Source organism: Anomaloglossus baeobatrachus, chromosome 12, assembly GCF_048569485.1.
Source record: "Anomaloglossus baeobatrachus isolate aAnoBae1 chromosome 12, aAnoBae1.hap1, whole genome shotgun sequence".
NCBI lineage: Eukaryota > Metazoa > Chordata > Amphibia > Anura > Aromobatidae > Anomaloglossus > Anomaloglossus baeobatrachus.
This window is the reverse complement of record NC_134364.1, coordinates 94,371,457-94,443,545: the sequence shown is the minus strand read 5'-3', so window position 1 is coordinate 94,443,545 and position 72,089 is coordinate 94,371,457. Positions and strand designations below refer to the sequence as shown.

Sequence of the window (72,089 nt, the reverse complement as noted above, 5' to 3'; positions counted from 1 at the left end):
AATGGCACTGGAGTGAACATGTGACCACCTCATGTAGGATGAAGCTATGGATCCTGGGTAAATTTATGTATTTTCCCTCCTTCAGTTTTTTTGCAGTACACAAAAAAAACGGAAGGCACACGGATGACAAACAGATGACATACGGACCGTCTACGGAATGGAAACGGATGCCACACGGATGCACCCGTGAAGAAAAACGGACTGTTTTTTTGCAGACCGCAAAAATGGATCGGTCGTGTTAATGTAGCCTTATTCTGATCTGCCGTTTATAAACAGCAGGCAGAAATAAGTGAATAACGCCCCCCGGCGTCAGAAAATCTGCGGGGTTTCAGGGCTAGCTGAGACCCTGGAGATCATGATTCAGGACGGTTTTTCCGGTCCCCGCTCACGTGATCACAGGTATACACCGTACACCGATGATCATGTTACAGTAAATGACAGCGCCGGTAAAAAAATTATTTATCTCCCATCTGGCATGAACAAACATGATAAATCTCCTCCCCGGTCCCCCGGTGTCGCCAAAGTGCCCCCCCTGATGCCCTCCCAGACATCCAAGATGGCCGCGCGCACAGCAGCACGCCGGCCGCATTCACCCTACTCCTCTGATTTCTGTCGCATGTGCCATGACACATGCGACAGAAAACTCCTCCCCAGGCCCTGCCAGGTCACCCCCTATAACCCCACCGGTGTTCCCCGGTGTCCCACGGTACCTGTGCAGCGTTGATCCCCCCACGGCCCTCTCCTTCACAATAGACGCTGCCGCATGCACAGAGCGGCTGTCAGCTCAGCTTCCTGTGTTCAGACAAAGTGAGTGGTGATTATGCATCTGTAAGCTAAATGGGCAGCACGGTGGCTCAGTGGTTAGCACTGCAGTCTTGCAGCGCTGAGGTCCTGGGTTCAATTCTCACCAAGGACACCATCTGCAAGGAGTTTGTATGTTCTCCCCATGTTTGCGTGGGTTTCCTCCGGGTACTCCGGTTTCCTCCCACACCCCAAAGACATACAGCGCTATGGAATTAATAACGCTATATAAATGAATAAATTATTATTATTATTACTGCAATGCCCTGCTCATGAGGTAAGGAACATAATTGATCAGGAGAGCTATATACTACATTTCCAAATGGAGGGATTTGCTTTTATAGTTTCCCTGCTGAACGACTACCAAACATGAGAGTCCGTTATACGCCACAAGAAAACACATCTAAATAGCGAGCTCTGTTGTTAAGTATTCATTCAGCTGGATAACTGGACTTAAAGGGGTATTCCATCTCCAAGATCCTATCCCCAATATATAGTAGGTGGAATAGCAATAATATCAGCAAATACCAATATTTGGAAATGTAGAATAGTTCTCCTGATTAGGCATGCCCTTACCTCATGAGCAGGGCATTGCAGCTTTGGTAGCAACCATTACGACATGGACTCTGCTGCTGTGGATCCGGGGAGAGTGAGTGCAGATTCATTGCACCCACACTCCTCACATGAAGGGTCCGCACTCCTAGAAAATGGGGGATACGTTCCCTGAGTGTCTCCCCCCCATATTGTAGACGGTCCAGAGTCGTCGTGGGACCCCTTTATTTTTTTTCTTACAATAAATTGGTGAAAGAGGAAATGTTTTGGGGACTGTTTTTTCAAATAAATTTCTTTTGTCGATTTTTTTTTTGTTAGTACTGACAGTTTATGATGTTGGGTATCTAATAGACGCCATGACATCACAAACTGCTGGGCTTGATCTCAGGTGACTTTACAGCTAGTATCAACCCGATTTATTACCCCAATTGTCACTGCACCAGGGCACGGGATGAGCTGGGGTGAAGCGCCAGGATTGGCGCATCTAGTGGATGCGCCACGTCTGGGGTGCCTGCGGCCTGCTATTTTTAGGCTGTGAAGGCCCAATAACTATGGACCTTCCCACCCTGAGAATACCAGACCACAGCTGTCCGCTTTACCTTGGCTGGTGATCCAATTTGGGGGGGACCCTACTTTTTTTGTGTAATTATTAATATTTATAAAATAATTATAAAAAAAGAGCCTGAGGGGACCTCCACATTGGATCCCCAACCACGGTAAAGCTGCCAGCTGTGGTTTTCAGGCTACAGCTGTCTGCTTTACCCTAGCTGGCTATCAAAAATGGGGGGACCCAATGTCATTTTTTTTTTTAACTATTTTCTAAATAGAAAAAAATAATGGGCTTCCCTGTATTTTGATTGCCAACCAAGGTAACGGCAGGCAGATGTGGGTGGCAACCCATAGCTGTCTGCTTTATCTGCACTGAGAATCAAAAATACCGCGGAGCACTACGTCATTTTATTTAAAGATTTATTTTTACAGCACTGTGATGTCCAGCAATCAAAATACAGGGAAGCCCATTTTGTTTTTAGTTATTTAAATAAATAATTAAAAAAAATATATATGGGCTCCCGCTGCATTTTTTGTATTGCTAGCTAAGGGTAATCCAAGCAGCTACTGGCTGCTAACCCCCACTGCTTGGTGTTACCTTCACTGGCAATGTAAAATCCAGGGAAGCATTTTTTATTTTTTTTGCCAAAAAACTACAAAAAAAGGACATGAGCTTCGCCATATTTTTGTATGCTAGCCAGGTATAGCAGGCAGGTGCTGGAAGAGTTGGATACAGCGCCAGAAGATGGCGCTTCTATGAAAATGCCATTTTCTGCAATTCGCAGCAGTGGGGCTCAGAAAGCTCAGGCCAACCTGTGCTGCGGATTCCAATCCCCAGCTGCCTAGTTGTACCTGGCTGGACAAAAAAATGGGGCGAAGCCTACGTCATTTGTTTTCTAATTATTTCATGAAATTCATGAAATAATAAAAAAGGGCTTCCCTTTATTTTTGGTTCCCAGCCGGGTACAAATAGGCAACTCGGGGTTGGGGGCAGCCGTACCTGCCTGCTGTACCTGGCTAGCATATAAAAATATGGCGAAGCCCACATAATTTTTTCAGGGGGCAAAAAACTTCTGCATACAGTCCTGGATGGAGTATGCTGAGCCTTGTAGTTCTGCAGCTGCTGTCTGTCTTTATGGAGAAGAGCAGACAGCAGCTGCAGAACTACAAGGCTCAGCATACTCCATCCAGGACTGTATGCAGAAGTTTTTTGCCCACCAAAAAAATGACGTGGGCTTCGCCATATTTTTGTATGCTAGCCAGGTACAGCAGGCAGCCACGGGCTGCCTCCAACCCCCAGTTGCCTATTTGTACCCAACTGGGAACCAAAAATATAGGGAAGCCCGTTTTTTTAATTATTTCACTTATTTCATGAAATAATTAAAAAACAAATGACGTGGGCTTCGCCTCATTTTTGTTTCCAGCCAGGTACAACTAGGCAGCTGGGGATTGGAATCCGCAATACAGGTTAGCCCGAGGTTTCTGGGCGCCTCTGCTGCGAATTTCAGTCCGCAGCCGTCCCAAAAAATGGCGCTCTCATAGAAGCGCCATCATCTGGCGCTGTATCCAACTCTTCCAACAGCCCTGGAGCCGGGTGGCTTGTTGGGTAATCATGAGTTAATACTGGCTTTGTTTTACTAGCCAGTATTAAGCCAGAGATTCTTAATGTCAGGCACGTTTGACCCGGCCATTAAGAATCTCCAATAAAGGGTTAAAAAAAAGACACCACACAGAGAAAAAATACTTTAATAGAAATAAATACACAGACACATTAGAGACTCCATCTTTATTACCCCCTGTCAGCCCTCCACGATCCATGGTCTTCTGTATTTCTCATTCAACAAATGCAGCTCTGCTACATCACTGCTGCATGGGGGAAGACGCTGCTTCCCGTGGAGCCTTCACTCCGTGAAGGCTCCAAGGGAAGCAGCGTGCAGCCTTCACTCCGTGAGAGATCAGTGCTGCTAGCGGTAACAGCGGTAACGCTGACAGATGCGTTACCATAGCAACAGTGCTCCCGGAGCCGCGGTTAGCGGTGACGTCACCGCTAACTGCGTTGCTATGGCAACGGTGATCTCCGTTAATGACCGGCTGTGTCAGCCGGTCCATAACGGAACGGGGAGTCGACCGTGTGCTAGAGCATGTCGCCACTACACGGCGATACACAAATGTGCACCGTGTACCGGAGAGATGCACTCGCAGGTCCTACATGACGCATCACAGTCATGTGACCAGTCTGTAGCCAATGAGATAATAGCCACGTGACTGGTCACATGGCTATTTTGACGTCACGACAGGTCCTGCATCACTGCTGTCAGTGCTGGTCACCGGGAGGATTCAGCGATCATCGGATGGAATAGCGGCAGGAGACAGAGTGCAGGAGGGATCGCGGGGACCAGTAAGTGTTATGGCAATGTTTATTAACTGTATGTGTACATTTATAATGCGTTTTTATGTGTTTGTGATTGCCTCCCATTATATCCTATAGGTTCAAGTTTGGTTCGTCGAACGTTCGACGAACCGAACTCGAACGAGACCTCCGTTCGGCGAACCGAACTCGAGCCGAACCACGGCCAGTTCGCTCATCTCTAATAAGGTCCCAGGAAGCGAGGAGCAAATTTGACTGAGCTCACTCTAAGTTTCACGTGTTTTGCAGAGAGCCACACAAAGTCCCCTGGAGAAAAGACAGGAGCCGGGCGACGAAACCGATCGGACACCATCTTCATACTCCTTAGCTGCTAGGATTGACTCTTGAGTCCGATCCCAAACCTCTCTGGCATTAGTTGCCCAGTCGGCCACAAGAGGAGGAGGTGCAGCAGCGGGAAACGGTACCGGTACCGGTACCCTAGGGTGTTGCCCATTATTGAGTACGAACGGTGTCTGCCCAGTGGCCCTAGCCAGCAAATTGTTAAGGGCAAATTCTGCCCAGGGTAGGAGGGAGGACCAGTTATCATGGTTCTCAGCAACAAAGTGTTTAAGATATATAATCATGGATTGATTGGTACGCTCAACCAAACCATTGGTCTCTGGATGGTATGCCGAAGAGAGATTCAACTCAATTTGCAGAAGGTTACAAAGATCTCGCCAGAAACGGGAAGCAAATTGCGGGCCTCTATCACAAATGATACGATCTAGCATCCCGTGAAGCCTAAAGACATGTTTGAGGAATAGTTTGGCTAGTACCCTGGAAGATGGGATTCTCGATAACGGTACGAGATGAACCATCCAGGAGAAATGGTCCGTAATGACCCACACAAATCTATGTCCCTGTGAACACGGAAGATGACCCACAAAGTCCATGCCTACCACCTCCCATGGTCTATCTGGCACTGGTAAAGGATGCAAGAGCCCAACTGGTCTCTGCCGTAACAGACGGTTGCGAGCACACGAGTAGCAGGAACCGACATATCTCTTGACGTGGCTGGCTAAGTGTGGCCACCAATACCACCTCTCTAGTAACTCTCGTATCCGTCTAATACCAAAATGCCCACCCACCTTTGAGGTGTGGGCCCACGACAGTATATCATTCTGTCGATCCGGTGGAACAAAGGTCTTGCCCGGTGGGATTTGGTCTAACGTCACAGGGGAGAGCGTATGAAAAACCCTGGAGGGAAGGATAAGATGAGGTTCGTCAATCTCTTCCTGGGTAGAAACCATAGAGCGAGACAGGGCGTCTGCCTTGTTATTCTTACTCCCAGACAGATAGTTGACGGAGAAGTGAAAGCGGGAGAAAAACAAGGACCAGCAGGCTTGGCGAGGATTCAGACGCTGAGCGGTTTGTAAGTACGTCAGATTCTTATGGCCTGTATAAACCTGGAAAGGATGTTTCGCTCCTTCTAGCAAGTGACGCCACTCCTCCAAGGCTAATCTCAGGGCGAGCAGTTCCCTATCCCCAATGGTATAGTTTCTCTCTGCCGGTGAAAAGGTTTTAGCAAAGAAGAAACATGGCCTTTTTCTACTTACATCGTTCTTTTGATACAAGACCGCACCAGCATCCACTGAAGAGGCATCAACCTCCAAGAGTAAGGGCTTATTCTCATCGGGTCTTTGAAGAACGGGAGCAGCTGAAATGTGTCTTTTTACTGCCTCAAAAGCCTGGGATGTCTCAGTAGACCAGACTTTTGGATTAGCACCTTTCTTAGTCAAGGCCACCAAAGGGGCCACCAAAGTGAAGAAATGGGGTATGAACTGCCGGTAATAATTTATGAATCCTAAGAAGCGTTGCACCGCCCACAAGGAATGAGGTTCGGACCATTCCAGGACAGCAGAAAGCTTCGCAGGATCCATAGCCAGACCCTCTTGTGAGATAATGTAACCCAAAAAAGGCAAGGATGACTGCTCGAATACACACTTTTCGAGTTTAGCAAACAATGAGTGCTCCCTTAAACGGGAAAGGACACGAACGACATCCTGACGATGAGTCTCCAGATCAGGAGAAAAAATTAGGATGTCATCCAGATACACCACGACGGAGGATAACAGTAAATCCCTGAACACATCATTTACGAAGTCCTGAAATACTGCGGGTGCATTATATAAACCAAAAGGCATGACGAGGTATTCATAGTGACCGTCTCGGGTGTTAAAAGCGGTCTTCCATTCGTCACCCTCTCGAATTCGTACCAAGTTATACGCACCCCGCAGATCCAACTTCGTAAAAACCTGAGCTCCCCTCAGTCTGTCAAAGAGCTCCGAAATGAAAGGTAACGGGTATTTGTTCTTTATTGTGATTGCGTTGAGACCCCTGTAATCTATGCAGGGACGCAAATCACCCTCTTACTTCCGAACAAAGAAAAACCCAGCTCCCGCGGGAGAGACAGACTTACGAATGAACCCCTTCTCTAAACTCTCTCTTATATAGGTCGACATGGCCTCCGACTCAGGTATTGACAGGGGGTAAACCCTTCCCTTAGGTGGAACCGAACCTGGGATAAGGTCTATGGCGCAGTCATACGGCCTATGGGGTGGAAGAACCTCAGCACCCTGTTTGGAGAACACGTCAGCGAAATCCAAATAGGGTGTAGGTATGGGAGAGAGATCAGTTGATGCAACCGCAACGACCTTAGGTGGTAAGGGAAGACATCGGGACTGACATTTCGAACCCCAACTAATAATGCTGTCGGACTCCCAGTCAATTAGAGGAGCATGGCTCCGAAGCCATGGGAGACCCAGAAGAACATCGTCTATACCCTCAGGAAAAACAAGAAAAGAAATCTCCTCTATGTGACCCTGAAACATGGAAAGGCGCAAGGGAACTGTCCTCAATGTAATGGAGTCAGACAACAAAGTCCAATTAACAACACGGACAGGAATAGGCGCCTCTAACATGATAGAGGGAATATTGTGTCTCTTTACAAATCCTGAGGACATAAAAGTCTCGTCAGCTCCGGAATCCACAAAAGCCATAATAGGCCATATATTCTCAGAAAATGACAGCTGACCTGGGATACTACACTTAGAGGGTGCAGAAGACGTCTCTAGTAACCCCCCTCTAATGGTTACTAGGCCTGGGAGTTTCCCTGACGGCTAGGACACTTGTTGGCATAGTGCCCAGCCTGACGACATACGTAACATATAGGAGGACCAGACCTGCGTAGTCTGGATGACGTATTTTCTAACTCCATAGGAGTGGGAGATGTCTCAGATGCTGAGGAAGATGGTAGTGGACCCTCAACAACTGGAATAGCCCGATGCTTAGGGCGTGAGGAAGAGACCTCGAGTCTACGTTCCTTATGGCGTACGTCGATCCTTGTTGCTACAGTGATTAAGTCCTCCAGAGAAGCAGGGACCTCACGAGTAGCAAGGGCATCCTTGACATAGCCTGCCAACCCTCTCCAGAATATAGGAATCAACACCTTTTCTGGCAATCTAGTTCTGCCACCAGAGTTCTAAAAGCAATGGCATAAGAACTAGTGGAAAACGAACCCTGAGATAGATCTAAGAGTCTCAGGGCCGCATCATGGGTAACCTGCAGACCCATGAATACCGCTTCAAGAGCTTCAAGAAAGTCTTGATGTCTCAGAGTAACCACATCAGAGCGCTCCCATAGGGGAGTCGCCCATTCTAAGGCTTTGTCCTGAAGTAAGGATATGATAAAGCCTACTCTGGACCTCTCCGTAGAGAAGCGAGAAGAGTTGACTTCTAGGTGTATCTGACACTGACTAATGAAACCACGACATGATCTGGCATCGCTAGAATACCTGTTTGGCAGAGCAAGTCGAGGATCATGTGCAGATGTCACCATGGTCTGAGGTTTATCCTCAATAGTCTTGAGCTGCGACTCAAGTACTTGAATGTAACGGTGTAACTGCTGATATTCTGCCATAACTGCCAGACCCTTGGCTCAGTCCTAATGTTACGGGGGGCTGTCTGATAATGAAACCCAAAGGAATATCAGACAGTCAGGGTCCACCGTGCAAAGACTCTGCTGCAGACTATGGCAGAGGATAAGGGGTATATAAGTGTGCCACTGTAAATAGTAATAGCACAAGTGCAGAGTGCAATACCTCTGTTAAACTCACAGAGGAATATAATTAGAAAATAAAGCAATTCCTCCCTTACTTGGAGGGTGTGTGGTATGGTCTCTGTTAATGATCACAGAGACAAAAGCAGTGAGTGTGAAATGGCACCTACCTAGGTCTTTTCCTCTAGTGGTGCCAGGAGACGGACAGCAGCGTAAGCCGCACAAAGCTCCTACCTGCGTTCGCTCCACTAGTGTGCGAGGACACGAACCACTAGATATGGCACCTGCCTAGGTCCGCTCCACTAGTGGTGCAAAAGAGATGGACAGCAGCATAAGCCGCACAAAGCTCCTACCTATGTTTGCTCCCCTAGTGTGCGAGGACACGAACAACTGCCAGACGCAGTATAAGGAACGTTACCCTAGTGGCAACGTCCACCTACGAGTAGAATTACAAGGCCCACCCGGACCATGTGCCTCAGGCACCTGCCTATGTCCGCTCCACTAAGAGGTAAGGATACGGACCGCAGCCAAAGCTGTAAGGTATAAGAACGCTACCCTGCCGGTAGCGCTCACCTAGCATAGACAGAGAAATGCCTATAGGGATGTGCACAGGGCGTCTACTCTCATGCATGAACCAAGAGGACTGAGCGCCGGGCGGCGTGCATCAGGGTCTTATATAGACTCTGTGCCTCATCCAAGATGGAGGTCACCAGAGCCAATCAGCTGCCAGAATAACAGCAATGACGTTATACTGGCCGATAGGACCGAGCAAAGTGTCACAAGCACATGACCAGCGACCAATCGGCATAGAAGGTGTCAGAAACATGTGACCACGTGTCACAAGCACATGACCAGCGGCCAATCAGCTTAGAAGGTGTCAGAGACATGTGACCTCGTGTCAGCGATGATGTCACCCGCACATGTGCAATGGCGCCAAGATAGGACTTAGTCTCCAGCGCTTGCACATGTGCAGTAGCAAGAAATCCAAACAGTCTCCAGTGCTCGCACATGTGCAGTAGCAAGAAATCCGAACATAGTCTCCAGTGCCACAGCAACCGTAACAGGGGTCATTAAAGGTCTTTTCCCATGATTAATTATGCTGTATCTGACAAATGCGTCATTAATGGAGGTTTTACCACTCAGCCCCTCAACAATTCTTAAAATGGGGTTAACGTTTCTTCTGTTTCTAGCAGAGAGGAACCATCTCAACTTGATAAATTTACATTAAAGGGCAATGGTGAAATGCTGAGCAGAAAAAGCAGATAAAGCTCTTGATTCTCAGAATAGGTACTCATATAACAATCATCATAACACTTTCAATGCATCTACAAGAAAAACATATTCATTTCTAGGTCACTATGTCTTACCCTTAGATACATCTTGTATTAATACATTTGGAACTCAATGGGAAATTGAATTGAACATCGACAATGGTTGTTTTTATGGTTTCTTATACTCTTCTTTTACAGCTACCTTGAATATGATAATTTTCTAAAGCTCTTAAAATATTTTTACATTTCCGATTTCCTAAGGGCAAACCTTTATTATTATTAAAGTATACAATATTTGGGCTCCTCGTGGGTGGAATAAAACAAAGGCGGACAAAAAACCAACCATTCTAAAATTACTAAAATGACTTTTTAAACTATTTAATATTGAAACAATAAGTCTTTGAAGTTTTACGTTTTTCCAGATCTTTGTATATCCAGTAGTGACACATCAAATAACAACTAAACTGGTAATTTCTCTTGACTTTCTCAGGTCAACTATGGGGTGGTAGGGGTTCTTTTCTACATAAACTAGGTTAGCTTATAATAGAGGAAGCCTGTGCTGGCCATATAAACTGGATAATCAAATAGAAGATATTACAAATATTGGTCATAGATAGAAAGATGAAGTCATCAGAACATGAAGAAGGAACGTATGAGTTGCCAATTCACATCAGAAGAGGGCAAGATATTTTATTGCTACTACATTACAAAAAATATTTTTTTCGATATGCCATTAGCCAGGTCAACGTCATTGTAAGATGCTCAGTTGAAGCTGGGGGTGGATGTAGATGTGTTATTTCTCGTTACAGTCAACAAACTTCTATGATGTGTCTATGCGTGGTTTCCCTTTTCCATTTTTATATACTGCAACTATCAATTTCTAAAGAATAATTTGTCATATGAGTGAAGCCAATGCACACTCTAAAACCTTTTCAATCAAAGATCACAGCTTGTTTTCCAAGCCTGTATACAATGTATCAGATATTTTACCACTCTCTGCACTTTATAAGACACTCAAAGATCTCCATCCTAACCTTTTTAGACATTTTTGCAATTACCTTTTGTTAACACTTCAAGAACTGTTTCAGAAATGTAATTTTGTTGTGTGTGGAATAGACTCCTAGCTTACAAGGTGTAGAAAATCCAGAAGTTATGTCTGCAAAGAGAGGTTTTCATAAATCTTCATGTCTGACTCACTTTAGCACTTTCGGAAAACTGGAACTCTATGGAACATTGTAAGTAATATAATTCTCTTATTTATCTGATCTAGTCCAATGTGGACACAAGCTAAGTAAACCCATAACATGACTATATTATTTGTCTCCAGTACTGAGACCTCCCATAGTTCTTCAACTAGAATCAGCTGCTCAAAATTGGAATCAGCTGATTCTTCAGAACCAAACTTAAACTACTGTTGAACTGTACTGAACTTAACCGAAACCCTGAAGAAATCTACTGGCTGAATTTAGAACACCATAAAATTACTGAATTGAACAAAGACTACCAAAGAACAATGCTAACTGAAATTAGACCACCTTAGTGCTATATTGTGCTGAACTTACACCACTATAGAACTCTACTGAATGGAACTTAGATGACCACCATGTAAATTTATGGATTAAAAAACTTAGAAAACCACCATGTAACTTGGACCACCATAGAACTCTACTGAACATAAACTTAGATCACTATAGAACTCTACAGAACTGACCATAGATGACCAAAGAGCTCAACCGTACTGACTTTAGATCACCATAAAACTTCACCGAACTGACCTTAGATCAGCATAGAACTCTACTAAAAATTGGACTTAGAAGACCACCATAAAACTCTACTGAACTGACCTTGAACCACCAAAGAACTGTACTGAATTGAACATTGATCATGCCAGAACTCTTCTGAGTTGAAATTAGATTGCCAAAGAACCCTATTGAACCAAAATGCCATCATCATAGATCCCCACTGAAGATAGACCACCATAGAAACCTATTGAACTGAACATAGATTACCAATCAACTCTACTTAATCAGACACACAAATCACAGGAGAATCCTACAAAACATGGTGATGTAGTTTTCAGTAGTGTAGAAGCGAAGATCATGGTATTGAATACAGTTGTTGAAAAAAGACAGCATTTTGGACAACTAAACCCAGCCTTAAAGGGGTTTTCTGGCTTTATTGTTTTGATAATCTAGCTGATTATTAATATATTGAGGGGTCTGATACCAGTGGCACATAAATCCAGGTACCAACCATGAACCTCAATCTTTAAAATACTTTGGACATTTGGCAGTTGAGTTAAGAACAGTAGTTTGGTAGGGGTCCTAGGTATCGGACCAACATTGATATATTGACGACCTATTCTGAGTCAACAATTTTAACCCTTGGTTTGTAAAGTTTTAACTTTTTGAATCATATTAGATCCATAACTGTATATGATATTTCCCTTTATGATATGCTTTTGGAAAACCACCCTAGGGTATTTGCAAAGAATATCACAGTTACGCCAACCTTTATTTATAGGATGCACTATTAAAAAATGTTTATGTTTTTGTTTAAAACTGACCTTTTGATTAAATTTTCAAGTCCGACAAATATTCATGGCATAGAACGTGCCTGAGAAGATCATGTATTTGGCAATGCCTTCCGTGGTGAGGCAGGAGGAGCCAGAGCTTTTAACATTTCTATCTATGGTCATATATGGGGCGTATATACTTATACAATGAGTAGTGATATCCTGTATGTATTGGACCCTTGTGCTGAGCAGAAGATATGGCTGTAGTCTGTATACTTCTTTTTATACAAGGTAAGAATATTATTATTATTATTGTTTTACATCCATGTATTTCTACTAGCAATCAGTATTTACATACAATTATGATGTTTGTTCTGTATTTTATACCTTAAGTGTTACAGTTTGCTGAATGATGAGTTATTTCTGTCTGAATTATGCTAGTTTAACATGGAAAATTTCATATGTATTGAGTTATTGTGCTTCATAAGGACCATCAAACTTTATTTATATTTGATATTTTCATCATCATTTTCCAAAAGCCTTATTTTTCGGTTAATATTGTTTTTGGCTGGATAAGTTGTATTTTTTAATGTCACTCTCAGGTACTTATAATTTAGCATTTTTTTAAGGATAAGAGTAATTCAGAATTTTTGGGGATTTTGTGTTGGGATTTTGGTATTTTAGCCATCACCATATGTTAAATGACAAGTTACGAATATGGGAATTCCAAATTCATATCACTTTTAGGTTTTACTACATTTTTCAATAAAAATAAAATAAAATCACCAATTTCTTTGAACTTTTTAATTTTTCCAAAGACCTAGCTATGTGAGGTGTTGCTTTTTGTTGGAATAGTTGACTTTTTATTGCGATGATTTTCACTTATATACAATTTTTTTTTAAATTATTTTAAATTTTGAACAAAAAAGAAAAATTCAGATTTTATTTCTTGTAATGGTTTTCGTCAAAAATAACAGTTATATAGCTCGGAATGTTAAAGACATATACATGTTGATATATTTACTTTATTTTTATGTAATAAAGTAATGTAAATGCATAAAATGTCTTTTTCATTCTTTCCCTTTCTATTTTAATATTTTTGAAAAAAAATTTAAACTTTTAGATTTTTTGAGATACTGGACTATAATTTTAATCTCACTTCAGTCCCCACTAAAAGTCCGGTCACTTGTATTATACTTTGCAATACTTGTATTTTTCACTGTACTATACCTGGGGAGCAATAAAAAAAAATTGGACCAAAAAGAAAATCTTTCATGAAAACTCGATGATAACAAATCTGTAGACATCAATTGCAATATGCAATTATCAAGCAAAAACGTAGTGTTTATATCATTTTTCAAGGAAAAGACAGGAAAATAATCATTGTTATATTCTAAAAGTTTTTATTATTCATAACTTTGGAATTAAAGGTGTTGTTCATCCCTAAAATAAAATGTTTAAAACCATCCAGAATACTGATAGTATTACTGAAACATGGAAGTGATTAGCAAGTGCAGTAGCTCAGCCACAGAATGGAGACCAAATAACGTTATAGAGTGGGGGTCGTAGAGCAGCTAAGTGCATATAAGTCCCCATCGCTCTGCAGACTCCTTAACTGCAGAGTCCAGACCTTCGCTGGTAACATCAGCACCGATGCTACACCCTGCTTGAAGCTTCATAGCCAAACAGCTGCAGCCGTACATCACCAAACACAATGTGAAGCATCGGATGGAGTGGTGTATAGCCACCACCACTGGACTCTGGAGGAGCCATGTTCTGTGTAGTGATGGATCACATTTTTCTGATGGACACGTTTGGGTTTGGAGAATGCCAGGAGGACATTACCCACCTGACTGTGTCGCGGGCGGGGAGGAGGGTGCCGGCACCTCGCTCACCCCTCTACTCGGGTCCGGCTGCTGCTGCTGCTCAGTGGTGGCTCGAGCGGTGGGCCGGATCCCGGGGGTTCTCGAGCCCGTGAGTGAAAGGGGTTTGGGTTTTGGGATATAGTCTATTGTCCGTGACGCCACCCACGGTTGTGGTGATTTGTTAGCACCACCGCTGCTCGATATGGGGATTCCGGAAGTGGTGATGTGGAGCAGCCAGTTGTTGTGTTGCCCCTCCGTGGGTAGGGGTTGGTGATCCCGGGGCCCAGTGAGGAGGTGGGAGATGCAGGGCCTGGTGGGCACAGGGACGCGGGGGCAGCGCTGTGCCTTGCGGCACTGTGGTACTCACTCAGCCTGAGGCGGTGACACAGTTCTCGGTAAAACACACGGCTGGAAAGACGGTTCCCACGGACGGCTGCACTTGCTCTCCCAGTAGGTAACGGTGATGTCCCTTTGACCTGCACCTATTGTCTCTATGTTGGTAGCGATGGGTTCCCACCGGTAACCCGCTCCCCGGCTTGGATATGGGCCGGAGGAGCCCTACTTTGCCCGCAGACGCTGGCCCCGAGGAACTGGTGCCCTGGCGGTGGCGGTGTTCCTCCTTAATGGTTGGACTTTTGCCTTCAATCGGGACTTGGTTGTTTGGAGACAGACGTCCCCTTCACTGACGGATTTGGCAAATTATGGCGACTCCTAGCCTTGCCGGGGTCCGAGAGGCCCCTGCCCTGGTGCTGACTGTCCTTCGTATACTGCTCCAGACCGCCGGGCCACTACCCGTCCGCGGTCCTTCCAGCAACCTCCGAGCAGTCCCCCTCCAGACAATCACCGCTGTTGCTGACCTTGCTGACACTTTCCTGCACTTAGCCGGACTAACTTCAGGCCTTTCTACTCTCACTTTTTACTCTTTTCTTCTTTGCTCCACTACTACTTCACTTTCACTTAGCTCCTCTTGTTGTTTACTCCTTCACTCCCCTTGCCTATCTGCCTGGTTTCTCCCGCCTCCAGGGCTGTGTACTCCTCGGTGGGCGGAGCCAACCGCCTGGCCCACCCCCTGGTGTGAACATCAGCCCCTGGAGGAAGGCAACAAGGATTTCAGTAGCCTTGGTGTTCCTAACTGGGATGTAGGGTGTGGTGGTGTGATGACCTGTGACCCCTGGCTTGCCCAGGGCGTCACATTCCCCCTTAGCAAAATGCAGACCGTCCGCGGGCTGTCCGTCCAACACCGGTTTTATTTTCTGAAAATATATAAAAAGTAAACGGTAACATAAATATAAATTATGGCATCATCCCACAGCGGGAGGTTCATTCTTAAACGTTACTAAACGGTTTTACGGGTACGGTTTCCGCTCTCTCCCACCCAAGCAACCTGGCCCTGATGCTGCCCCTAAAGCCCAGGCAGCACCCCTTTACCCAAGTCCAGCACAAGTCACCCGAGCGGGATCTGTCCTTCCCCTCCAGAGGGTAGCCACCGGTTCCTGTGGTGGCTGGGCCCCAGCCTGCTCTGCTGAGGGCCCTCCCTCCAACCTGCCTCTCCGGAGGCGGCAATGCGGAAACGGTACGGTAAACCAACTTATTTACAAGCCACTTAACGTTTGTGGTTGCCCTGCAAGTTCACGGGCTTGTCCATGGATAGTTCCCATGCTAACTTTTTAAACGGTCCCCACTGGGATAACGGTGGCGGCTCCGGCCGGTTCAATCACTGTTGGACAATCTGGTGAAGTACTCGGTAATCATTTTTCATCAAGTTTCAAACTTTTAAACTTTTTCAAACATGGGGTCCCAACGGGGACTGGACAACGGTGCTCCGCTGCCCTACTCATACTCTTCAGCTGAGGCGGACCCATCCTCTGCCACCAGCATATCAAACATGCACTGACATGCCTGCTGTGACAGGGGCACCCGGTACCCATTTCCACCGGTACGCGGGGTATGAACAACCACGGGGTCTCCTACATAGCGGGAACGCTCACTTGCCTCTTCAAACTCAGCAGCGGACCCGGGGCTGGGGCAGGAGTCGTCATCTCTTGTTCCTGCATCAGGCGGGTTGCCGCCAGCTGTCGCAGCTTCCTGGCCTCCCGCATCCAGCATTTCAGACCCTTCCGTGGCAGCACAGCGCAGCATATTAGGCGAGCTTACACTGAGGCGCCCCATAAGTAACGGCAAGGGGGATGCATAGGACGAGACTAGGCCGGGCCCCTCAGCCGCAGCGGCCGGTCCTGGTAGGACATAGGGACGTGGGTCACCAGTCGACTCTGCTACATCCATTTCCCCTCCGTACATCGGGGCAGTTGTAATCAGCTCCTCCACCTCGTTGGTCCACTGCTCCATCATCCGGAAGATCTGATCCTGCTGACGCTGGTGGAATTGCATCACCTGGGCCTTCATCCAGGCCACGGTTCCAGGCTCAGGGTCTGGCACGGTCACTGCCGGGACTTCTGGCACCATACTGTTAAGGGGCCGCGGTCCTAGCGGTTCCCCCTGGTGCACTTCAGGGACGTCCTGGACGTCTGCAGCCGGCTCGCCCGCCGAGGCGGCTTGGCAGGGTATCGCTACCGGGTGGACAGGTAGCGGGCCTAATGGCGGGGTGGCAGCAGCTATCACGGGTAGTGGGGAGAGAGGCAGGGTGAGCGGAAGCTGGCCGGGACCCTCAGCTCCAATGGCCGATCACTCAGGAATACAGGGGCGTGGGTCACCTACCCGCTCCTCCAAATCCTCTTCTGCTTCGCGTCTCCACATAGTAGCCACCACGTCCGCGATGTCGGTCTCCCACTCCTCCAGGAGGAGTTGCATATGGGCCTGCAGACGATTACTCAGCGGGACGGTCCGGTCCCTCAACCACGTCGCCGAGCCGGGCGCGGGGGTCTCGCTGTTATTAGCTGGAGCGAACATCTCGGCAGTCGGGCTTTCCAGGAACTAGCAACAAGATGGCCACAGGGTCCTGGCATCCCCGCTTTTATAGCTGCGTTCACATGCAGCCAGCCGCCATCGCGTCCCCCTTAGCTTCTTTCCGGCCACTCCTCTATTGGGGCGGAGTTTTGGCCCCCGCGCCTCCGCTACTCGAGAAGATGCCCGAGCGGGAACTTTTCGCGCCAAAGATGGCGACTTCTGGAAATTTTCAGCCGGATACCTCCGGCGGTCACAAGGCGCACCTCTACCCAACGGCAGAGCGGTAAGATCCTGTTTGTGACACCAAGTTGTCGCGGGCGGGGAGGAGGGTGCCGGCACCTCGCTCACCCCTCTACTCGGGTCCGGCTGCTGCTGCTCAGTGGTGGCTCGAGCAGTGGGCCGGATCCCGGGGGTTCTCGAGCGACACTCCTCGCCCGTTAGTGAAAGGGGTTTGGGTTTTGGGATATAGTCTATTGTCCGTGACGCCACCCACGGTTATGGTGATTTGTTAGCACCACCGCTGCTCGATATGGGGATCCCGGGAATGGTGATGTGGAGCAGCCAGTTGTTGTGTTGCCCCTCCGTGGGTAGGGGTTGGTGATCCCGGGGCCCAGTGAGGAGGTGGGAGATGCAGGGCCTGGTGGGCGCAAGGACGCGGGGGCAGCGCTGTGCCTTGCGGCACTGTGGTACTCACTCAGCCTGAGGCGGTGACACAGTTCTCGGTAAAACACACGGCTGGAAAAACGGTTCCCACGGACGGCTGCACTTGCTCTCCCAGTAGGTAACGGTGATGTTCCTTTGACCTGCACCTATTGTCTCTATGTTGGTAGCGATGGGTTCCCACCGGTAACCCGCTCCCCGGCTTGGATATGGGCCGTAGGAGCCCTACTTTGCCCGCAGACGCTGGCCCCGAGGAACTGGTGCCCTGGCGGTGGCGGTGTTCCTCCTTAATGGTTGGACTTTTGCCTTCAATCGGGACTTGGTTGTTTGGAGACAGACGTCCCCTTCACTAACAGATTTGGCAAATTATGGCGACTCCTAGCCTTGCCGGGGTCCGAGAGGCCCCTGCCCTGGTGCTGACTGTCCTTCGTATACTGCTCCAGACCGCCGGGCCACTACCCGTCCGCGGTCCTTCCAGCAACCTCCGAGCAGTCCCCCTCCAGACAATCACCGCTGTTGCTGACCTTGCTGACACTGTCCTGCACTTAGCCGGACTAACTTCAGGCCTTTCTACTCTCACTTTTTACTCTTTTCTTCTTTGCTCCACTACTACTTCACTTTCACTTAGCTCCTCTTGTTGTTTACTCCTTCACTCCCCTTGCCTATCTGCCTGGTTCCTCCCGCCTCCAGGGCTGTGTACTCCTCGGTGGGCGGAGCCAACCGCCTGGCCCACCCCCTGGTGTGAACATCAGCCCCTGGAGGAAGGCAACAAGGATTTCAGTAGCCTTGGTGTTCCTAACTGGGATGTAGGGTGTAGTGGTGTGATGACCTGTGACCCCTGGCTTGCCCAGGGCGTCACAACTGCATTGTGCCCACTTTACTGTTTGGTGGAGGAGCATAATGCTTAGGGGATGTTTATCAGAGGTCAGCCTCAGCTCATCAGTATTAATGAAGGGAAATCTTAATGCTTCACCATACAAGACACTTTGTGATTCAATTGTTTTTATTGATTTTGTAAGTTAAAATGTGGATGTGTTAGGACCAGGAGGACGGTTGGCCCAGGAGGTGGATCCACTGGGCTGATCACCTCACCGAGGGTAAGGTGCCCGGTAGCCGGAGCACTATGGGTAGCAGGACAGTCCGTACAGAGGCGTGGAGTGAAGAAGTCCCTGGGACCACGGAGTCTCTGAGGGTAGTCCGGGTGACGGAGCTCAGGTTTGGAGGCCGAGATGATGTCAGGCAGAATCCGGAACCAATGGAGCGAGGAGGTGGGTCACCACACGGATCCAGGGATCGGAGATGGTAGGGACTGGCGAGATGGCGGACAGTCACCGTTCGGGGTTCTGGAATCGTCAGGACCGGTTGGCGGGACAGGAGCGGCTCTACAAGAGAGATAGGTGAGTACGAGACAATGGCACAGGGAGACCTGACTCCTAGCTTAGCAAACACGAAGAACAGGCCCCGCCCACTTGGAAAGGAACCCCCTATATACCCTGTACCTGCATCTTCAATATCCTGTTGGGGGACGCTGGCCCTTTAAGAAAAGGTCAATGACCGCGCGCGCGCCCTAATGCGCATGCGCGAGGCCTGGGTGCCAGAAGCCAGAGCAGGATGCGGTGTACAGGAGGCAGGAGTGCCGGGCCGGCTCAGGACAGCAGAGGGACGCCGGGACCGGGGATCGGGGACCGGGTTGCCTGGAGGACGCAGGTGAGGGAGCATGGAGGCTGAGGAGCTGGGGACCGGGGAGCGTGGCACGGGAGCGGGGAAGCGAGGCAGAGGAGCCGGGGAGCGTGGCAGGGGAGCCCGGGAGCGTGGCAGGAGAACCGGGGAGCGTGGCATGGGCACTGGGGAGCATGGCACGGACACCGGGGAGCGTGACAGGATGCATGAGTTGGGATAGCATGGGGTAACAGTACAAAAAAAGGTAATGGTTATATGGGGTTAACCGGGGGCATGCAATACATACCATACAAGACACTTTGGACAATTGTACCTTCCAGCTTTGTGCAGTTTGGGGAAAACCCTTCTCTATTCCCTGTGCTATGCCAAGTGCACAAGTACCATACAGACATGGAGGTGAGGAACTGACCGGACACACAAGAGACAAACCTAGGCCTCATCCAACAACAAGAAAGCAGATTGTGAGCCTGGCCTCTCCTTCAACATTTGTGTCTGACTTCACAAATGCTCTTCTGGGCTAAAATTCCCTTCTGGGCTAAAATTCCCACAGGCACCTCCAAAATTTTGTAGAAATCCTTCCCAGAAGAGAAAGATGTTATATTTGTAGAGGGGCCCACTCCATATCATTGAGTATGGATATAAAATGGGAGGTCGTCAATGTTCCTGTAGGTGGGATCTTGAGGGAACGCTTTTTCTTCATGCAGTTTATATCATCCATACCTGCAGGTCAATTTGTGTAGGCCTATTCTTCAATAGTTTTTTCTCTAGTGATGTATTATTATTTCTGTACTGTGTTATGGTTTAGGTTTCTTCTCCAGTGGTCTGGCAGACGTTCCGTGATCTCTGATTCTTTTTTTTTACCATTTTTGGACTGTGCTGTGACTTATTAAGCATTGACTCTTGTGTCTTTCAGTGATCACTGGTCACTTAGTCTTATATCAGCCACCAAATGTTATATCAGCCGAAGTTAACTCCACTGCAGTCATTCCCTGTGTGTCCAGGGAAGATTCGGATCAAGGTCATCAGATTGCCTGGTATCAAAGGAAATGGATCTTGGATGAACGTCCTCTGTTAGTGAAATCATGCTCTAGTGATAATGATAGACACAAATATACCTGTAAATATGAAAAAGGCATCTCTAAATTATCCATATCTAATGGTCAACCCAATGACTCAGGGGTTTACTTCTGTGCATTTATGTTTGTTGATAATTACATTTTTGGAAACGGATCATATCTGAATGTTGGAGGTAAGAAATGGAAAAATCATTACAAGTTATTAATTATACATGAATAAATCAACATGGGAGCTTTAGTTTTCAGTTTAGATCTCATATACTGTAGGTTATCAGTAGAAGATTATTGTGGATCCAACTCTCTGCACCTCCATGATCTGCTGATTGAAGGTCACAGTGCACCGGAATTGGTACCATCTCCCACCAATACAAGTATCATGGAGGTTGCACATTGCACAATGCACAGAGTTTTGCTCCTCCAATGACTTTCAGACCTTTTGGTGCATTTGTTGGGAGCTGAATTTGTATTTGGTATTCATATACAGGTAGTCCTCGGGTTACAACGGTCTCGAGTTACATCATTTCGTGGTTACGACGCTTTATACGACGCTCTAGTCCAGTGCTGTACAGAGGAAAACGAGTCTTCTGCACGCCATAACACCCTTCATTATGGCTCCCAAATGTAAGCCAGACTCATCTGATACCGGCCCCAGTATCTCCAGCACCTTCTGCAACTGCCTCCTAAGCTAAGTGTTTGCAGTACTGTACTGTTATTATGGTACAGTACTGTATGAACGTATGGTCCGACTTACATCGAAATTCAGTTTACGACGCCGCGTGAGAACGGATCATCGTCGTAAGTCGAGGACTACCTGTATACCAAAGTCCAGGAAAAACCTATTACCCTAACGTATACATGCCTGGTCACAAAGCCCACATAGATACCAAGTAACTCTCCTTTGCCTGTGCAAATATCACAGTAGGGGATGATGTCATTTTGTAAAAGCAAATTATTATATCTATAAATACAAGATTATTGTGTTTTTATCTCATTATCACAACTAGACATATTTAAAGCAGTTTCTATTCCTTGTGTAGACAGGTCCACTTCTCGAAACTCGATCCATATTCTTTCTTCTCTTCAGCCTTTGCGTACTCACAGCTTCATTCAACTGGCTTGTGTGGTACATGAGGCTCGTGATACAATTCATATTACCTGGAATATTTCCAGAAGACAACACAGGGGCCGGACAATCTCTAAAAGGGAATCAAATGGGATACGGACAATAATGAATTTCATCTCACTGCCTGGAGACAACTGGAACCCCGGGCAGAAGATCATCTGTGAAGTTTGGATTCTATCATCTCCTATCGGTGTTCATTGGGTAATACCAGAAAAAGGTAAAGTAATAATGCATCCTGGATCTGGAATTCCTTACAAAATAACTAAAATATTTAACTATGAAGTGTATATAATACAAATTGAAGCCAATTTAGGTGTCATTTTCTTTCAGTACACAAAACCATTCTTACGTTCTGGTCAAACAGATATAATGGTGGAAAGGTAAAAAATATGTCAATTAAGGGTTAGTTCTAAGGATATTTTTTTGTTTCTTGGTTAGATTTGTATTTGTAGATGCCACATTCCCACAGGTAGCCCCTTTTGTTTTCCATAGTTACCTACATTTTATATTGTTTTTGAGGTCTTGGATCTTCTTTTCTTTCTCAAATCTAATTTTGTAAGTAGGAACACATCTAAACGACAATATGAACAGTAGAAAAAAAGTGGGATAAGCATATGGTCTTCAGAAGGACTGGCTAACCACCTAACATGCATAAGGACCTCCCAAATGGCAGATGATGTTGGAGGAGAGAAGTATTAGGCAGTGACTTTACTTTTATAATTGAAAATATGTGAATGGCCAGCTGCCCAACTCATCTGGTTATGGGGGAATCCGTAGAGATACAAGTGAATCTCAATAAATTAGAATATTATCAAAAAGTTTATATATTTCAGTAATTCAATACAAAAAGGAAAACACAAATTATATAGAGTCATTACACACAGAGGGATCTAATTCAATTGGTTATTTCTGTTAATGTTGATTATTATGTCCTACAGCGAATGAAAACCCAAAAATCATTATCTCAATAAATTAGAATAATTACCACAAAACACCTGCAAAGGCTTCCTAAGCGTTTAAAATGGTCCCTTAGTCTGGTTCAGTAGGCTGTACAAGTATTAGGAAGACTGCTGACTTGACAGATATCCAGAAGGCAGTCATTGACACACTCCACAAGGAGGGTAAGCCACATAAAGTCATTGCTAAAGACGATGGCTGTTCACAAAGTGCTGTATACAAGCATATTAATGGAAAGATAAGTGGAAGGAAAAAGTGTGGTAGAAAAAGGTGCCCAAGCAACCGGGATAACCACAGCCTTGATAGGATTGTTAAGAAAAGGTCATTCAAAAATTTGGTGGAGATTCACAAGGAGTGGACGCTGCTTGAGTCAGTGCTTCAAGAGCCACCGCACACAGACGTATGCAGGACATGGGCTACAACTGTTGCATTACTTGTGTCAAGCCACTCATGACCAATAGACAGCGGCAGAAGTGTCTTACCTGGGCCAAGGAGAAAAAGACCTGGACTATTCTCAGTGGTCCAAGGTGTTGTTATTAGATGAAAATAAATTTAGTATTTCATTTGGAAATCGCGGTCCCAGAGTCTGGAGGAGGAGTGGAGAGGCCACAATCCAAGCTGCTGAGGCCTAATGTGAGGTCTCCACAATCAGTGATGGTTTGGGGAGCCATGTCATCTGTTGGTGTAGGTCCACTGTGTTTTATCAAGACCAAAGTCAGCGCAGCCGTCTACCAGGAAATTTTACAGCACTTCATGCTTCCCTCTGCCGACAAGCTTTTTGGACATGGAAGTTTCATTTTCAAGCAGCACTTTGCACCTGTCCACATTGACAAAAGTACCAATACCTGGTTTACTAACCACAGTATCACTGTGCTTGATTGGCCAGCAAACTCACCTGACCTAAACCCCATAGAGAATCTATGAGAGACACCAGAGCCAACAATGCAGACGAGCTGAAGGCTGCGATCAAAGCAACCTGGGCTTCTATAACACCTCAGCAGTGCCACAGGCTGATCGCCTCCATGCCACATTGCCGCATTGATGCAGTAATTCATGCAAAAGGACATGACCAAGTATTGAGGCATTTACTGTACAGACTTTTCAGTAGGCGCCAACATTTCTGAGTTTAAAGTCATTTTTTCAGTTGATCTTATATAATATTCTAATTTTCTGAGATAATGACTTTTGGGTTTTCATTTGCTGTAAGCCATAATCATCAACATGAACAGAAATAAACACTTGGAATAGATCACTCTGTGTGCAATGACTCTATATAATATATAGGCATAGATCCCTCTGTGTGTAGTGACTCTATATAATATATAGCAATAGATCCCTTTGTGTGTAATTACATAGTTACATAGTTACTAAGGTTGAAAAAAGACCTAGGTCCATCTAGTTCACCCTTCCTCCACCAGTTCTACATTTGGTCACAAAGTGATTTATAACCAACAACGTTGTGTGTAGTGAGGAAATCATCCAGCCCTTTTTTGAAAGCTGTTATAGTATCTGCCATTACTACCTCTTGTGGTCGGCATTCCACAGTCTGACTGCTCTAACTGTAAAGAACCCTTTCCTATTTAGCTGCCGGAATCGCTTTTCTTCCACTCGCAGTGAGTGCCCCCTGGTCCTTAGTATTGTCTTCGGAAAAAATAAGTCATGTGCCAGTCCTTTATGTTGACCACACATGTATTTATACATAGAAATGAGATCTCCTCTGAGACGTCTTTTTTCTAAGCTAAACATATCTAACTTTTTCAACCTCTCATATCATACGGGCGGCCTCTATTCCTTGTAATAATCTAGTTAGCCGCCTTTGAACTGACTCTAACTTCTGAATGTCCTTTTTAAAATGTGGAGCCCAAAACTGAATCTCATATTCCAGATGTGGCCTTACAAGTGATTTATAGAGGGGTAACAATACGTTGGGATCACGGGATCTAATCTCTCTTTTTATATACCCTAAAATCTTGTTTGCTTTAGCAGCTGCTGCTTGACATTGAGTGCTGCTGCTCAGCTTATTTGTAATGAGAATACCCAAGTCCTTCTCCTGTTCTGTAGTCCCGAGTTTACTTCCATTTAATGTATACGCAGTTATAGGATTACTACGTCCTAGGTGCATTACTTTACATTTATCAACATTAAATCTCATTTGCCAAGTATCTGCCCATTATGACATCTTGCCAGATCTTTTTGTAATATTGTACTATCAAGGCCAGTTTTTAATATCCTACATAGTTTGGTGTCATCAGCAAAGACTGACACTTTACTATCAATCCCATCCACAAGGTCATTATTAAAGAGATTAAACAGAATCAGTCCTAGCACAGATCCCTGCGGCACCCCACTGCTGACTGCAGCCCATTTAGAGAATGTTCCATTTATGAATACTCTTTGTTTCCTATCTTTTAGCCAATTCCTTACCCAGTTGCATATAGTTTCCCCTAGTCCTTGCTTCTGGAGCTTTAGTATAAGGCTATTATGTGGTACAGTATCAAATGCCTTTGCAAAGTCCAAATAAATCACATCAGCTGCATTACCAATATCCAGGTTTGCACTTACCCCCTAATAGAACCCCAACAGGTTGGTTAGACATGATTTATCTTTCATGAATCCATGCTCTCTGTCAGTTATTATATTATTTTCTGCAACATATTTTTGCATGTCATCCCTTAAAATGCCCTCAAAAACTTTGCATACTACTGATGTCAGGCTTACTGGACGGTAGTTGCCTGGATCTACCCTCTTACCTTTCTTAAATATCGGTACCACATCAGCAATCCTCCAATCCTGAGGCACCAACCCTGTTACAAGCGAGTCTAAAAAGATAAGATACAGCGGTCTGTCAATTACAGAGCTCAATTCCCTCAATATTCGTGGATGAATGCCATCTGGCCCTGGGGATTTGTCAATGTTTAATTTACTCAGACGTAGGCGTACTTCTTCTTGTGTTAATTTAATTATAACGGGTGGTGAACTTTGATTTTTCACTTGTTGAATGATGCCTGGTACAGTCAGTTCCTTGGTGAACACAGATGAGAAATGCCTATTTAATATCTCAGTCTTTTGTTTGTCCTCTATAACTAACTTGTTATTATATTTTAAGGGGCTAATACTATCCTTTGTTTTCCTTTTGCCATTAATGTATTTATAAAAGATTTTGGGATTTATTTTAATGTCATTGGCGATTTTTGTTTCAGTAGCTAGTTTTGCTTGTTTGATTTCTTTTTTTGCATTGCCTATTGATATCTTTATACTCCTGAAATTCTATTTCTGTATTCTCAGCCTTCAAGATTTTAAACGCCCTTTGTTTTTGTTTTATTATACTTTGTACAGTCTTATTTATCCATAGTGGTTTCTTTTTATTCCGGGACATTTTATTACCAGAGGGTATAAGTTTTTTACAGGACTCTAGCAGTATATCCTTAAACTTTCTCCATTTATGTTCAGTATCCCCAGGTACCATGACTTTGTCCCAATCTACACATTTAAGCTCTTCCCTTAATTTGTTGAAATCAGCTTTCCTAAAATTCCAGGTTTTAGCATTTCCCCTTTGAAATGTTTTATTGAATATTACGTTGAAGCTTACCATATTATGATCGCTGGTGCCCAAGTGCTCCCGGACCTGTAGATCTGAAATTGTCTCCGGTCTATTTGACAGGACCAAATCTAGCAAATTATCTCCCCTCGTCGGTTCATCTACCATCTGAGAGAGGTAATTGTCTTGAATGGTAGATAAGAATTTCCAGCTTTTAGCACAACCAGAAGATTCTATGTCCCACTGTATGTCTGGATAGTTGAAATCCCCCATAATAAGAACCCGATTATTATTATTATTATTATTATTATTAGCTGCCTTTTCAATTTGTTCCAGCATTTTACCCTCTATTTGTTCAGGTATGTTAGGAGGCTTATAGTAAACTCCAATTAGCATTTTTCCATTATTCCCCTCCCCATGTACATTTACCCATACTGACTCTACATTGTTGCAGTTCCCCCCAATGTCATCATTCAACACAGGTTTTAGGTTAGATTTGATAAATATACACACCCCACCACCTTTTTTGTCTTTCCTGTCCCTCCTAAATGTACTATAACCCTGTATGTTTGTCACCCAGTCATGGCTTTCATCCAGCCAGGTTTCCGTAATGCCGACCACATCATAATCCATGGTTGACATAAGAGTCTCCACTTCATTCATTTTGTTTGCAAGACTTCTTGCATTTGCCAGAAGACATTTAATCCTATTAACACCTTTATTACTCCTAGCCTCCCTACCTTCCTTGCATGTCCCATCCCCCCTAATCCTTCATTGACCCCTACTATCTCACTGTCTCTATCTGCTCTATCTATCCCCTTTTTTGCTCCACTACCCTCCCTCCCCCCAGATCCTAGTTTAAAAGCTCCTCCATCCGTCTGACCATATTCTCCCCCAGCACAGCTGCACCTTCCCCATTGAGGTGCAGCCCGTCCCTACCGTAGAGCCTGTAGCCGACTGAGAAGTCAGCCCAGTTCTCCATGAACCCGAACCCTTCCTTCCTGCACCAATTTCTAAGCCACGTATTTATCTACCTAAGCTCCCGCTGTCTTTCTAGTGACGCTCGTGGCACTGGTAGTATTTCTGAAAACACCACCTTGGAGGTCCTGGACTTCAGCTTCTCTCCTAGTTCCCTGTAATCATTTTTAAGGACCTTCCACCTGCCTCTAACTTTGTCATTAGTACCAATGTGCACCATGACCGCTGGATTTTCCCCAGCCCCACCCAGCAATCTGTCTATCCGATCCGCAATATGCCGAACCCGAGCACCCGGCAGACAACACACTGTTCGGCATTCACGGTCTCGGCGACAGATGACCCTGTCTGTCCGCCTAATTATAGAGTCCCCTACCACTAACATCTGTCTGGGCTTTGCTGCACTCCTATTTCCCTCCTTCCTACAGGAGTTGTTTTCCTGGTTGCTAGGAGCAACGTCCTGCTGTAGTGACCCTAGTCCTGGCCCTTCATTCCTAATATCAGCCAAACAGGCATATTTACTAGGTTGTGCCAGGTCAGGACTAGGCTCCCTGACACTTTTCCCCCTACCTCTTCTTCTAACTGTTACCCAACTACCTACCTCTGGGTCCTGATCTTCTCCACCTCCACCCTTCTCCATATTACTGGCCCCAGCCAGAGAAAGCTCAGTGAGCTCTAAACTGCTCTCCAGGTTTGCAATGCCCCTGAGTGTTGCAAGCTGCTTATTTAGATCAGTTACCTTGGCTTCCAAATACGCAACATGCTTGCATCGAGTGCAGACATATTCACCCTCCAACGGCTGCTCAAGGCAATGACTCTATATAATATATAGAAATAGATCCCTCTGTGTGTAATGAATCTATATAATATATAGGAATAGATCCCTCTGTGTCTAATGACTCTATATAATATATAGGAATACATCCCTATGTGTGTATTGACTCTATATAATATATAGGCATAGATCCCTCTGTGTGTAATGACTCTATATAATATATAGGAATATATCCCTCTGTGTGTAATGACTCAATATAATATATAGGAATACATCCCTATGTGTGTAGTTGTGCCGCCCCTACAACGGTCGAACCACTCAGATCTAGGGGTCTGCTGTGGCTTGAGGGTCTCCGAACCCGGGGGCTTGTGGCCACTCGAATGTAAAGGGAGTGTTTACAGGGGATAAGAGTTTGTGACGCAACCTGTGGTTCGCGGTAAGGGGAGTAAAGCTGCTGCCGATGGGAGTACCCGGGGGAGATGGAGTGGGGCAACCAGATGACGTTCCCTCCACGGGTAGGGGAGGCCCCGGGACTCTGGATGGTGGAATGCTGGTGTAGGGCTGGTTGGGAGCAGGGGAGGACCATGTATTCACTCAGGCAGTGTTGGCGATGATGCGACAGCAAAGCAGACTCTGACAACAAGGGAAACCAAGTCTCTGGGTGCCGCTGCCCTCTTGGGGGAGCCCGTCCGGGTATTCGTCCCCTATAGTACTGCGGGGTGGTCTGGAGCCTGCCTCCGTGCAAAAATTAGAAGTGTTCTCGTGGACCGTTGGCGTAAAGCTGTCTGGGCCCCGCTCCCTACTTGTTGGTAGTGGAGCTGTGCTCTCAAGGGCTCACGCTTGGATTTCTGTGGGCTGCGTGGGTTGGAAAACCCTATCCCCCTCGTTGCGCTAGTGTCCCTGATCTCTGAGCTTCTTGGGGACAGTCCATAAAGTCACTATCCTCCGCAGGTTAATTGCCGGGTTGCCTAAAGCTACTCCCCGACCTAGGGTCCAGTACCCCGCCGTGGTTTCGGTTCCGGACCGGTTATTAGACTCAAGCTGTTGACCATCCTCCAATCCCCTGCGACCGGGTCTCTGACTCCTCCGGACCCAGACCACCGTCTACGACCCAACTTCTAACTCCCAGGGAGTCACACACTCCCCTAGCTCCTCACTACTCGAGAGCTACGACTGTTCCCCTTCTATTTCCCTCCCGCCAGTCTGCTTGACCCCTAGGTGGGCGGCCCTATTCCAGCTCAGCAGCCCACTGGTGTGTCTGACAGGGTGTGGTGTGAGGTCTGGTTGGGATTTAGATGTAGACAGAGGCAGTACCATAGGTTGGGAAACAAGACACATTGTGGGAATCCCAGCCTATTAAAAAGCCAAAAAAAGGCATATTAACTAATGTGCTCATTGGAGATCCTTTTCAGACAGAGCTTACTGCTGATTTAGACTTGTAGTGGCTTAGGGATAATCTCTTTGATGATGACTAGGGTGCATTCCACATTATAGCCATCAATGATCAGATTCTTAATGATAACTGAGGTTAATGGGCAAAAATTTGAATAGAAATGTTATGTACTTATCATTTTTCTTGCATATTAACATCATCAAAGTTGTCCTTTACAGCGGAAATACATGGATATCTCACGCATAAGTGTCAAGCCTTCCTGATACCGGTGCTCATTTCTGGGATGTTACTACTGCTGACGTTGTCTCTTCATCTCATCAGGACCTTCAAGCTCAAAGGTAACACATACAAAATAAAGCATCTTATACAGTAGTGGGAAAAAGTTTTTGTCCACTTCCTGATTTTTTATTCTTTTGCATGTTTATCAGACCTAAATGTTTCAGATTAGCTAACAAATTTAAATATTGAAGAAAGATAACACAGGTACACACAAAATGTAATTTATAAATGAAGGTCTTTATTATCCAAACCTAAAGGGCCCTGTGTGAAAAAGTGATTGCCCCCTAAACTTAATAACTGGTTGAGCCACCCTTAGCAGCAGCAACTGCAATCAAGCATTAGCAAAAACTGGCAATGAGTCTTTTACAATGCGCTTGATGAATTTTGGCCACTCATCTCTGCAGAATTGTTGTAATTCAGCCACATTGAAGGGTTTCCGAGTATAAACCTCCTTTTTAAGGTCATGTCACAGCATCTCAATCCGATTAAGGTCAGGACTTTGACTAGACCACTCCAAAGTCTTATTTTGTTTTTCTTAAGCCTTCAGAGGTGGACTGGGGTGTTTTGGATCATTGTGCCGCTGCATCACCCAAGTGCGCTTCAGCTTGAGGTCACGAACAAATGGTCGGACATTCTCCTTCAGGATTTTGTAGTAGACAGCAGAATTCATGGATCCATTTACCACAGCAAGGTCTTCCAAGTCCTAAAGCAGCAGAACTGCCCCAGACCATCACACTACCACCACCATAGTTTACTGTTGGTATTATGTTCCTTTTCTGTAATGCTGTGTTACTTTTATGCCAGATGTAATGGGACATATACCTTCCAAAAAATAACTTTTTGTCTTGTCAGTCCACATAGTATTCTCCCAAAAGTATTGGGGATCATTAAGATATTTTCTGGCAAAACTGGGACGAGCCTTTATGTTCGTTTTGATAGCAATGGTTTTCGTCTTGGAACTCTTCCATGCAGGCCATTTTTGCTCAGTGTCTTTCTTATGGTGGAGTCATGAACATTTACCTTAACTGAAGCAAGTGAGGCCTGCAGTTCTTTGGATTTTGTTGTGGGGTCTTTTATGACCGCTTTGATCAATCAATGTGCTCTTGGGGTAATTTTGGTTGGCCGGACACTCCTGAGAAGGTTCCCCAATAGTCCACTTCGTTTCTCATTTGTTTCTGAATTTCTTTGGATCGCGACATCATGTATAGGTGTTGAGGATCTTTTGGTCTACATCATTTTATCAGGCAAGTCCTATTTAACTGATGTTTTGATTGAGAACAAGAGTAACAGTAATGAGGCCGGGGTGTGGCTATGGAAATTGAACTCAGCTTCCTAAAGATATGAAAATGCACAGAATGTAGGTTTTAAAGCGGAGGGCAATAACTTTTTCACACAGGGTCCTGTAGGTTTGGATTTTTTTTTCCCTAATAATAAAAACCTTCATTTGTAAGCTACATTTTGTGTTACTTGTGTTATTGTGACGCCCTGGGCAAGCCAGGGGTCACAGGTCATCACACCACCACACCCTACATCCCAGTCAGGAACACCAAAGCTACCAAAATCCTTGTTGCCTTCCTCCAGGGGCTGATGTTTACACCAGGGGGTGGGCCAGGCGGTTGGCTCCGCCCACCGAGGAGTACACAGCCCTGGAGGCGGGAAGAACCAGGCAGTCCAGCTAGGGACAGAAAGGAGTAAACAAGCAGTTTAGCCCAGGCAGGGCTTGAGTAAGGAAGTGGTAAAGGAGCTAAGTGAAAGTGAAGTAGTAGTGGAGCAAGGAAAAAAAGGAACAAAAGTGCACGTAGAAAGGCCTGAAGTGAGTCCAGCTAAGTGCAGGACGGGTCAGCAAGGTCAGTAACAGCGGTGATCGTCTGGAGGGGGACTGCTCGGAGGTTGCTGGAAGGACCGCGGTCGAGTAGTGCCGGCGGTCTGGAGCAGTATACGAAAAACAGTCAGCACCAGGGCAGGGGCCTCTCGGACTCCGGCAAGGCTAGGAGTCGCCATAATTTGCCGAATCCGTCAGTGAAGGGGACGTCGATCCCCCAACAACCAAGTCCCGATTGAAGACAACCGTCCAACCATTAGTGAGGAGCACCACCACCGCCAGGGCACCAGCTCCTCAGGGCCAGCGTCTGCTGGCAAAGTAGGGCTCCTCCGGCCCATATCCAAGCCGGGGAGCGGGTTACCGGTGGGAACCCATCGCTACCAACTTAGAAACATCAGGTGCAGGTCAGAGGGACATCACCGTTACCTGCTGGGAGAGCAAGTGCAGCCGTCCGTGGGAACCGTCTTTCCAGCCGTGTGGTTTACCGTAAAACTGTGTCAACGTCTCAGGCTGAGTGAGTACCACAGTGCCGCAAGGCACAGCGCTGCCCCCGCGTCCCTGCGCCCACCAGGCCCTGCTCCTTCCACACCATCACCGGGCCCCGGGATCACCAACCCCTACCCACGGAGGGGCAACACAACACCTGGCTGCTCCGCATCACCACTCCCGGGATCCCCATATTGAGCAGCGGTGGTGCTACAAATCACCACAACCGTGGGTGGCGTCACGGACAATCTTCCCCAACAAAATCCCCTTTTCACTCACGGGCGAGGAGCGCCGCTAGAGTCCCCGGGATCCGGCTCATCGCTCGAGCCACCGAGCAGCAGCAGGCCGCAGCAGCCGCGGCAGCCAGACCCAAGGAGCAGTGGGAGAGCGCGGCGTCCCCTCCTCCGCCCACGACAACTTGGCGTCACAAACAGGATCTTACCGCTCTGCCATTGGGTAGAGGTGCGCCTTGTAACTGCCGGAGGTATCCGGCTGAAAATTTCCAGAAGTCGCCATCTTTGGCGCGAAAAGTTCCCGCTCGAGCGTCTTCTCGAGTAGCAGAGGCGTGAAGGCCAAAACTCCGCCCCAATAGAGGAGTGGCCGGAAAGAAGCTAAGGGGGACGCGATGGCGGCTGGCGGCATGTAACCGCAGCTATAAAAGCAGGGACGCCAGGACTCTGCAGTCACTCCGTTCCTGGAAGAAGAAGTCGCTATGTGGATGCCGTCCCGAAACACCGTGGCCCCCGCGCCGGGAACCGCAGCGTGGGTGGAAATCCGGACCGCACAGCTCCACCTAAGGCTGCAGGTGAAGATGCAGCTCCTCTTGGAGGAGTGGGAGACCGGCATGGCGGACGGTTTAGCCACCGTGTGGAGACGCGAGGAGGAGGCGGAGGAAGGGAGGGTGAGTGACCCACGCCCCTATGTCCCCGAGGGACCGGTCGCTGCGGCTGAGGGACCCGGTCCAAGCCCTCTCCCTCCACTGCCTTCTTCGCCACCCGTCTTGGAGGCCGTGACCCCGCCACTAGGCCCGCTGCCACCGCAACCGCTAGCGATACCCAGCATGCCTGCCCCGGCGGGCCGACCTGTAGCCGGAGCCCGTAGCAAGCCGGAGGTGTTGCCGTGGAAGGCCCCGAAGTCTGCACCGGAGGCATCTTCTGAAAAGTTCCCCGAGCCGGAGCCGATGACCCGCTCCGAGCCGAAGGCCAAGCCGCGGAAAGCCCCTGTGCCCATCCCCCACACCTCGGCTGAGGTAGCGCCGGGTTGTTGCTGTAAGGCAGCGCCCAAGGCCAAGACACCGCGGGACATGCCGCCCAGATTCCTGACAGTGGGCAACGTCCAGGATGTCCCGCGGGGCCCGACCCGTGCGCCGGAGCTCGCAGCAGCGCCGTATTGGGACAGGGAGCCGGTACCGCTGGGCCTGGAGATCGGAGAGAGGGAGAGGAAGAAGGCCGAGCTGGTGGCCCGAGCTATCCGAGAAAAGGAGAATCTCCGTCAGGCCACGTTCCGTGTCCGGGGTCCGCTGTACGAGGGGCAGGTCAGGCGGTTTGATGTCCGCCGGGGCTACGGGTTTATCTATGAACCGGGCCTGGAGGCCGAAGTGTTTGTAGCCCGACGGGATGTGAATGCCCACCTGCCTGAGGAGCATCCAGGCTGCAACCTAATGCCGGGAGACATTGTTCAGTACACCCGACACTGCGGAGAGAGGGGGTGGTTTGCCCTAGATGTCAAACTGCGGGGCAGCCAGGAGAGCAGAGTGAGTCCTGCACCCCCTCCCTCGGATGAAGCTGAAGGCCTGGAGTAGGGCAGCGGAGCACCGTTGTCCAGTCCCTGTTGGGACCACCTGTGAGTTCATGTTTAAAAGTTGAAAAGTTTGTTGAAAATGATAAGAAAAATGATTACCGAGTACTTCACCAGATTATCTTTGTGATTGAACCGGCCGGAGCCGGCACCGTTGTCCCCGTGGGGACCGTTTAAAAAGTTGCATGGGAACTATCCATGGACAAGCCCGTGAACTTGCAGGGCAACCACAAACGTTAAATGGCTTGTAAATATGTTGTTTTACCGTACCGTTTTCCGCAGTTGCCGCCTCCGGAGAGGCAGGTTGGAGAGAGGGCCCTCAGCAGAGCAGGCTGGGGCCCAGCCACCAAAGGAACCGGTGGCTACCCTCTGGAGGGGAAGGACAGATCCCGCTCGGGTAACTTGTGCTGGACTGTGGGTCAAGGGGTGCTGCCTGGGCTTTAGGGGCAGCATCAGGGCCAGGTTGCTTGGGTGGGAGAGAGCGGAAACCGTACCCGTAAAACTGTTTAGTAACGTTTAAGAAATGTGCCTCCCGTTGTGGGATGATGTTATGTTTTACATGTTATTTTTACATTTTACAGAAAAATAAAACCGGTGTTGGACGGGCAGCCCGCGGACGGTCTGCATTTTGCTAAGGGGGAATGTGACGCCCTGGGCAAGCCAGGGGTCACAGGTCATCACACCACCACACCCTACATCCCAGTCAGGAACACCAAAGCTACCAAAATCCTTGTTGCCTTCCTCCAGGGGCTGATGTTCACACCAGGGGGTGGGCCAGGAGGTTGGCTCCGCCCACCGAGGAGTACACAGCCCTGGAGGCGGGAAGAACCAGGCAGTCCAGCTAGGGACAGAAAGGAGTAAACAAGCAGTTTAGTCCAGGCAGGGCTTGAGTAAGGAAGTGGTAAATGAGCTAAGTGAAAGTGAAGTAGTAGTGGAGCAAGGAAGAAAAGGAACAAAAGTGCACGTAGAAAGGCCTGAAGTGAGTCCAGCTAAGTGCAGGACGGGTCAGCAAGGTCAGCAACAGCGGTGATCGTCTGGAGGGGGACTGCTCGGAGGTTGCTGGAAGGACCGCGGTCGAGTAGTGGCCGGCGGTCTGGAGCAGTGTACGAAGGACAGTCAGCACCAGGGCAGGGGCCTCTCGGACCCCGGCAAGGCTAGGAGTCGCCATAATTTGCCGAATCCGTCAGTGAAGGGGACGTCGATCCCCCAACAACCAAGTCCCGATTGAAGACAACCGTCCATCCATTAGTGAGGAGCACCGCCACCGCCAGGGCACCAGCTCCTCAGGGCCAGCGTATGCGGGCAAAGTAGGGCTCCTTCGGCCCATATCCAAGCCGGGGAGCGGGTTACCAGTGGGAACCCATCGCTACCAACTTAGAAACATCAGGTGCAGGTCAGAGGGACATCACCGTTACCTGCTGGGAGAGCAAGTGCAGCCGTCCGTGGGAACCGTCTTTCCAGCCGTGTGGTTTACCGTAAAACTGTGTCAACATCTCAGGCTGAGTGAGTACCACAGTGCCGCAAGGCACAGCGCTGCCCCCGCGTCCCTGCGCCCACCAGGCTCTGCACCTTCCACACCATCACTGGGCCCCGGGATCACCAACCCCTACCCACGGAGGGGCAACACAACACCTGGCTGCTCCGTATCACCACTCCCGGGATCCCCATATTGAGCAGCGGTGGTGCTACAAATCACCACAACCGTGGGTGGCGTCACGGACAATCTTCCCCAACAAAATCCCCTTTTCACTCACGGGCGAGGAGTGCCGCTAGAGTCCCCGGGATCCGGCTCATCGCTCGAGCCACCGAGCAGCAGCAGGCCGCAGCAGCCGCGGCAGCCGGACCCGAGCAGCAGTGGGAGAGCGCGGCGTCCCCTCCTCCGCCCGCGACATTATCTATGTCTAATATTTACATTTGTTTGTGGATCTGAAACATTTAAGTGTGACAAATACGCAAAAGAATAGGAAATCAGGAAGGCTGATGTGATTCCTAGTTTGGGTTTGACAGTGCCTTGTTTAAAGCACATTTCATCAGGATCTGTTCCAAGTAAGTAAGGGACGTAAACTTTTTCTTTCTATCAACCATTATTCAAAACCTCTCCAGCAAAAAAAAAAAAAAAAAGAAAAAGGCCTAAAAAAACCTTCTTATATAAAAAGCAAAGTGGATTTTACACATCTGTTCCAGATCAGGTCTTTGCTAAGCCCTCATCCAAGTCATGTAAACACTGTTCTACTCCATGTCAGGCTTCGTAGGAGGCCTGGCGTGCTCCCATGGGGTCGACTACGTGGCCCTTTATAAGGCTCACCTGTCACGGGTGTGTCACGCTTGAGAGACAGTCCTGTGGTGTCCAGCTGTAGAAGGTTGCAATATTTGGCTACACAAACTGGTCTCTGACATTATCGTCTTCTTTGCTTGGGATTAATTCCTTTCCCTTTAGGACCCTGCGGATATAATCACCTTTCAGCTGTTAATCATCACCACTTCCCCTTGTGTCCTTAAATACTTTCATTTTCGCTTAGTTTTTGCCGATGATAGAGTTAAAAAATATACAGGCCTTGGATGCAACAGTCAGCTTGTATCTGTGTCGCCCTGGGCAAGCCAGGGGTCACAGGTCACAACACCACCACACCCCACACTCCAGGTAGGCACATCACAGCTAACCAGAAATCCTTGTTGCCTTCCTCCAGAGGCTGATGATTCACACCAGGGGGTGGGCCAGGCGGTTGGCTCCGCCCACCAAGGAGATCACAGCTCTGGAGGCGGGAAGTACCAGGCAGTCTAGTCAGGGAGGAGGAAGTGGAAGGAGTGGAAGAGTAGCCCGGGGAGGGCAAGAGTGAACAGGAGTCAGCTCAGGGACGAGCTTGAGTAAACAACAGAGAAGTGAAAGTGAAGGAAGAAAAAGTGGTAAAGGAGGAGAGCAAGAAGTGGTGACAGAGCAGAGAGTGTGCAAAGCCTGAAGGGTCCAGCTTTGTGAAGGGCCAGAACAGCAAGGTCAGAGACGGCGGTGACTGTCTGGAGGGGGACCGTTTGGAAGTTCCTGGAAGGACCCCATTGGCTGTGTGCCCGGTGGTCTGGAGCAGTGTTCCGAAGGACAGTCAGCACCAGGGCAGGGGCCTCTCAGACCCCGGCAAGGCTAGGAGTCGCCAAATTTGCCGAATCCGTCAGTGAAGGGGACGTAGATCCCCCAGCAACCAAGTCCCGATTGAAGGCAACAGCCCAACCTGAAGCAGAGAGACACCGCCACCGCCAAGGCACCAGTTTCTCAGGGCCAGCGCCTGCGGGCAAAGTGTAGAGCTCCTCCGGCCCAGATTGCAGTCGGGGAGCGGGTAACCGGAGGGAATCCACCGCTACCATCAGTCAAACATAGGTGCAAGGAAGAGGGACATCACCGTCACCTACCGGGAGTGCAGGTGCAGCCGTCTGTGGGACCGTCCTACCAGCCGTTTGGTTTACCGTACAAACTGTGTTCGAGTCTCAGGCTGAGTGAGTACCACAGTGCCGCAAGGCACAGCGCTGCCCCCGCGTCCCTGCGCCCACCAGGCCCCGCACCTCACAACCCATCACCGGGCCCCGGGATCACCAACCCCTACCCACGGAGGGGCAACACAACACCTGGCTGCTCCCCATCACCATCCCCGGGATCCCCATCCAGAGCAGCGGTGGTGCAATCACCACAACCGTGGGTGGCGTCACGAACTATAACAATCCCCACACCCAACCACAAATCCCCTTTCACTCACGGGCGAGGAGTGTCGCTCGAGAAACCCTGGGATCCGGCCCACAGCTCGAGCCACCACTGAGCAGCTGCCGGACCCGAGCAGAAGGGGTGAGCGCGGTGTGCCGACACCCTCCTCCCCGCCCGCGACATATCCATCTGAAGAAACATTGTTGTTTCCTGCTGTACCTCTCCCTGAGTCATCCTGGAGATAAGTTGTTCATGTGCTTTCCTCTGTGTGCGCTCCCTGTGTGCTCATTCCATCCGTTGCCCACCTAGGACCCAGTTCTAGAGTCAGTCAGAGTCCGGTATCCTGCTCAGCGCACAGGGGCAGAACCTATCTAGGGTGGTCAGGGGAGCCAGGGCTAGCAAAATGTTTGGTCAGAGGTCACTATTTCTCCCTTCCTTAGACACAGGGTTTCGATTCCCTTCCCTGTCACTGTTTGAAAAAAAGTAGTGCTCAAATTAGGTTTCAAAATGGTTTTGCTTTGAATTTTAAAAGGGTCCTCTTATCTAGATAATGCCTTCTCCTATGCCACATAGTGTTTGGTAACATGGACATGGTCGTCTACTTCCCCATACCGTGACATCACCTAGACACACATCTATGTCGTGGTGTTAAGACTTCTAGTGCTGCTGTGCCCTGTTCATGTGTGGCCTCGAGTGCTTCTACTACCTGCTTTTCATTCTCCTATCTGCCTGTGGCCTCAAGGGCTTCTATTACCTGTTTTCCAGTCTCCTGTCTGTGTGGCGCCCTGGACAAGCCAGGTTGTCACAGAACAACACCAACACACCCCACACTCCCGGTCAGGCACACCGAAGTCAGACAAAAACCCTTGTTGCCTTCCTCCAGGGGCTGATGTTCACACCAGGGGGTGGGCCAGGCGGTTGGTCCCGCCCACCGAGGAGTTCACAGTCCTGGAGGCGGGAAAGAGAGTGAGTTCAGTTTGGAAGTGAAAGTGAGAGGAGGGAACAGTTGAGTAGCCTAAAGTTGGTCCGGGTGTGTGGCCCGGACGGATCAGCAAGGTTGGCAGACGGTGGTGACCGTCTGCAGGAGAGGCTTATTGGAGCTAGCCGTAAGGACCGTGGACGGGCGGTGGCCCGGCGGTACCGGACCGGTACGCAAAGAGAAGCCAGCACCATCCGGCAGGGGCTTACGGACCCCGGCAAGGCTAGGAGTCGCCGTGAATTTGCCAAATCCGTTAGCGAAGGGAACCTCCTGGGTTTCCCAGCAGCCAAGTCCCGACAGAAGGCAACAGTCCAACCGAGAGAGGGAAACACAGTCACCGCCAAGGCTAAAGTTCCCAGGGCCAGAGCCTGCGGGCAAAAAGGGCTCCTTCAGCAACCTTCAAGCTGGGGAGGGGGTTACCGGTGGGAACCCATTGGAACTGTTACACTACACAGGTGCAGGGAAAGACAGTCACCATCAACCTGCCAGGAGGAGAAACACTGCAGCCGTCTGTGGGACCCGTCCATCCAGCCGTTTGTTTTACCGGAGAATCTGTGTACATCATTGGCTGAGTGAGTACCACCGTGCCGTGCGGCAGATCGATGCCCCCGCGACCCTGCACCTCACCAGGCCCCGTAGCCCGCCTGTCAACCATCCCTACCCCATCACCGGGCCCCGGGACAACCAACCCCCCTACCCACGGAGGGGGAACTAACATCCAGGCTGCTCCCTGTCATCGCTCCCGGGATCCCCGTCCAGAGCAGCGGTGGTGTCACCAATCTCACCACAACCGTGGGTGGCGTCACGGACAATATCCAATCCCCACAATCAATCCCCACCCTTTTCACTCACGGGCGAGGAACGCCGCTCGAGTCCCCGGGATCCGGCCCACCGCTCGAGCCACCACCGAGCAGCAGCGGCAGCAGCAGCGGCCGGACCTGAGCAGTGGGAGAGCGCAGCGTCCCCTCCTCCGCCCGCGACATCTGCCTGTATCCACCCGTACTTCCACTATCTGCTTTCTCAGGCTCCTGTCTGCCTCTGACTTCCAGTGCTTCTACTACCTGTTTTCCAGTCTCCTATCTGCCAGTGTCCTCCAGTGTTTCTACTACCTATTTTTTAGTCTCCTGTCTGCCTGTGCCCTCCAGGGCATTTACTACTTGCTTCCTGGTCTCCTGTATGCTTGTTTGCTTATGGCCTCTAGTTTTTCTAATACTCATTTCCCATGTACTTCACCTTCCCGCTGCACCACTGCCCATGACCCATGTACCCACCTAGACCTTGGGCTTAGAGGACCCACCTCACCAAGTGAACCAAAACTATGGATATCCCATTCAATTAGTTCCAAATAAGAAAAGTAAAACTCAGCTGAAAAGGTAGATAGACAACTTGATTTTATCCATTGCTTTTATTTTTCAGGTACCAAAGGTCAAGTTTCTATGGACAATGATGCTTTGCCTCAGGTAAACCTTAGTTTGATCCAAGATGACCTTGCAACAGTTTTTGAGGCGTAGCTTGATATGCACTCACTGATTTCCGAGTTTGGTCCAAGAGAAAAAGCTAGTAGAGCTTTAGGTGCGTCTCCTTAATGTGGAGAGTTCTGTAGGTAATCTCACATATGCTCTTGGTTTTACAATTAATGCTGATTTCAATTATAGCCATGCTCTAGTATACATGTTCCTGTAGCCTATTTTTCTCCCCAGGATATGTCCTCATAGGAAGGAAAAATGTCTTTCATCTGTAAGAAACACGTGGGGTCACCAACGGTTGTTAGTTGTCCATTTGTCGGACCCAGGGAAATGGACTGATCACCACTCAGAGAAAAAAAGTAGTGCTCAAATTAGGTTTCAAAATGGTTTTGCTTTGAATTTTAAAAGGGTCCTCTTATCTAGATAATGCCTTCTCCTATGCCACGTAGTGTTTGGTAACATGGACATCAAGATGGTCGTCTACAGTCATAAACCCAAAAATGAGTCAGAAGATTCTTGTTACAAGAGTGGCTCTTGCCAGTTAATGTAATAAACTACTGATCTAGCCAAACATGGAAATGTTGGTTGTTAGGGAAATGTTTAACGGGGTGTGGTGCACATTTCCAGAATCCTGGAATGAATTGATGCATAATCTAGAACAAAGATTAATGTTTGATTTTGCATTATAGGCTGAAATTGTCTACACAGAACTGAATATGGCTCATCTTACTAGACACAGGAAGTCGTGAATGTCAAAAATAATATGTAAATGAGAAAACCGTACACGCCCCCGAGGAGAATTGTTTACAGAAAAGTACAAATCATGAATTTATTGTACAGTCAATGTGTGGCCCTAATTTACTTTTCCTAATAAAAACATGTAAACTGTTAACCTTATTCCTATTTTACTCTACTACAGTAATAACATGTCAATCCTTTCAAATGTGGGTCATTATCTTAATTTATTTTTTCCTACATGGCATAATCTGAATGTTAAGTTAAGCACCATAAGAGTCAATAAACTGACTAGTTATCATGAGCACTAGGTAATCTTTTTTGGGTATCCATAGACAGCAGATGACACCATGCTGGAGACCAATGTGGCCCTTTTTGTGCCAATGGTACAATAACGTACAATATTTTGACTCCTATTTTGGGACAAAATACTGGAACAGACCTCCTGTTATCCTTTTTTGGACTTATTAATCACATGAACATCCCTTATGGGGTTTGTTATACCTCCGGAAAGAACCTCAGAAAGAGGAGTTTTGTGTACTCACTGGGTCAGTGAGTGGAGAGGGTGATACCTCCGCTTGGATACTAGTGCGGAAGTGAAAAGGACTGAAAACCATGTTATTCAAGAGGGTAGTGAGGAGGCAATAAATTCTTACAGAAAATAAAATAAATTCTGTTAATAAAAAACCAAAAAAACCCAACCAAATCAATGTAGAAAAGATAGAGAAAGAGACTCATTGCCAGAGAAAATAAAAATAATCCAAAATTATTCTTCAACTACATAAACAGTAAGAAACTGAAAAATGATAATGTTGGCCCCCTCAAAAATAGTCTGGGTGAATTTGTGAAAAAGGATGAAGAAAAGGCCAATCTGCTAAACCCCATGACAGATGACAATCAGGAGACAATAAATTCCCCATTAAATGTCCCCTGCTTAATCCAGCAGAAGTAATGCGCAGCCTCAAAATCACTAAAGTAGATAAATCCCCAGGACCAGGTGGCATACACCCCCGAATATTGCAGGAATTAAGTACAGTGACAGACAGACCATTATTTTTAATCTTTGCTGACTCCATAATAACAGGAACTGTACCACATGAGTGGCATATAGCAAATGTGGTGTAAATATTCAAAAAGGCGACAAAATCTCAGCCTGGAACTTATAGGCTGGTAAATTTAACCTCAACTGTGGGCAAAATCCTTGAGATGCCATCTTAGAGTATCTCAAGAAGAATAACCTCATGACCCAGTATCAACATAAGTTTATGTGGGATTGGTCCTGTCAAATTAATATGATCAGCTTCTATGTGGAGTTAAGCTCCAGACTGGACCAAGGAAAGGCAGTGGACGTTGTCTATGTTTTTGTTTTGTTTGTTTTTTAAAACGTTTGATACAGTACCACACAAAGGATTGATACATAAAACAAAATTAATGGGAATAGTAGAAAATATGTATAGATGAGCTCAGAACTGGCTCAGTGATAGGAAACAAAGGGTGGTCACATTTAACAGTAAGGTACCACAGGGGTCAGTATTGGGCCCTCTTCTTTAAACATATTTATTAATGACCTTGTAGGGGGCATTGAGAGTAAAATTTTAATATTTGAAGATGATACTAAACTTTGCAAGGTAATCAATACAGAGAAGGATAATTTAATATTTCAGAGGGATTTGTGTAGGCTGGAGGCTTTGTCTTCCTCTGGATCAACATGTTAGGTCAGGTCATGGGTTGAACTTGATAGACTTAAGTCTATCTTAAGCCTTAAATAGTATAAAAATATGAAATAATCCTGCTTCTGGAACACAAATAATACTGAAAAGTTGTGAACAAGTAATACTAGCATACTATGCAGAACATAACCCCAAGGCATAAGTATAAGAAATGGGTGGTCTGGGAATGATTCATGATTTGTGGATCAGACATAAGATTAAAGGAATTTAATTTAATAATTATATATTCAGTGACTTTAGTCGTTGTTAAAAAAAAATCATGTTGTGGTGTGAGAATGTTTCCCTTACTGCTATAGCGATTCTTATCTCTGTCTGAGGTGAGACGCGGCTATATTTTACAGTCCCTTTTGTGGTCAGGTGGGTGGAGCCAATCAATTTCCATATATGGTCATGTAGGGGGAGTATATACTATATATTACTATACAATGAGCAGTAATATCCTGTGTGTACCGGACCCCTGTGCTGAGCAGTAGATATGGCTGTACTCTACATACTTCTGTTCTTACAAGGTAAGAACTGCAGATTTATGATTATCAAGTCATTATACACAAATCTGATTATTTTTAGTAGCATTGAGCATTTACACATGGTTATGATGTTTGTTGTGTATGTTATACTTCAGTATGACATTACGTCCAGCAATATTGGCGCACACACTAGAGAATATGGGCAGATAAAGAGATAGGAGGATTTTTTGCAGATTTTGAAAATAAAAGAGCTGGACTCAAAGATGAAAAACAGAAACAGAGTCTGTCCCTAAAATAGAAACAAAAAAGTCACCACTGACCTGTAATCTGCCACCTGTTAATCTTTTTTTGGTGTGCTAATAGCTTCCTCTAATGAAACGGGTCTATATATATATATATATATATATATATATATATATATATATATATATATATATATATATATGTATATATATATATATATATATGTATATATATATATATATATATATATATATATATATATATATATATATATATATATATATATATATACAGAATGTCACATGGTGATTTGCACACACTTTACCAACTGTCATGGTGGCATTGGACTCTGCACAGATTGCAGAATATGACACTCCTCCCAATGGTTTCTCTGGTGTCCGGGATTAACACAGGCAGACTCCGGGTGTCAACCTGGTTTGTGCTGATTCATAAGCAGGTTACCAAGAGTTAATCTCTGCTGATCTTCTTGATCCTTTAATCACATGTTGTGGGGAGGCCTATCACATCTGCTCCCCTCCTATTTATACTGGTGGAATCCTTCTACCTATGCCAGCTATAGTTTATTCTATGTTGGTCTGTGAGGTGTGGTGTCCCAGACTCTCTGGTGAAATTTGTGCTTAGTAGTGCTTTTAGCTTTGTGAGATTGTGGCGTTTACCTATGTTGTTTTGTACTTCTTTCCTGTTCTTGTTTTCCTCTTGAATCTCTTATCATCTTATGTGTACCTGCTGTGTAACAGAGCTGTGATTTTAACCTTGTCGGTCTTTTTTTGTGGTTTCAACACACTCCTGTTTGGCCCCTCCGAGTGGGAGGGGGAGTTAGATTAGGACTGGTCAGTTGCAGGGCCAAGAAGGAGGCTCTGGCTTCTCCACCATCAGGAGTATCCCTGAGAATACGGAGAGCCTAGGGCCCCCTAGATTGAGGGACAGCTTAGGAGTCCCAGAGTCCCCACTATCCCAAAGTCATCGTGACAATATGATGGATGACTTATTTTCCACATGAACTTGCTTGAATCGCCAAATGTTTTGTTTTGCAGGGATCAGCGGTCAAGTAGTTTTGTATCAGCCAACCAACATTGTATCTACAAAGATTAATAGTAGTGATGAGCGAGTACTAAAAAGCTCGGGTGCTCGAGGCTCGGGCCGAGCATCCCAAGATACTCGTGTACTCGGCCCGAGCACCGAGCTCAATGTTATCCTATGGGAGACCCGAGTATTTTTGTGAAATGACCACCGGCAGCATGTAGAAACCATAAAACTGTAAATTAAAAAAAAAACGTGCGTGTGTGTGTAAGCGTGCATATATATATACACGCGGAGTGGAGTGCGGGAGGGGCCGTAGCCGAGCGTGGAAGTGTCGGGCTAAAGGCACGGTCATTCTGTGAGGGCCGGCCAATCACTGCAATTCCACAAGTAACAGGGCTGTGGCATTGCGGTCTGCCAGCCAATCCCTGCATGAGGGCTGGCTGTCAAAAGAGCGCCAACATGAAGACCACGAGTACAGCACGAGTATCGCGAAATTACTCGGTACCCGCCGAGTAGCCCGAGTACAGTGATACTCGTGCGAGTACCGAGTAGTAACAAGCATACTCGCTCAACACTAATTAATAGCATGGCGATCATCACTTGTGAGTCTGATGAAGACTTAGACATTGATCATAAGCTTTCCTGGCATCATAAAAAATGGAGAAGTAGTGAAGCCCCGATCTGGGTGAAGTCCTGCACAACTAATACTGATACACACAAATACGTCTGTAAAAACGAGAAACATGTGGCCAGCCTGGAGATATATAATGTACAAACTAATGACTCTGGAGTTTATTACTGTGTGTATATATATTCTCTTACATCTAGGAAATTTGGTAATGGAACAAATCTGAATGTTGGAGGTAAGATGAAGCAATTTACTATGGAGAATGTTTATTTTTTCTTATTTAAACTTTTGGTTTGATTGTATTAGGGTAAATTATACAAAAAAATGTTTATTGTTCTTTATATTACTTTTAATTTAGAATTTCTTGCTAAAGAAAAAAACACTTTTTTGAAGGGATTTCCTACTTTGATTTTATGACAGACCGGTCTTGGGTGGATGAGGGGGTTATGGCAACTGGGATGGCAAGAGTAGCATGTGCATGTGCTATGAGGGTTAAACAATCATTAGTAATGGTTATATATAGGAAGGATAGATATTGTAATAATAATCCCCCATTGGAATGATTTAAGCAAAGTTCCCCATTCTCCTGATATTCTCTTCTGAACCATCTTATTACATTGCTATATAATTAGTATGATTGAAAAAAGACAAATATCCATCAAGTTCAGTTGAGGGATGGGGAAAGATCAAGACACAACGTATGACCCAGTCCACTCCAAATAAAGCTAATTTTTCACTCCTGATTAGAGATGAGCGATCCTGCCAAGGATCTGATCGATTCAGGATCCCCCAAAACCCCCTGAAATCGTTGATCGGATCTTGGCCAATCTGATTGTCGATCCTAGCCAAACCCATTAAATTCAATGGGAGGCAAAAGTGATGTGTTGTAAAATCGTGTAAAAGGCTGTAAAGAAAGAAAATAAAAAATGGTTAAAGCAGAACATACTTATCGAGTCCCCGCGATTGGTTAGAATCACACACGCTGTCTGTATCTTTGTAATGGTGAAAAATAAATAAATAAAATAATTTGCGTAGGGTCGCCCATCTATTGTTACCAGCACAGATAAAGCCATGTCTACAGGCTGCAGCCCCCAGCCGTGCGCTTATCTTGACTGTGTATCAAAATAAGAGGAACCACATGTAGCTTTTTTAAAATTATTTAAATATTTAAATTATTTAAATAAAAAAATGTAAAAATTGGCATGCGGTCCTCACCAATTTTGATACACAACCAAGATAAAGCCCAACAGCTGGTGGCTGGTATTCTCATGCTTATTTGCCTTCCCTCAGCCTAAAAATAACATACTGCAGCTGCCCAGGATTGTTGCATCCATTGGATGTGACAAACCCGGCACTTTACTCAGCTCTTCCTAATGGCCCTGGCATGGGGCAATCGGGGTAATAAAGGGTTAATTGTTGCTCAAAAGCTGCCACTAAGCCCTACTTTACTAATTGGAGGCATCTATGAGACCCCCCATTACTATATATGGCTGTGATGTGCAGACAGAGGATGGTTTTGTCAAACATTTATCGATCCTTAGCGAGATCACCGACTTTTGCTGTAAATGATCGGATGTCCGATCCTGATCTGGCCAAAGATCATACGATTTTACAATTTTCTGAGCTTTGCCAATTAGAATCGCTCATCTCTACTCCTGAACCCTTTGGTGCCTGTAAACTATACTACAGTTAGGTCCAGAAATATTTGGACAGTGACACAATTTTCGCGAGTTGGGCTCTGCATGCCACCACATTGGATTTGAAATGAAACCTCTACAACAGAATTCAAGTGCAGATTGTAACGTTTAATTTGAAGGTTTGAACAAAAATATCTTATAGAAATTGTAGGAATTGTACACATTTCTTTACAAACACTCCACATTTTAGGAGGTCAAAAGTAATTGGACAAATAAACCAAACCCAAACAAAATATTTTTATTTTCAATATTTTGTTGCGAATCCTTTGGAGGCAATCACTGCCTTAAGTCTGGAACCCATGGACATCACCAAACGCTGGGTTTCCTCCTTCTTAATGCTTTGCCAGGCCTTTACAGCCGCAGCCTTCAGGTCTTGCTTGTTTGTGGGTCTTTCCGTCTTAAGTCTGGATTTGAGCAAGTGAAAGGCATGCTCAATTGGGTTAAGATCTGGTGATTGACTTGGCCATTGCACCATTGCAGAATGTTCCACTTTTTTGCACTCATGAACTCCTGGGTAGCTTTGGCTGTATGCTTGGGGTCATTGTCCATCTGTACTATGAAGCGCCATCCGATCAACTTTGCGGCATTTGGCTGAATCTGGGCTGAAAGTATATCCCTGTACACTTCAGAATTTATCCGGCTACTCTTGTCTGCTGTTATGTCATCAATAAACACAAGTGACCCAGTGCCATTGAAAGCCATGGATGCCCATGCCATCACGTTGCCTCCACCATGTTTTACAGAGGATGTGGTGTGCCTTGGATCATGTGCCGTTCCCTTTCTTCTCCAAACGTTTTTCTTCCCATCATTCTGGTACAGGTTGATCTTTGTCTCATCTGTCCATAGAATACTTTTCCAGAACTGAGCTGGCTTCATGAGGTGTTTTTCAGCAAATTTAACTCTGGCCTGTCTATTTTTGGAATTGATGAATGGTTTGCATCTAGATGTGAACCCTTTGTATTTACTTTCATGGAGTCTTCTCTTTACTGTTGACTTCGAGACAGATACACCTACTTCACTGAGAGTGTTCTGGACTTCAGTTGATGTTGTGAACGGGTTCTTCTTCACCAAAGAAAGTATGCGGCGATCATCCACCACTGTTGTCATCCGTGGACGCCCAGGCCTTTTTGAGTTCCCAAGCTCACCAGTCAATTCCTTTTTTCTCAGAATGTACCCAACTGTTGATTTTGCTACTCCAAGCATGTCTGCTATCTTTCTGATGGATTTTTTCTTTTTTTTCAGCCTCAGGATGTTCTGCTTCACCTCAATTGAGAGTTCCTTAGACCGCATGTTGTCTGGTCACAGCAACAGCTTCCAAATGCAAAACCACACACCTGTAATCAAACCCAGACCTTTTAACTACTTCATTGATTACAGGTTAACGAGGGAGACGCCTTCAGAGTTAATTGCAGCCCTTAGAGTCCCTTGTCGAATTACTTTTGGTCCCTTGAAAAAGAGGAGGCTATGCATTACAGAGCTATGATTCTTAAACCCTTTCTCCGATTTGGATGTGAAAACTCTCATATTGCAGCTGGGAGTGTGCACTTTCAGCCCATATTATATATATAATTGTATTTCTGAACATGTTTTTGTAAACAACTAAAATAGCAAAACTTGTGTCACTGTCCAAATATTTCTGGCCCTGACTGTATATACTAAAGTGTAATTTGAATAAATAACTGCAACACTATCAATTCCATCTTCGATATAATCAAAAATAAATTGAATAATACTGGAACCAGCACTGAAACATGAGGTTAACCACTTATAACTGGAGACCATTAAGTGTAGGAGTCATTCACCACCACTCTCTAGGTGCGGTATGTGAGATAGGTTCAATCCAACTACATATTTTACCTTCTAGTTTTATAGATATTAATTTACCCATTAGACGTCCATGTGGGACAGTGTTGAATGCCTTTGTGCAATGTTCAAAAACTCTATATCCTTAGCTGCCCCTCTGTCTAGGTTTCAACTCATGCCTCACCTAAAATGTTTTGAAAATCGGCACCACATGAAGTTTGCCCCAGTCGGGGGACAGCAATAACTGAGCCAAGTTCCTTAATAACTCCTGGATGCAGTCTATCTGGGCAAGGGGTCTTCTTCATATTGATCCTATGTAAGTTAGCTTGGACCATATGTATATTTAACCAACAGAGTATATGATTTGTCATATTAAGGACACTGGGATTGACCCCATCCGCTACTTTCTCTACTTTGGTATGTGCAGAGCTGAAAATCACATTTAGTAATGTCGCCTTCTCTTAATCCTGAGTGACCAACTCCCTTTTACTATTAAGGGGACCCACCTGATCGGATCTTTGATTTTTTTTGTATTGCTATATTTATAGAATTTCTTGCACTTTGTCTTGTCTTCTTTGGCTACCTGCCGTACATTTTCTACCTTAGCAGATTTGATCACTTTTATAGATCTTATTCAGCTTACTTTTGTCATTGATTGCGTTTCCAACCATAAGTCCAAGCTTTGTAGGGTGTACTTTAATTTCCGCTGCCTACACTTATACCTATATGAATACATTTTCCAGTCTGAATGACTAAAGATACCGTCACACTAAACAACTTACCAGCGATCTCAAGAACGATCCAACCTGATAGGGATCGCTGGTAAGTTGCTAGGAGGTCGCTGGTGAGATGTCACACTAAGTGACGCTCCAGCGATCCCACCAGCAACCTGACCTGGCAAGGATCGCTGGAGCGTCGCTACACGGGTTGCTGGTGAGCTGTCACACAGGCAGATCTCACCAGCAACCAGTGACCAGCCCCCAGCCAGCAGCGACACGTGGAAGCATGCTGCGCTTGGTAACTAAGGTAAATATTGGGTAACCAACCCTATATTTACCTTGGTTACCAGCGCACACCGCTTAGCGCTGGCTCCCTGCACACATAGCCACAGTACACATCGGGTTAATTACCCGATGTGTACTCTGCTAGACTGCTACGTGTGCAGGCAGCAGGAGCCGGCTTCTGTGGACGCTGGTGTCGCGGGCGGGGAGGACGCCACTGCGCTGCGCTCGCTAACGCTTGGGTCCGGCGCTGCTGCGGCAGCTGCTGCTGCTCGGCGGCTCGAGCGGTGGGCCGGATCCGGGGACTCGAGCGGCGCTCCTCGCTCGTGAGTGAAAGGGGTGGTTGGTTTGGGGGATTTAGTCCGTGACGCCACCCACGGGTCGTGGTGAAGATGGGCACCACCGCTGCTGATGACGGGGATCCTGGGAGCGATGATAGGGAGCAGCAGGGATGTTGTTTTCCCCCTCCGTGGGTAGGGGTTGGTGGTCCCGGGGCCCGATGATGTGAAGGGGAGGCAGGGTTGGTGAGGTGCAGGGTTGCAGGGACAGCGCGGCACGATGCCGGATGGCACGGGTGTACTCACTCAGTAAGAAAGGTACAAAATCCTCGGTAAACCAAACGGCTGGATGGACGGGTCCTGCAGCCAGCTGCAGTGTCTCTCCCCGGACAAGTGATGGCGGCTGTCTTTTCCTGCACCTTGATGTTCTCGTTTGACTACTATGGATCCCCAACGGTAGTCCGCTCCTCGGTGTATGGGTACCGGAGGAGCCCGTTTGCCCGCAGGCGCTGGCCCTTGGGTCTCTAGCCTTAGGCGGTAGCTTTATGCCCTCACGGTGTGGGCGGTTGCCTTCAATCGGGACTTTTGCTGTTAGGAAACCCCTGGGGTTCCAGTCACATTCGGATTTGACTATTGTCGGCAGCTCCAAGCCTGGTCGGGGTCCGATGGCCCTGCCTGTGTGTGCTGGCTTCACTTCGCTCCCCGGTCGGTACCGGCGGGCCATCGCCCGACCCTGGTCCTACGGTTCCGCGTTGCTCCACTACTCCTGCAGACAGCCACCACCGTCTGCCAACCTTGCTGTCAGTGCCTGGGCCACAAACCCAGACACCCAAGTGTTTACTCCTCTCACTTCGACCTCCAAGACTAAACTCCAACTTCTATCTGACACTTTTCCCGCCTCCAGGCTTGTGAACTCCTCGGTGGGTGGGGCCAACTGCTTAGCTCCGCCCCACCTGGTGTGGACATCAGACACTGGAGGGAGGCAACAAGGGTTTTGTGTTTGGCTGGTGTCCCTATCTAATGGGGGTGGGGGGTTTGTGTGTTATCTGTGATGACCTGGCTAGGCCAGGGCACCACATTGGTAACCACGGTAAACATCGGGTAACCAAGAAGCCCTTACCTTGGTTACCCGATATTTACCTTCGTTACCAGCCTCCGCCGCTTTCACGCTGCCCGATGTGTACTCCGGCTACGTGTGCAGAGAGCAGGGAGCTGGCACTGACAGCGTGAGAGCAGCGAACGCTGGTAACGAAGGTAAATATCGGGTAACCAAGGTAAGGGCTTCTTGGTTACCCGATGTTTACCGTGGTTACCAGCGTCCGCAGAAGCCGACTCCCTGCTTCCTGCACATTTAGTTGCTGCTCTGTCGCTGTCACACACAGCGATGTGCGCTTCACAGCGGGAGAGCAACAACTAAAAAATGGCCCAGGACATTCAGCAACAACCAACGACCTCACAGCAGGGGCCAGGTTGTTGCTGGATGTCACACACAGCGACATCGCTAGCAAGTTGTGCCTCAGCAGCGATTTTGCTAGCGATGTTGCTTAGTGTGACGGTACCTTAATATACATATAAAACACTTTCAATTATCATTTGCAACACTATCTGACAGTAGCTGAGTCGTCACTGATTGCAGCTCATTATCAGGAGATACAATTACCACTGCTAACAATGAAGTGGCCATTGATGTACAATAAGTCTAAAAAATCTTTATTTACAGATAAGTCCACCTCCAGAACCTCAGTTCACATTCTTGGTCATCTCCACACTCGGGATCCTCACAGCTCTTTACATCTGGCTTGTGTAGTCCTTGCTGCTCGTACTACAATCCCCTTATACTGGAATATCTCAGGAACACATTACAAAGGCCAGATAATCTCTAAAGAAGAGTCAGATGGGACATGGACCATCATAAACTTCATCTCCCTTCTCAAGGAGGACAACAGGAGCTATGAAGAGAAGGTCATCTGTGAAGTTTGGTTACAATCTTCTCCTAACAGAGTCCATTGGGAAAATTCAGAAAAAGGTAACAATAATTTGTATATGGAAATCTGTAAAATGTATGTGATATTTGATTCTAAAAGGATCTAAGTTAAATATATGAGGGAAGCTGATGCTTGCAGCATTAAATTCTACCAAAAATACAAAACATTCTGCCACCTCTGTTAAAGCAGTGGAGCTGCACGCAAAGTGTGTAGGCCAATGAGGTACTGTCACGTTCCCACCGGAGTCTGCTCCTGCGACTTGTGCTTTGGTTACCATGAGCCACCGTATTCCCACCTTGGGCAGTGCTGGTGATAGGGGAGGAGTCATTACCAGTAACTCTGGTGGGTGCAAGCTCCACTCATCCAGTAAGATAGGCTTCCCTGGGACCTGCAGTACCACTGGCTGATGGTGGTGGCATGGTTCTTCAATCTGAAGTTATTTCCTTTCAGCTTCATCCAATGGGAAGACACCACACCCTTCTTATTCCCCCTCCTAGCTGCTGGTCACTGCCAGATATAGTCTTGTAATTCTCACCTTGTTCTGAATTTTGATTCCCGTGTTTTGATCCCTGCCTGCCCTCTGACTACTCTCTTGTCTGCCATTTCTGTACCTTGCTGCCATCTACAGTTTTTGACCTAAGCCTGATTTCCTGACTATGCTCTTGTCTGCCATTTTGTCCCTTTTCTGTATCTCCTGGTTCGACCCTGCCTGACAATTACTATTCTGGAAATTGCAGCCATCTACAGGTAGCGATCTCCGGGCCCTGTAGTCATTTTAAATCCCTGTATAGGGGTTAAAGTGTTTCGGGGTTCTCGGGATCCTACTTAGTGAGTGGCTTGCCTCTAGCCTGTCCATGACAGTCATCCTTAGTCTGTGGTTCCAGGCAGACGTCACAGGTACCTTAAAGGAATTGACTCATTCTTAAATTAGGAAAATTGTTAACTGCTTCCAAAAACAAGAAGCTTCACAATTTATATCTTAAAAATTTTCTCTATAGAACTAAAAATCCCTCTTAGAAAATAGTCTAATGCTCTATTGCCTACAGTGGATTACCGAGATAGTAGGCAAGGAGTTTTTTGCGTCAAGTTTATAAGAGCAGCTCTAAAGCAAGCCCAATACTTGCTACTTTGCTCTTTTCTGATGATGCAGGATTGTTAATCAGTAAGAGCAGACTGCCTCCAGGTAACATGGAAGGCCCGAGGCTGAACAATGGTGCCTTCCTGAAGATTGAATGGAAAACAACTTCCTTAAATGAAGAGATTTACATACAAGCAGGTGAATGCACTGGTCCTCCCGCCATGTCAACTTCTCAATATCTAAGAATTTTGGATGAATGGGGAATACTATGCCCGGATCACTTTTTCCCTCATAAACATTTTATGACATGGAAAATCCTCTGCCACATACTATGAGCTGATGCAGTGACAAGTCCAAGTCACACATCTTCTGCCTTGTCCTACAGCTCAGGGAAGTCCATACTTAATAATGGGCTCCCCAAGACACTGCAGCAGCCATCTTGGAAGCGGGCAAAAACAAACCATCAATCTGAGTGGAGGATGCAACAAGAAGCAAATGGAGGGACTAAATGTGACAAAGACTTTTCAGCTTCTCAGCTTCAGGTGGAGGATCCCTTTTTGACCTTTGGTTTAATGGACTTCAGATACAAATTGTACAGGTCACTGTCTCCAAGGAAGTAAGAGATAGGCCATATTACTGAATGAGTCAATGCTCTAAGTTAAATAAATATTAACTTAGCTGGTGCTGGTGATATCCTCTAATGAGATAAGATGGTGGCCATCAAATTTTAATTTGATCTTCCAAATTCTGAGTTTTAATTTTGTTACAGATGAACTACATGGATTTTTTGCTTCTAAATGTCAAGTCTTCTGGATCCGGGTGACCATCACTGGGATTTTACTGTTTTTGGCATTGTCTCTTCATATTATTCTGACTTTCACAGGTAATGTATTAATGATGAATTACTTTATAAACTATTGTCTTGGTTTTAGTGATGGGCAGTCCCGGACTGTAAAAGTCCAGACTGGTGCGGGTGCAAAGGTACCTGAGTGCTGAGCCCGAGCCCAGAATTCTTAGGGAATTCCAAGTATTGATCCTGTTCTGAAACTTGGGTAATAAAAAAAATAAAGGAAAAATAAAGAAAAAAAATAAAGCAAGCATTCTATACTTACTGTGTTTCAGGTGCAGCTGTAACTGCTTCCAAGTCAGCTCATTCTACTAACAGGGCTGCGCATTATCCTTCATGCATATACACTGCTTCCCCACCCACCGGCGTGTGTGATTGGTTGCAATTAGACATAGCCCCCACACTCAGTAACAGCGTGTCTGATGTTTCCAATCACAGACCTTGTCTGTGTGTGTATATCGTACAATAAAAATAAATAAAAAAAATAGATGTATGGTCCCCCCATATTATGATACCTAACACAGATAAAGAATACGACTACAGGCTGCAACCCCCAGCCGTGTGCTTATCTTGAATGTGTATCAAAATAAGAGGAACCGCATGCAGCTTTTTTTTAATTATTAAAATAAATAATTTTTAAAAATGGCTTGCGGTCCCTCCGTTTTCATACCTAGTCAAGGTAAAGCCCAATAGCTGTGGGCTGGTATTCTCAGGCTGGGGACACAAATGCTTATTGGGCCTCTCCAGCCTTAAAATAGCAGCCAGCAGCCACCCAGAATTGTCGCATATATTAGATGCGACAATCCCAACACTTAATCTGCTCTTCCCAATTGCCCAGTCGCAATCGGGGTAATAAGAGGATAATGACAGCTCACAGCTGCTACTAAGCTCTAGAATAGTAATGGGAAGCATCTATGAGATCCCCCCATTACTAATCTGTAAGTGAAAAGAAATAAACACAAACACTAAAGAAATTCTTTATTTGAAATAAAATACAAAAAAGCACCCTTTTCCAACACTTTATTAACTCCCAAAATACCCCAGCAGGTTCAAAGTAATCCACATGAGGTCCAATGATCAGGGAACATGAACGTCTGTTGTGGACTTCAGGCAGACACTGAGCAGTGATGAGCGGTGACGTCACTCACCTTAGTTTCGGCCAAAGCTAGAGGTTCCCACAGTCCTCCACCTGTGACCATAGGCAATGACTTCAGGTGACTTCATTAAACTCAGTGACCTCACCTGTGACCTCAGTGAATGATCGTAAAAGAGCCTATTTTGTGGCCTTTTGTTTGTTAAAGTGGAAGGTATAGTTATAAAATAACACCCTATATTTTTTTATTGTATATTTCAGATAAAATCTAAGGAGTCAAGGATATGTGGCTGAGGTAGATATATATTACTTATAAATATGATATTAAATGTGGACAACAGAAATGGATGTTATTTATTTATTTGAGGTCTTAAAGCAGGAATATCAAACTCAAATACACAGAGCCAAAGTCAAAGGCTTGGACAAAGTTGTGAGCCAAACCTAGTCGCAGGTCCCACATAGTCCTCCATACAAAATAATGTCCCCCACATAGTCATCTATACAAAATAATGAATCCCACATAGACCTCTAAACAGAATAATGGGCCCCATATACAGAAAAATGTGTCTCATATAGTCCTCCATCCAGAATAATGGGCCTTACATAGCCCGCCATACAGAATATTGGGCCCCATATAGCCCTCCATACAGAATAATTGGCCCCACATAGCCCTCCATACAGAATAATGGGCCCCACATAGCCCTCCATACAGAATAATGTGCCCCAAAAAGCCCTACATACAGAATAATGGGCCCCATATAGCCCTCCGTACAAAATAATGGACCCCACATAGCCTACCATACATAATAATGGGACCCCCATAGTCCTCCATACAGAATAATGTGCCCCAAATAGCCCTCCATACAGAATAATGGGCCCCACATAGCCCTCCATACAGAATAATGGGACTCACATAGTCCTCCATACAGAATAATGGGTCCCACATAGCCCTCCATACAGAATAATGGGCCCCACAAAGCCCTCCATACAGAATAATGGACCCCACATAGCCCTCCATACAGAATAACGGGCCCCACATAGCCCTCCATACAGAATAATGGGCCCCACATAGCCCTCCATACAGAATAATGAGCCCCACATATGCCTCCATACAGAATAATGGACCCCACATAGCCCTCCATACAGAATAATGGGCCCACATAGTCCTCCATACAGAATAATGCGCCTCACATGGCCCTCCATACAGAATAATGTGCCCTACATAGTCCTCCATACAGAATAATGGGCCCCACATAGTACTACATACAGAATAATGTGCCTCACATGGCCTTCCATACAGAATAATGGTCTCCACATAGCCCTCCATACAGAATAATGGACCCCACATAGCCCTCCATACAGAATAATGTTCCCCACATAGCCCTCCATACAGAATAATGTGCCCCACATAACCCTCCATGCAGAATAATGGGTCCCACATAGCCCTCCATACAGAATAATGTCCCCACATAGCCCTCCATACAGAATAATGGGCCCCACATAGTCCTCCATACAGAATAATGTGCCCTACATAGCCCTCCATACAGAATAATGTGCCCCACATAGCCCTCCATACAGAATAATGTGCCCCACATAGTCCTCCATACAGAATAATGGGCCCCACATAGCCCTCCATACAGAATAATGGACCCCACATAGCCCTCCATACAGAATAATGGGCTCCACATAGCCCTCCATACAGAATAATGGGCCCCACATAGCCCTCCATACAGAATAATGGGCTCCACATAGCCCTCCATACAGAATAATGACCCCACATAGCCCTCCATACAGAATAATGGGCTCCACATAGCCCTCCATACAGAATAATGACTTCACATAGGCCTCCATACAGAATAATGGACCCACATAGCCCTCAATACAGAATAATGTGCCCCACATAGCCCTCCATACAGAATAATGGGCCCCACATAGCCCTCCATACAGAATAATGGGCCCCACATAGTCCTCCATACAGAATAATGGCCCCCACATAGCCCTCCATACAGAATAATGGGCCCCACATAGCCCTCCATACAGAATAATGGGCCCCACATAGTCCTCCATACAGAATAATGGCCCCACATAGCCCTCCATACAGAATAATGGCCCCCACATAGCCCTCCATACAGAATAATGGGCCCCACATAGCCCTCCATACAGAATAATGGGCCCCACATAGTCCTCCATACAGAATAATGACCCCACATAGTCCTCCATACAGAATAATGGGCCCCACATAGTCCTCCATACAGAATAATGGCCCAAAACACTGCCCTCCATACAGAATAATGGGCCCCACATGGTCCTCCATACAGAATAATGACCCCACATAGTCTTCCATACAGAATAATGACCCCCACATAGCCCTCCATACAGAATAATGGGCCCCACATAGTCCTCCATACAGAATAATGGGCCCCACATAGTCCTCCATACAGAATAATGGCCCCACATAGCCCTCCATACAGAATAATGGGCCTCACATAGTCCTCCATACAGAATAATGGACCCCACATAGTCCTCCATACAGAATAATGTGCTCCACATAGCTCTCCATACAGAATAATGGCCCCCATATAGCCCTCCATACAGAATAATGGGCCCCACATAGCCCTCCATACAGAATAATGGCCCCCACATAGTCCTCCATACAGAATAATGGGCACCACATAGCCCTCCATACAGAATAATGGGCCCCACATAGCCCTCCATACAGAATAATGGGCCTCACATAGTCCTCCATACAGAATAATGGGCACCACATAGCCCTCCATACAGAATAATGGACCCCACATAGTCCTCCATACAGAATAATGGGCCCCATATAGCCCTCCATACAGAATAATGGGCCCCACATAGTCCTCCATACAGAATAATGGGCACCACATAGTCCTCCATACAGAATAATGGGCCCCACATAGTCCTCCATACAGAATAATTGCCCCACATAGCCCTCCATACAGAATAATGTGCCCCACATAGCCCTCCATACAGAATAATGGGCACCACATAGCCCTCCATACAAAATAATGGGCCTCACATAGTCCTCCATACAGAATAATGGGCCCACATGGTCCTCCATACAGAATAATGTGCCCTACATAGCCCTCCATACAGAATAATGGACCCCACATAGCCCTCCATACAGAATAATGGACCCCACATAGCCCTCCATACAGAATAATGGCCCCACATAGCCCTCCATACAGAATAATGGGCCCCACATAGCCCTCCATACAGAATAATGGGCCCACATAGTCCTCCATACAGAATAATTGCCCCACATAGCCCTCCATACAGAATAATGTGCCCCACATAGCCCCCCATACAGAATAATGGGCACCACATAGCCCTCCATACAGAATAATGGGCCCCACATAGTCCTCCATACAGAATAATGGGCCCCACATAGTCCTCCATACAGAATAATGGGCCCCACATAGTCCTCCATACAGAATAATGGGCCCCACATAGTCCTCCATACAGAATAATGGGCCCCATAGTCCTCCATACAGAATAATGGGCACCACATAGTCCTCCATACAGAATAATGGGCCCCACATAGTCCTCCATACAGAATAATGTGCCCCACATAGCCCTCCATACAGAATAATGGGCCCCACATAGCCCTCCATACAGAATAATGGGCCCCACATAGCCCTCCATACAGAATAATGAGCCCCACATAGCCCTCCATACAGAATAATGGGCCCCACATAGCCCTCCATAAAGAATAATGGACCCCACATAGCTCTCCATACAGAATAATGGGCCCCACATAGTCCTCCATACAGAATAATGGGCCCCACATAGCCCTCCATACAGAATAATGTGCTCCACATAGCCCTCCATACAGAATAATGTGCTCCACATAGCCCTCCATACAGAATAATGGGCCCCATATAGCCCTCCATACAGAATAATGGCCCCACATAGCCCTCCATACAGAATAATGTGCCCCACATAGCCCTCCATACAGAATAATGGGCCCCACAAAGCCCTCCATACAGAATAATGGACCCCACATAGCCCTCCATACAGAATAATGTGCCCCACATAGCCCTCCATACAGAATAATGGACCCCACATAGCCCTCCATACAGAATAATGGGCCCCACATAGTCCTCCATACAGAATAATGGACCCCACATAGCCCTCCATACAGAATAATGACCCCCACATAGTCCTCCATACAGAATAATGGGCACCACATAGCCCTCCATACAGAATAATTGCCCCACATAGCCCTCCATACAGAATAATGTGCCCCACATAGCCCTCCATACAGAATAATGGACCCCACATAGCCCTCCATACAGAATAATGTGCCCCACATAGCCCTCCATACAGAATAATGGACCCCACATAGCCCTCCATACAGAATAATGGGCACCACATAGCCCTCCATACAGAATAATGGGCCCCACATAGCCCTCCATACAGAATAATGGGCACCACATAGCCCTCCATACAGAATAATGGACCCCACATAGCCCTCCATACAGAATAATGACCCCACATAGTCCTCCATACAGAATAATGGGCCCCACATAGCCCTCCATACAGAATAATGGGCCCCACATAGTCCTCCATACAGAATAATGGGCCCCATATAGCCCTCCATACAGAATAATGGGCCCCACATAGTCCTCCATACAGAATAATGGGCACCACATAGCCCTCCATACAGAATAATGGACCCCACATAGCCCTCCATACAGAATAATGGACCCCACATAGCCCTCCATACAGAATAATGGCCCCACATAGCCCTCCATACAGAATAATGTGCCCCACATAGCCCTCCATACAGAATAATGGGCCCCACATAGCCCTCCATACAGAATAATGGACCCCACATAGCCCTCCATACAGAATAATGGACCCCACATAGCCCTCCATACAGAATAATGGCCCCACATAGCCCTCCATACAGAATAATGTGCCCCACATAGCCCTCCATACAGAATAATGGGCCCCACATAGCCCTCCATACAGAATAATGGGCCCACATAGCCCTCCATACAGAATAATGGGCCCCACATAGCCCTCCATACAGAATAATGTGCTCCACATAGCCCTCCATACAGAATAATGTGCTCCACATAGTCCTCCATACAGAATAATGGACCCCACATAGCCCTCCATACAGAATAATGGACCCCACATAGCCCTCCATACAGAATAATGGCCCCACATAGCCCTCCATACAGAATAATGGGCCCCACATAGCCCTCCATACAGAATAATGGGCTCCACATAGCCCTCCATACAGAATGTGCCCCACATAGTCCTCCATACAGAATAATGTGCCCCACATAGCCCTCCATACAGAATAATGGGCCCCACATAGTCCTCCATACAGAATAATGGGCCCCACATAGCCCTCCATACAGAATAATGGGCCCCATATAGCCCTCCATACAGAATAATGGGCCCCATATAGCCCTCCATACAGAATAATGGCCCCACATAGCCCTCCATACAGAATAATGGGCCCCATATAGCCCTCCATACAGAATAATGGCCCCACATAGCCCTCCATACAGAATAATGTGCCCCACATAGCCCTCCATACAGAATAATGGGCCCCACATAGCCCTCCATACAGAATAATGGACCCCACATAGCCCTCCATACAGAATAATGTGCCCCACATAGCCCTCCATACAGAATAATGGACCCCACATAGCCCTCCATACAGAATAATGGGCCCCACATAGTCCTCCATACAGAATAATGGACCCCACATAGCCCTCCATACAGAATAATGACCCCCACATAGTCCTCCATACAGAATAATGGGCACCACATAGCCCTCCATACAGAATAATTGCCCCACATAGCCCTCCATAAAGAATAATGTGCCCCACATAGCCCTCCATACAGAATAATGGACCCCACATAGCCCTCCATACAGAATAATGTGCCCCACATAGCCCTCCATACAGAATAATGGACCCCACATAGCCCTCCATACAGAATAATGGGCCCCACATAGCCCTCCATACAGAATAATGGGCCCCACATAGCCCTCCATACAGAATAATGTGCCCCACATAGCCCTCCATACAGAATAATGGACCCCACATAGCCCTCCATACAGAATAATGTGCCCCACATAGCCCTCCATACAGAATAATGGACCCCACATAGCCCTCCATACAGAATAATGGGCCCCACATAGCCCTCCATACAGAATAATGGGCCCCACATAGTCCTCCATACAGAATAATGGACCCCACATAGCCCTCCATACAGAATAATGACCCCCACATAGCTCTCCATACAGAATAATGGGCCCCACATAGTCCTCCATACAGAATAATGGGCCCCACATAGTCCTCCATACAGAATAATGGGCCCCACATAGCCCTCCATACAGAATAATGGGCCCCACATAGTCCTCCATACAGAATAATGGCCCCCACATAGTCCTCCATACAGAATAATGGGCCCCACATAGCCCTCCATACAGAATAATGGGCCCCACATAGCCCTCCATACAGAATAATGGGCCCCGCATAGCCCTCCATACAGAATAATGGGCTCCACATAGTCTTCCATACAGAATAATGGGCTCCACATAGCCCTCCATACAGAATAATGGCCCCACATAGCCCTCCATACAGAATAATGGCCCCACATAGCCCTCCATACAGAATAATGGGCCCCACATAGCCCTCCATACAGAATAATGGGCCCCACATAGCCCTCCATACAGAATAATGGCCCCACATAGTCCTCCATACAGAATAATGTGCCCCACATAGCCCTCCATACAGAATAATGGACCCCACATAGCCCTCCATACAGAATAATGGGCTCCACATAGTCTTCCATACAGAATAATGGGCCCCACATAGTCCTCCATACAGAATAATGGGCCCCACATAGCCCTCCATACAGAATAATGGGCCCCACATAGTCCTCCATACAGAATAATGGCCCCCACATAGTCCTCCATACAGAATAATGGGCCCCACATAGCCCTCCATACAGAATAATGGGCCCCACATAGTCCTCCATACAGAATAATGGGCACCACATAGCCCTCCATATAGAATAATGGACCCCACATAGCCCTCCATACAGAATAATGGACCCCACATAGCCCTCCATACAGAATAATGGGCCCCACATAGCCCTCCATACAGAATAATGGGCACCACATAGCCCTCCATATAGAATAATGGACCCCACATAGCCCTCCATACAGAATAATGGCCCCCACATAGCCCTCTATACAGAATAATGGGCACCACATAGCCCTCCATACAGAATAATGGGCCCCACATAGCCCTCCATACAGAATAATGGGCCCCACATAGTCCTCCATACAGAATAATGGCCCCCACATAGTCCTCCATACAGAATAATGGGCCCCACATAGCCCTCCATACAGAATAATGGGCCCCACATAGTCCTCCATACAGAATAATGGGCACCACATAGCCCTCCATATAGAATAATGGACCCCACATAGCCCTCCATACAGAATAATGGACCCCACATAGCCCTCCATACAGAATAATGGGCCCCACATAGCCCTCCATACAGAATAATGGGCACCACATAGCCCTCCATATAGAATAATGGACCCCACATAGCCCTCCATACAGAATAATGGCCCCCACATAGCCCTCTATACAGAATAATGGGCACCACATAGCCCTCCATACAGAATAATGGGCCCCACATAGCCCTCCATACAGAATAATGGGCACCACATAGCCCTCCATATAGAATAATGGACCCCACATAGCCCTCCATACAGAATAATGGCCCCCACATAGCCCTCTATACAGAATAATGGGCACCACATAGCCCTCCATACAGAATAATGGGCCCCACATAGTCCTCCATACAGAATAATGGGCCCCACATAGCCCTCCATACAGAATAATGTGCCCCACATAGCCCTCCATACAGAATAATGGCCCCCACATAGCCCTCTATACAGAATAATGGGCACCACATAGCCCTCCATACAGAATAATGGGCCCCACATAGCCCTCCATACAGAATAATGGGCACCACATAGCCCTCCATACAGAATAATGGGCCCCACATAGTCCTCCATACAGAATAATGGGCCCCACATAGTCCTCCATACAGAATAATGGCCCCCACATAGCCCTCCATACAGAATAATGGGCTCCACATAGCCCTCCATACAGAATAATGGCCCCCACATAGCCCTCCATACAGAATAATGGGCCACACATAGCCCTCCATACAGAATAATGGGCCCCCACATAGCCCTCCATACAGAATAATGGGCCCCACATAGCCCTCCATACAGAATAATGGGCACCACATAGCCCTCCATACAGAATAATGGGCCCCACATAGTCCTCCATACAGAATAATGGGCCCCACATAGTCCTCCATACAGAATAATGGCCCCCACATAGCCCTCCATACAGAATAATGGGCTCCACATAGCCCTCCATACAGAATAATTGCCCCACATAGCCCTCCATACAGAATAATGGGCCTCACATAGTCCTCCATACAGAATAATGGGCCCCACATAGCCCTCCATACAGAATAATGGGCACCACATAGTCCTCCATACAGAATAATGGGCCCCACATAGCCCTCCATACAGAATAATGTGCCCCACATAGTCCTCCATACAGAATAATGGGCCCCACATAGCCCTCCATACAGAATAATGGGCCCCACATAGCCCTCCATACAGAATAATGTGCCTCACATAGTCCTCCATACAGAATAATGGGCCCCACATAGTCCTCCATACAGAATAATGTGCCCCACATAGTCCTCCATACAGAATAATGGGCCCCACATAGCCCTCCATACAGAATAATGGGCCCCACATAGCCCTCCATACAGAATAATGTGCCCCACATAGTCCTCCATACAGAATAATGGGCCCCACATAGCCCTCCATACAGAATAATGGGCCCCACATAGTCCTCCATACAGAATAATGGGCCCCACATAGCCCTCCATACAGAATAATGGGCCCCACATAGCCCTCCATACAGAATAATGTGCCCCACATAGCCCTCCATACAGAATAATGGCCCCAAACACTGCCCTCCATACAGAATAATGGGACTCTCGTGGTACCCAAATAAAATATTAGGTGACTAGCATCGTGGGAAAATTAAATCAGCCTTTTGTCTTCAAGCCTCATATGGCAATTTTTTAAATAGGAGTATTGTAAAAAAGGTAAATAGTGTATTGTATGATGGTATTACGGTATATGGACAGTGTATAGTCCATGCACTCTGTGGTGGTATTATTTGGACAGAGGATAGTTGTCCTATTTGTCCTCTGTATATTGTAGTTATTTAAACATAACATTTTTGCTTTATTTATGCACAGTTTTATATTTTTTTCAGGATTGAACATAATTTATCTTACTGGACACCAGAGACATCGGCTGATGGTTATTAACCAAAATGCAAAATCTGCAAATGTCCTAGATTTGACTTCCTAGTGTTATATGATCAGCAGATAATGAATGTAATAACGTGTAGACAGTATATGAACCCATCCTGGTATTTTCTTTATAAATATATTATGGCCATCAGACATTTGTTCTTTTATCAAGAACCTGATCGATCAATTAATAAAAATACTAATTTCGCCACCAACATTGGTTTTCTCTGGCTCTCCTAGCATACATGTCCGGTACAGGTAATACGGACACCACAGGTAAGTCTACTCAGGAGCCGCCATAGTAAAATTACAATGGCATCTGATTGGGGCTCAGTGGTATTTGTTAATATTTATAAACCAAATTCTTCAAAATGGCGCACGTGGTTCATTTTTGTGCAAAATGAAATTGTTCCTAATTTTCATCCTTTATCTTTTTTGTGATGCATTAGAGCAAAAAGTCACACATTTCACTATTTGGCAGAAAATTTCCACCAAACTAAAATAATTTCATGACGGATTGCAGTACATTTGCCAAAAAATATATGAACACAAATATGAACATAATATCAAATACAATTGAATTCTAAGGGTTCACTAAATTGCCAACCACTAACTGCCATTTTTTTGAACTGTAAATGACCATCAAAATTTCTTCCTTTTTATCTTATTGTTCAACCCCGTGAACCCTATATGTCTCCTGCCTTTGCAGCATCTTCAGATCACAGCCGCTCAAGCTGAATTCAAACACTGAAATCCCACATTAAGAAACCTGCTCTGATCTACATGGGGGCGTGTTCTTTTCTATGTGTGTTGCTGGCTGCTTATGATTGGTCAGCATCATACAGGGAGAAGAAGAACACGCCCCCAGTGAAATCTTTCTGTTAACACCCACCTGGACGTAAAAAAACATAACTTCAATAATTTCATTGTAAATATCTACACAAAATTTAGCTAAAATTGAGAAAACAATTGTTTTATTCTACTCTGCAGCCGCTGTTATATCCTGCGTCCAGTTCAGCATTAAATATTTGGTAAAATGTCCTTTTTACAAAACAATATTCTTTATTATTTCAGGCAGCGACTAAGGTGGATAAAATGATTCTTGGTGGTGAGATTGTTACAGCTATTCTGTATTGTAAGGAACACTTCTGATTACATATTGACTTTGTTCTTATACATTAGATTAGCAGCACTTTATATATTCTCATGATTAGGTTCTCATTCCAGTTTTGTATCATTATTCAGAGCCCGGTGGTTGGTCGTCAATAAATGGTCAATGATTTGTAATTGCTAAAAACTGGACCTGACAGCTAATACCAAAAGTGTCACCTGAGTAGTTCACTGGCTTTAATCTGTAGCTTTACACCCAAGAATAGTCAGCCCCCACCTTTAGTGTGTAAACACCAATTTATATGTGGTTATAACTCTGCAGCCATAACATATTTTTTTTCATAAAAAGGAGAATCAGCCACAGACCCGGTCTCGTTCACTTCCTGTTATGTTTTGTAGTTAACTCTATATAGTGAGAGTTTCTGGTCTGGCAAATGTGGCAAAGAAGAAAAAAATGTAATATATATATATATATGAAAGAGGTAAGAGTCCCGGTGCACCACCTACTCCGCGTGTTACTACACGTTCAGCTACTTGAGCCCTGCTGAGCCATGGAGGGGAAAAGGAGAAAGAAAGTCGCACTCCAGATGATCACCATATCACTCCGTCTTTATTGCAGGGGAAACATGAGGGTACAAGCGGTGGGGAGGGTGAGAAATATATATATATCTATATATATATATATATATACGTAGCACCCATGGATGTGGGGTACTCGGTCCCGGGCAATCTCTCTCTTGGGGATTGTCATGGTGGTAGCTGCTCCCTGGTTCCGTGCCCTAGGCCCTTTTTGTAATGGGGATATATTTACAAGGGATTAAAATAGTGTTATATGTGATGCCTCTTGTGGTGTTGCAGCTAGAGGTATGCAGAATGTCACTACTGGGGCTGGTGTTATTTGCAGCTTGGATGGTAGGCCCTCCACGAGCAGGGCCGGGCCCCAGAGGATGAGTGATGTGACGGGTGCTAGAAGTAGGGATCCACACCAAAGTTCAGTGCAACTAGTTTTACTCACAGCTGGCTAGTAATAACTGGTTGCCCGAGGCCGGCTGGTTTCACCTCCAGGTCCCCTTCGTTCCAGTGCCAGTTTGGTGATCTGGTACCTTTTTACCCTACACCTGTCTCTGGTAAATGGGTCCGCGTGGCGTAGAACAACTGGGGGTCCCCGTCCGGTGGTTTGTCCGCCTGACGGTAGCGTGAACCCTGTGGGGTTGGAGTCTCTGGTCTTGTCCCCGACTCTTCCTTTGCTACTGAGTCTTCAGATTCTTAGGGTCAGCGAGGTCCTTGATGGTCCCCTTGCTGTGGAGGTGTTAACAGGTTGGCTTGGAGCTCTTTCCTGTCCTAAGGTCATATATCCCGTCGGTTCGTAGTTCTGGGAGTACTCCCCTGTACTCCACCAGCAACCACTTCTCCTGGGCACCAGGTCACCGTTAACCCGAGTCAGGATGTCTCCTCTCACTCTGTCAATTGTCAGCTCCCTGTCACTGCAGACTCTGTCCGACTACCTTCTCTGTTCTGTCCGCAGTCCACACCTCCCACCTGGTCAACTAGTGGACTGGACTGGCTCCACCTCTAGACGGCCATCCACTGGTCTGACCCTAGCTTAGTACCATTGTATGGGGGCTGTTGGGGAAAACTGGGATTACCTGGTCTTTGGTGTTACCGACACCGGATCTTCGGGTCCCTAAGGGGTTAGGCCCTGCATCATTGCGAGGATGCAGAACCTTGCAGCACCTTGAGGGCTTCAGGGGCGCTACATATACAGTACATATATATATATATATATTTATTTTTATATATATATATATATATATATATATATAATGCATAAAGAGAAGGTAGTTGTAGTAGATAGGAGAAATAGTGTTTAATGCTAAAGGAGAGCAAATCGATTTGTTATTGCGAATGTCACAAATACATTTTGACTATGGAATGGTTGGCTTCCATCTTTCTGAATTCTGCAGAATGGGAAAAAATGTTCTTCTTGGGTTTCCTCGGAACATTGTCTCTTCCACCATCGCCGGTCCTTCAATCTGCTCCTTGGTAAAAAAAAAAAACTAAAGGTACAATCAGGAACAAAAGAAATCGTGGAACTGTTCTGCACTGCTGTAAAAATGACGAAAATCCAAAGTGCTGGTGTAAAATATGGGTGGTTGTATTTCTACGCGTTTCAATGTGTATCCTCACTTCTTGATAAGGAAATCCACTGATTAACCTCCTCAGAACCTTCTTTCTTCCACCATCACCGGTCCTCCAATCTGCTCCTCTGTCCGATTGCTGCCACCTAAGCCTAATGTGTTTGAGAGGGTCATTAAAAGACTTTTCAAATGTTAGACATTTCTGTATAAGCAGGCCAAGTCTTTAATTAGTGTAGGAATCACCATCGGGTCCTTGTCAATTCCTACAATAGGGTTGAGCATTCTTCTGTTTTAGGTAGCAATTCATGCTTAGTCACTGCACATTGCATAAGTGTAGAGCAAGAAATAGGAGGACTGTCCCCATTCCAAGAATCTGAGGGCCTTTAATTGATTATTTCCTGGTAATGAAATTAACCCCCTGCATCTCATAGTCAAAAATATTCAGTACCAGGTCACCATGTTGTCCCCCTGCTATATCCTTAATACATTTGGAAAAAGAGAAAATACCAATAGAGTTGAACATCTGCATCTCTCTAGCTACCTAAGATGTAATCATTTTTTGCAATATATTTCTAAATCCCTTTTAAAATACTCTTAGTTATGGATCTTTTAATAGAAAATCTTTGTTATTAAAATAAACCAAAATGTGTTCCTCGTGGGTGGGACACATTGCCAACAAATACATGTAAAACTAGATAGAGTTGTCCTTTTAATACTCTGGAGCAGAGAAGGCCAGCTTTACCTTATGGCCTTTCCCTGGTACATAGTTAGTTAACCTTTGATGATGATTCACCGAAAAGGATATTAAAAAAAAACCTCACCAGAAAAAAAGCCACCAGCCAACACAGCTCAAAATGGCAAATTCACTCGCAGGATACAGCCGGCACCCTATGATAAAGGTGGGGGAAACAGAGGTGCAAAATACCGATTAGACAACCACTCAAAACCTACCATATCATGGAGGGGGTGGTTGCTGGTATTTAACATGCAGTATAATGAGGTTTTACGTAGGGTGCCAGTCACACAGGTGCGTGCAAAGCACAGTTTCCGGCTTATAGCCTATTGATGACGCCCATACTATTAGATCAGGCAGGCTGCCCAGCACTATATAAGTGCATTAACACATAACCCAATAATTAATACCAGCACCCACCCCCTCTATGAGTTGGTAGGATGTGAGTGCTTGTCTGGATTAGTAATAGGAGGCATCTATGAGACCTCCCAATTACTAATCTGTAAGTGAAAATAATTACATACAAACACCAAAAAAATCCTTTATTTGAAATAAAATGCAAAAAACTCCCTCTTTCACCACTTTATTATCCCCCAAAACACCCATGTCTTACGTAATCCACACGATGATTCCAGCAATGCTACATTTAACCTGACAGTGTGAGGCAATTGAATGTGAACGCCCTCTGTGAGCTTCAGGCAAAGATGGAGCCATGGCAATGAGCGGTGACGTCACTCAGCTTAATTGCAGTCACAGCTGAGGTTTTAACAGCCCTCCACCTTTGCCAGCAGTATCCTGACCTAGGTGACCTTCTGAGGTTTGATCACTGAGTTCATTGAGGTCTCCTGAGGTCAGGTTACCTGCTTTAAGAGAGCCTCTAAGAGAGCCTTTAACATTCTATGAGTTCCCAGCTGCTGGGACAGCTGAAGGTTGTGAACTGTTATCAGAGTTCAAAGCCTCTAGGTGTCCCAACTTAACCTTAGTGAGCACTTCTCCTTTGCTGAGATAATCCATCCACATCAGAGGTGTGGCATATCAAGCTGCTGATTATACAACATGATTATTGCACAGGTGTGCCTTAGTCTGGCCATAAAAGACCACTCTAAAATGTGTAGTTTTATCACACAGCACAATACCACAGATGTTACAACTTTTGAGGGAGCGTGCAATTGGCATGCTAACTGCAGGACTGTCCACCAGAGCCATTTCCATAGAATTGAATGCTCATTTTTACCATAAGCCATCTCCAAAGGTATTTCAGAGAATTTGGCAATATATTCAACTGGCCTCACAACCATAGATTACGTGTAACCAAACCAGCCCAGAATCTCCACATCCAGCATCTTCTCCTCCAAGATCATCTGAGACGGGTTACCTAGACAGCTGTTGCAACAATCGGCATACCTAACTAAAGAAATCCCTCAGGAAAGCTCATCTGCCGCTTGCCATCCTCATTGGGGTCTTCATTTGACTCAAGATTGTCATCGTAATTAGTGATGGGCAGACCCGGACTATAAAAGCCTGGATCCGAGCGGGTTACTTGGTACCTGTGCACCATCCTAAGGCTGGAGTTCTCAGGGAACTTCAGGTAATTATCGAGATCTGGACAATTAGGTAATTAAATAAATAAAGAAAAAATAAAGAAAATTAGAATAAAGCAGGCCCATTATACTTACTAGTCTCCTGTGCAGTGATAATACTACTTCCGGGGCCGCTCATTAACCTCATGCGTATGCACTACCTCCCTGCTCACTGGCATTCCCGACATTTGTGATTGGTTGCAGTCAGACCTCACCCCCACTGTGTGACAGTGTGTCTGACTGCATGCAATTACAAATGCTGTGTGCATGTCTATATTGGTGTAAAAATAAATAAATTAGCATGGAGTCTCCCTTTACTAAGATACCCAGTGCAGATAAAGCATCCTGCAACAAGCTGCAACCCCCGGCTGTGTGCTTATCTTGATTGTGTATCAAAATAAGAGGGACCTTATGTTATGTGCCTTACTTTTTTAAACTTAAATAAATAATTTTTAAAAATGGCATGTGGTCCCTCTCAATTTTGATACCTATCTGTAATAAAGCCAAGAGATGCGGGCTGGTATTTCAGGCTGGGGAGGCCCATGGTCTTTGGGCCCCCCTCAGTTTAAAAATAGCAGCCACCCAAAACTGTTGCATCTATTAGATGTGACAATCCCAACACTTTATCTGGCTCATCCTAATTGCCCTGGTGCCATTGCAATCGGGGTAATAAGGGGTTAATGACAGTTAATAGCTGCCACTAAGCCCTAGGTTAGTAAAGAGGAGTGTCTTTTACTAATCTGTAAGTAAAAAATATAAACACAAACACCAAAAAAACCTTTATTTGAAATAAAATACATAAAAACCCAACCTCTTTCAACCCTTTACTTACCCCAAATGCTCAGTTCTGACATAATTCACATGAGGTCACTGAGTTCAATGAGGTCACCTGAGGTCGGTTTACCTGCGGTCACAGGTTGGGTACCATGAAAATGTCCAGCTGTTACCACAAATAAACTGAGGGACATCAGCGCTCATTGCTGTGGCTTATTCAGTCTCTGCCTGAAGTCACAGTGTGCAGACATGTTCTGTGCCTGCACACCGTGACTTTAGTATAGACCCTCCCCATTACTAATCTAGGGTTTAGTGGCAGCTGTGAGCTGTCATTTACCCCTTATTACCTCAATTGCCACTACACCAGGGCATTCGCCATAAGACTGGTAAAGTAACAATTCTGGGCAGCTGGAAGATTTTTTTTTTTTAAGGCTGGGGGGTGCTTAATAACCATGTGCCTTTCCAGACTGAGAAAATCGGTGCCCAGCTGTCGGCTTTATCATGGCTGGGTATAAAAACTTAGGAGGACTGCATGCCGTTTTTTAAAATTATCTATATATATAATTTTTTTTAAAAAACTGCATGGGGTCCCTCTTATTTTGATACACAGACAAAATAAGCACACGTCTGGGGGCTGCAGCCTGTAGCCATATGCTTTATCTATGCTGGGTATCATACTATGAGGGGTCACTACACCAATTTTATTTATTTTTTCACCAATATAGACATACATACAGTGTCTGCAATTGCAAGCAGTCAGACACGCTGTCACACAGGGTGGTGGCGCGGTCTTACTGCAACCAATCACAGATGGGTAGGGAAAGTGTGTCGCCCCAGGGACATCTGATACAGCTTCAGGGAAGACACAGGGCTTCTTCTGTATATGGCATGGTATGTAGTTTTTGTTTGTATGTGTCATGACGCCACTCACGGCTTGCGGTCAGGGATATGGGTGACTGCCACTGTAGGTTTAATGAGTATCTGGGGCTGATGGAGTCTGCAGTCGGATGATGTGGCCTCCCGTGAGTGAGGCAGGCCAAAGGGGCTCAGGTGTGTAAGGTAGTGGGTCCAAGAATAATCTAGTCAGAGTCCAAAATGTCTTTCAACTGATCTTTACTCACTTTAGTTGTTTTGTAAGGTACCCGGGCGATGCTGCGATTAACCAGATTGAAACCAGGAGCTCCTTCAGGCCGGTCTAAGGGTAACCCTTAATTCGTCTTCCTTGCACTTCTCTGTTCAGATAACCCCTGACTTGAAGTACCGTGGGGTTCATCCAGGGAGTCGCTACTGCCTTTTCTCCCTTTTTTGCCCGTTTGCTGGCAGCGTGGACTAAGTGACATGGCTCCAGGCTCAATCCCCTTATGGGCCCCTGCGTTGCTGCTGAGGCTCGGACTCTAGATGGTTGGTGAGGGGCTTGTAGTTCCCCTCACTGGCAGGTTTAGCAGATCAATAAATAGACGTCTACTCTAGGGACCTGTACCCCATGCGTGCATAATCACAAGCAGTCCCCGTACTCGACTGTCTTTCTGACTGACTGACTCCTTTCCTTTCAGCCTCTGCACTTTAGCTCCCAGGCCCTCTACTACACCCCTTGACAAGAATTGAAGGCTAGACCCCTAAAGGGACTGCCCAAGGGACCCATCTAATGGTGTGGGAGACCTGGTTGCTATGTGTCTATGCGTACACACCTCATTCTGGCCATTAGGATTACCTGGAAGTACTGTCCCAGCATGGGTGCAGTACTCAGTGGCGCCTGACCAGGTCAGGGGTGCCACATTCCCCCTTGGTTATCAACAGCACGTTCTCGGGCTGCAAAGATAAGAAAATTAAATACAACTTTTCCCACACAGGGGAGATATTTACATATCAACATACCAGGTACCATACCACCACCATCCACGAGTCTTTAACCCAAAACCCATATACGGAGTGATCACCAGTCTTTTTGGTGACCTGGTCTCGACCTGGTCTGTCGCAGACCATTTCGGAGACAGTTCTTTTTGTCCAGGTGGCGTAGGGTAGGCCCCATAAACAGGCATACCTGCTTCGTATTTGTTGAAGAGCAGGCCCCATAAACAGGCGTGCTCCCTGGTG

At 46.3% G+C, this 72,089-nt stretch overlaps 1 long non-coding RNA gene across 1 annotated transcript; it reads left to right on the top strand.

Annotated features, from left to right (window-relative positions):
* The first annotated feature begins 21,610 nt into the window (after positions 1–21,610).
* Positions 21,611–40,532, top strand: LOC142258370 (uncharacterized). The gene is made up of 4 exons (XR_012727755.1): positions 21,611–21,676; positions 29,316–29,435; positions 39,562–39,605; positions 40,301–40,532. It is a non-coding gene; the product is annotated as an uncharacterized LOC142258370 (long non-coding RNA).
* The last annotated feature ends 31,557 nt before the right edge of the window (positions 40,533–72,089 follow it).